At 33.6% G+C, this 61,453-nt stretch overlaps 1 protein-coding gene, 1 long non-coding RNA gene and 1 pseudogene across 2 annotated transcripts; 2 read left to right on the top strand and 1 right to left on the bottom strand.

Annotated features, from left to right (window-relative positions):
- Positions 1-24,651: 24,651 nt before the first annotated feature.
- On the top strand, positions 24,652-25,186 carry LOC136981474 (histone H2B-like; annotated as a pseudogene).
- A 19,709-nt stretch (positions 25,187-44,895) lies between these two features.
- Positions 44,896-45,750, bottom strand: LOC136981476 (tigger transposable element-derived protein 1-like). Its single transcript, XM_067277788.1, has one exon. The coding sequence runs from the start codon at positions 45,748-45,750 to the stop codon at positions 44,896-44,898; it is 855 nt and encodes a 284-aa protein (XP_067133889.1).
- A 12,039-nt stretch (positions 45,751-57,789) lies between these two features.
- LOC136981475 (uncharacterized) lies at positions 57,790-58,346 on the top strand. The gene is made up of 2 exons (XR_010881715.1): positions 57,790-57,927; positions 57,996-58,346. It is a non-coding gene; the product is annotated as an uncharacterized lncRNA (long non-coding RNA).
- Positions 58,347-61,453: the final 3,107 nt, after the last annotated feature.

Consider the following 61,453-nt stretch of genomic DNA (forward strand, 5'->3'; position numbering starts at 1 on the left):
TAATATTTATGGTTTTTATGCTATTAAAATAAGAGGGAACCGAAATAAACGTATGAGAAAAAAATTTTTCTGAATAAAAAATGAAAAAAACTTGCTGATGTCATAGAAAACAACCAATAGAGTTTTTAAAAATTTTACAGGAGTCAATTATGTTCCAATTTGATTGAAATTTTCATATACCGCACAAAAAAAATCGCACAAAACAAATCGCACAAATAAAAATCGCACAGAAGAAGACTGCACAATAACAGGTTTGACTGTATATAGAAAAAGTCACGTGCAGCTCGCGAGCCGAAGATTAGCCAGTGTTTGAATATAGGATCCAATTATGTGTACATGAGCTCTGTATTTGTGAAATATTTATTAGGCGATTAAAATAATTTAAAACTAAGAATAATCACTTCAACTTGAAATTTATTCTACTGATTACTTGTTAAGTTTTCATTTATTGTTTGCCTTAAATTAACAGACGAAAACGTTTTCATCGGAGAACTACTTGTGTTGCTTGTAGTTTCTTATAAAAGATTTTGTGAACTTTTTATTTTGATTAAATTAGTTAATATGCGATTCATCGATACATAAAACATTTTAGAGATATTTTTATGTAATATATAAACATATATCAGCCCAAAATAAGTCGCATAAATTTTTCCCGGCGCATGAACGTCTCTCCGATTGTCGCCTGAGAAATTCAACTTCTTTAATCTGAGAGTCATCGAAGGGATCGTCTACTTTCGAAGAAGAGTATGACGTAGAGTGACGTCGAGTCGTTGACCGGCAATCGATATTGGACCCTACGATGGTCAAACAAATTTCGTTCGACGTCGCCTTCGATCAGATTGCTGTGAAATAGCCTGCTTTGCTCTTGGCTTCGGAACAAACACCGTATTAGGAAAATGAGTATTGTTCGCTGGCATCGTGCATACCAGGGAACAACGGTCATTCCTTTCAAGTTTTATTGGAATATCTGGAATATATAAAGAAAAAAATACTATAAAGAAAGCGACCCATATATTAAAACTTGTATGGAATATAATTTCTTAGAAATAAGAAAATTTTATGTTACATCAATAAGCGATTTCACCTTTAAAGAGAAAAAATCCATACTTTTGTATTTAATTTCTGTGTTTATGTAGGGGAAAGTGGGGCAAGATGAAGATTTTAAGGTTTGAAAAATCATAAGATGGTAACCACTTTGATGAGAACGGTAATTTTTTTATTCTCCGCAACTACATTTGATAATACATAATTTAATTTTTGAAAAACGTTTTTAAAAACAAGAAAATCTAATATTTTAAAATTACATGTAAATACACTATTTTGCTTCACCCATGGAGTAAAATGGGAATATTATTTTTATATACAAGAAGAACAAATTAAGTGATTAAACTGTCGTTTTCTTCATTATTGGCACAAGAACTGTGTGCCCATTTATCACAACGATTACATTTAGCCCAACTCTCTGTAGATGCAGATTATAACCCTTCACAGTAGAGGCATTCTGTGTCATTTGTCTTTTATTTCTTGTTAGGCCTACCCTTGCTGATGCCTGTAACTTTTGATTTTACAGAATTTCTTTCGGTAAACAGGGACCGTTTTCCTGGGGGTGCCAAAACTGCTGTTAATTGTTTTTGTTAAATTAGATGAAGAATTGCTAAAACATGGAAAACTGTCTTATTTCCAAACAAAGAGAGCGATTCGAACGTTCTTTCGACCCGTGATCCCCTTTTGAGGTTGACATTTAGTTCCCCAAATAACAGTTAGATGATAGCACGTTAACCATGAATAATCGGACGTTCATGGCCCCGTCTTGCACCACCTTCCCCTACTTAATAATACCTGAAATTATATATAAGCAATTAATGACAACAATGAATGAAATGCATTTATAAAGTTATTTTGTTATCTTGGTGACTAAATACACAGATGACTTCACACAAAATGTTTCAGATAACAGATTAAAATGGCACTTTAGGTTTGGCTTCCGTTATTTACTGTGTTTTGTTTCGTAAATTTTCCTATAATGCGCCCTATATCGGAAGCTTTAACTAAATTTTTACTTTTGCAATTTTTTTTCTCATCGCGTACTGTACAGTTTGTATACAAATTTCTCTGTCAATCCTCTTATTTGCTACAGTTACAACATGCTCTTAATGGAGAAACTTTAACCATAGACACCCTGTATATTAATTAAATTTTATTATATTTATTTACTTACGCAGTTTGGAAATCAAAATTAACTTACGTTTGTCGAGACAGAAGATAAAATTGCAAAACATACGAATGAAACAAATTTTATTATAGTATAAAAAACGAGTGAAAAGAATAATTCTTCTGTGTAGTTTTTAGATAATTGTGTATATGTTACCGGCAAAACCCGATTTTACGCCAAACTAGTTTTGCCTAGGACAAACTAGTTTAGAAATATTATTCAAGTGTATTAGTGGTTAAATATATTAATAGTTAAAATAAAATTAAAAGGCAGTCAATTAGATGAACAATATTTATTCAAACATATCTACTTAATTATAAAAAACAGGATTAATGTTACCTTAGATATCGAAGGTGGCGGCTCGTCTTCGATTCCAGCAATCAGAAGACAGGGAACAGTGGGGACGCACGTTCTAACCTAATCTAACCCAACCTATTCAAATAAATTTCCATAATTATTAGCAACCAAATTATTAGAATACTAGGGTAAAATTAACCAAAAACGGTATTGATTAGAAGTGACACAACACTTGTACAAAACTGTAAAATAAAAATAAGCTAATCAGTACTTATCAGTTTGTATTTTTTTTTATTAAGCCATGCACATTTAAAGGTAATTAACTTTCGAAAATTTTTTCAAAAATTCAAACGAAATAATAAAAATAACTTTTAAAATCAAACTAAAATTAAAAATGAACTTATTTGTGTTTTATGATGACCTTAAATCAACCATTAATATATTTAACCATTAATATATTTAACCATTAATATACTTGAATAATAATTCTAAACTAGTTTGGCCTGACACGCTTACGCCAAACTAGTTTGGCCTAGGCAAAACTAGTTTGGCGTAAAATCGGGTTTTGCCGGTAACATATACAAAGATGACACTCGACATACTACTAACAATACTGCTAAGAAATGCAATTCTTGGAGGATACGATCCACATTATTGATAAAGCAACGAATTAAAGAAATTTCAGTACGGACGAACATGCCTACTTTTGTACTTATTTCCTCTATTTTCTTTTTTAGATGATTATCAAATGTTTTGACGTAAGATAGGCACCACTGACGTAAGATAGACACCAAAAAAATCGCGTCGTATATATTGAGACATTAATAACGATAATCATAGCTATACACACGTGAAAAATACAGAAAATTTAAACTGCCATATCGAGCTGTTATATTCGAAAAATCTAAAAGATTAATTAGAACATTAATACAATGTAACTGTTATGATTAATGAATGAATTTAAACGTTTCGTAAACATTATAGAATTTCTTTTAGATCTTAACGATGATTAAAAATTCAAAAGTAGAGATAATTGACAGGTAATCAGTGGATGATATTATAGTGGTATTTTCGGTATTCAGGTCATTACTTTGACAAGCACGTGCTGAATTACTAGGAGTTAACTATAATATATTAATTTAAAGAAGATCTTAAAGTGCAGAGTTATTGGTGCATGTAATTACTATTACTGGTATATATGATAAAGCATTTATTGATGTTTTTTATAAGCATATTTTTATTATGAATACTTTTCGGTGTAGTACTTAGGTACAAATAGATCGTAAATAATATCAGTAATGTTATGATTTTTAAAAATCATGAAGTTGTATATAATAATAATTATATTGTGTTACATTTTGACTTGAAGTTCTTTATGCGTATACAAAGACAACGGCGGTGTTTGTAGCTGGAATGTACACAGAACATCAGAAGACTTAACTAAACAAATTAATACAATGAAGAGAATCCACAAAATTTTACACATTAGTAGTTGAATCTGTTAAATTAATCATACCCTAGTTATGAAATCCAGAAAATACATTGAAATTTTATGGTACGGATGAACATTAAGGCCCTGTATATTTCCTGCACCAGCCATACATCTTTGGTTGCTTCCTATACTTAGTTCAAAGACTGTTACGATTGATAAATACATCGTGACGATTGCTCAGTTATAAAGAAATATATCTAATATTTATATTTGTTCTTCAATTTTTTTAAAAGATTTTATTGTTTCAGATTTAATGTTAAAAATTTTTGTTTTTTGTTTTTGAAAACAATTGGTATCAGTGAATGCAGGCGTAGCTTTTGTGTCATCTTACAGGAGCGTATCTTGTGCATTACTTGTTCGTAGCTTTATACATTTTGTTTTTTGCACAGATGCTATGCTGCAAGTGATATTTTTTAAAATTCGACCCAAAGCAAAAACACTGATTAATTTTAATAATCTGATCATAAAACAATAGAATTTGAAATCTAAACAAATGCACTCAATTGAAACAAAGTTTATGCCTTCGTGGGAAAAAACAGACAGTTGCTTTTGAAACAAATACCACTGGAACAAACACTCTGAAAATCGTTCAAAAGTCACAATAAATCCTTACAGTGGAAGTCCTTATATTCTAATACTAGTATTTCTAATGTTTTCTATGTTTAAAATTACATTTTAATTAAATGAAACATCCTGAAAGTTAAATAAATTTCTGTGTACTTGACTTATATGATTCAGAATAAAACATATAATGTTTACAATTTTCACAACTTTTAATAAAAGAATAAAAGAATGCTCTCCAACTCAAATTAATAGTGTCATGCCCCTGAACATCATACTTTTCTAGTTAGTGACAGAGTCCTGCCGACGATGTATCTAACTCCTTTCAGGGGTAAAATATTTGAATTGAAATAACATTATACAGTTTATTAGGGCCTACTGTCACTAAGCTTTTTACCTGTTATCTCGGCTTTCCGCTATTTAACTCCATTTTCGAGATTGAGAAAGAACAGACGCAAAAAGACGGCCGACATTGGGAATTTATAGGTCTACAATTTTTTTAAATTACGGCCCAATGAGGACGTTAACTTCATGAAATAATAATCTAACACGTTGCCGAAGAAGTTTAATTTAAAACAAACGTTTTCGACCTATTCCATAGGCCATCATCAGGTTAAATAAACCGACAAATGGAACAGTTCCGTTCCAGAGGATCGAATACAAATATTTAAATTTCAAAAAATTGACAACGGATTAAAAGATGATAAATAATAAAGTGGTCCATCGGCCTGGAAGTTTATGGTTAAAAACTCTGCAAGGAACTCTTAATTTACATGTTTATTTTATTGTTCTGCATTAATATTAGTTGATACTTGTATTTAGGAGTTTTTCTGTGTTTATTTTAATTTTTATTTTATTCCTTGTTTTTAATTTTATACATTATTCGTTTATTATTTATCATCTTTTAATCCGTTGTCAATTTTTGAAATTTAAATATTTGTATTCGATCCTCTGGAACGGAACTGTTCCATTTGTCAGTTTATTTAACCTGATGATGGCCTATGGAATAGGTCGAAAACGTTTGTTTTAAATTAAACTTTCTCGGCAACGATAAAGGTGTTAAATTATTATTTAATATTTTGCTTAGCACGTTCTATATAATGTTTTTATGGCGGCCCGGTGGAACATTACAGAAGTTACAGAAAGTTAACGATTAAGCTGATCAAAGCTAACTGTAAGTTGGAGTTTTTAAGGGAATGTTTGAAAAACAAGGTTTTTCCCATGTCAATTAATAGAATCAGCGTCCCAAAAGAATGCCTTTCACTGAAAGTGAGGTTTTGTATAGTATGCCTTCGAAAGCCTATCAGGATAGCGAAAAACAAGAAGTATGGGCTTTTGTGTGAGATTATCGACTTTGAAAATAGTATATATAATGATGATCCGGAAAAGTTAGTGGAAATTAACAAAGGAGTAGTTGGACTAACAGACAAATTTCATAAGAGTTTGACGAAAAGGTATATTAAGAAAATGAAATAGATTATCGCTAAGCAAACAACAAGAAAGAATAAGAAAAACCTTGCAGCATTTGTTATGTGGGACCAAATAGAGGTACCAGAGAAGATTAAAGAAGTTTTAGAAAAAGGCCCGAACTTCGTCCCTGAGAATCCAGGAAGTTGGGAAACCTCGATTCAAGAGATTGAAAGAAATAGTTGGGCTATATTCGTTAGAAAAAGATTATATTAGATGGAAAACGGTCATTAAAAACCAAGAACATTGGAAGCTAGGAGAACTTAGGAATAACGATATTCGGATTACTAAGCGTTGTCTGAACGTAAACGATTTACTCGTAACAAGAGCGGATAAAAGTAAACAATTGGTGATCATGAAAAGAGAAACTTACAAAAAGGCGATAGAGGATTACATCGAAAAAACGAAATGTGAAAAGTTTAACGTTAATATTATTGAGAACATTGATAGACGGGTCAAGAAGCTAGAAGGAACGAAGCTTTGTACTGTATTGCCTTTTCTTAAAAAGTGCCGGAACCCAAGGCCTGCTATTCCAAGGTCGTTTGCATTCGCTAAAACTCACAAAGAAGATAAACAAGTTAGGCCAATAGTAGAAAAATGCAGGGGACCGACTTTTGTCTTAGAAAAAAGATTACACAAGTTTATCTCCTCCCAACTTGAAAGCAACGCACTAGTGGCACAAGATCCTGGGACTGTGGTTAAGGAAATTCAACACATATCGTTAATGGAAGAGGAAGTAGGAACGGTATTGGATTATGAGAACTTGTATCCGTCCATAACAATTCTATCATGCAAGGAAGCACTACTCGAATTATTGTTCAGCAGAATCCCACAATTGATACATTACAACAACGAAGTAGTAGAACTGGCTAACCTGATATGCTACGAATCTATCTTCAGCTATGATGGTCAAACATATAGACAAAAAAGGAGGATTCCAATAGGAAGTCCGATCTCAGGAATTCTTTGTGAGTTAGTTGTTAGAAAACTGGAGAAAAGAGTTTTGTATGACTTCCGTAAAGATATAGTATATTTTAAAAGATATGTGGACGACATCTTTATATTATGGAATAATAACCGTAAGATTAATGAATTCATTGAAAGCATCAATCGTAATAACGACGGCTTAAAACTGAAATGAGAACAGAAAAGTTCCGTACTAGTAAAAGTTTCCGTAACAATACACTTTTTAGACATCAACATCCAATTCAAAAACTGGCATTTATCTACCAGTGTTTACGTTAAACCAACGCACAGCCCACTTTATATCCTCTCGCAATCAAATGATCCATATCAATATAAGATGGCGGCATTCCGGGCTCTAATCCGAAGGGCCTTTCTGTATTGTGACAACGTTATGGACAGAGCAAAGGAAATTAACAGAATTCTACAGGTAGCCAAAACCTTAGGGTACAAGAAAAGCGCAATAACAGGAATGGTTAGAAGATTCGAGAAGAACGTAACAAGAGGCTCTAACAAGGTCCCGGTAAAATCACAAAATTCACTTATAACAGATATGCCAAAGGCATTATGAAAGAAATTGCGAACCGCAATGAATCATCAATAATTCTAAAAAGAGCCCCCAACCTATATAAGATTTTAAGGAATGACAAGAATAGCATTAAGAAGGAAGAGAAAGCAGGTGTGTATAGGATACCGTACGAGAACACACAGCTGGGAATTAAGAAAGATTATATCGGCGTTACGACAAGGAGTTTGAGTGTAAGACTAAAGGAGCACAAGTATAACATCAGAAAAAGTTCCAACGCCACGGTACTATCCCAAATGGCTCAGACCGAAAACTCGGTAGTTAAATGGGATGAAGCGGACATTATCAAACCCGTGAGCTCCCCAACATTAGCAAGGACCGCTGAGAAAATAGAGACTTACAAAAGCAAACTGGAAGGGGCGTGTATAAATGCGAGGGACGCTGAGGCCCTTCCATCGGCCTGGAAGTTTATAGTTAAAAACTCTACAAGGAACTCTTAATTTGCATGTTTATTTTATTGTTCTGCATTAGTATTAGTTGATACTTGTATTTAGGAGTTTTTCTGAGTTTATTTTTAATTTTTATTTTATTCCTTGTTTTTAATTTTATACAATATTCGTTTATTATTTATCATCTTTTAATCCGTTGTCAATTTTTTGAAATTTAAATATTTGTATTCGATCCTCTGGAACGGAACTGTTCCATTTGTCGGTTTATTTAACCTGATGATGGCCTATGGAATAGGTTGAAAACGTTTGTTTTAAATTAAACTTTCTCGGCAATGATAAAGGTGTTAGATTATTATTTAAACTCTTAACAGTGAGGGACGTAAATAGACGTCCAAGGCGATCGAGTGACAGTGGTGAGGGACGTCAATAGACGTTAAAAAATTCTTATAAAATACCTGGACCATTTTGTGAAGTCGTAGAATTTTCACGAGTAGTTGGGTTCTCCAACTTTGTTTTGGAATATCCTTTAGTTCTCGAGAAATTACGATAAAAGAAAGAAAATTAAAATAAATATGAAATTTTAGATGGCCATCTATCGACATAAATCGAATTTAAATCTCCCGCCGTCATCTGATTGGTTAAAAAAATTAATATTCCTAATTGGCTCGCGTCAGAAAAAAGTAGGCGTGACTTCTGTAAATGACGCTATCGGGAGTGCACCGATGCAACCGGAAAAAGTAAACAGCCTACGTCATTAGTCTAACGGTCCTTGTCTGACCTACTTTTCGTAGAATCAACATTGGAGTAAGCTGTAGTAAAACGTAGTAGTTTATAGTAAAACGGTCTTCTCTAATATTCATAGTACTTTGTAAAGCTCGGATTTCAATTTAATAAGTATTATTTAGTTCAGAAACATTATAAATACATCATTAAGTAGGAGAATAACGAAAAACTTTATTTTTTAGTATAATACAATTTACAAAATCGAAAGTTCGTATATCGTAATATTATAAAAAACTACATCGAAACATACAAAGTCACCTAATTTACTAAAATTCAGTTCATTATACAACTGTAGATACTCTTGCCTTTCTCAGTTTCCTCAAAACAAAATTCGAAAACTTCAATTAATTCTATAAATATTTATGCGCCATTACTATTCGAATTAACTGTAATTACAAATATAACTGAAAAATATTTTCGACATAAACCCTAGGCAATAATTATCAAAACAAAATTCTTCAAGTATAAATTTTTCTGATCGAGTAATATGTAATAATAGTTTTATCTATTAGTCTTGCCATATTCTACTTTCTATGTTCACATCCATTTAGTTTCATCTAATTACACTTTAAATGTAAAAAAATCTACCAACAAATTAAGTTTGCTAATAAAGGGACTACTTGCTAATTAAAGTTTGTATTCTTCTTTGACGTAGTTCTACGTTTTAGCACTAAATTGGTAGACATGTCTAAATAACACGCTTATAAACACTAAAAACCATAAATGTCTCGAAACTAGAACTACATAATTATATGCACAAATAAATTAGTAAACCTATAATACATGCCTTCATTTACATCCAAACAAAGATCAGTTCTCACAAATTGTCAAAAAATAAATTATTTTCAACTTTTCTTTCTGTAAAGTAGCATATTCTGAAAAACAAGTTCTATATTCAGAGTAAAATTTCCACCTTTTATCCGTTAAAAACAACGCAAAATCTATGAATCCACGTAATAAAAATTTATCGCAGTGAACTTCGAAAAAACGAGAAACACAGAAACACCAAACCGCACGCTATTAAATTTTCCCGCCAATTGATTAATATAGTGATGCTCCTGTAAAAATTTTATCACATGACGAAAAGTTTTAGAATAAATGCTAAAAGTTTTAAAAAATTATTTCATGAAATTCGATGAATTTAATTAATACACAATAACTAAATCTGTTTAATAAAGGTTAATAATTTACCACTATAATTATGCAAATTAGATATAAAAAAGATTGCTGCGCAAATTCTCCCGCCAACTATACGTCATGGAAAAACTTACGATGTCAATGCGATTGAAGCTTTCCCACTAAACACTGACAATTTTATATAATTATTTAATTAATCCAGTCAAATTTAAATAATATAAAATGTCCAGATCTGTTTAATAAAGATTATCACAAATATTATTACAAATATGCAAATTAGATATGAGATAGGTCACTAGGAAATCTCCCGCCAAGATAAAAATAGCTTTCGGTCACGTGTTCACCAAGAAATATGTTTAAAATTTAATTTTTCAGCTTACATAAACCGCACAATAAATGAGTATTTCTTCGAAAGAAGTCGATATACACGAATAAATAATAATTATTTAATAATGCTTTTATCCATTTTAAATTGATATTGTAAAAATTAAGCCATTTAATCTGTGTGGCTTTTATAATTTAGAGTTTCCGAGTATTTTACTGTGAAATTCAATTTAGTAAACAGAAACAAAGACAGGCTATTAAGTTATAAACAGCACAATACAATAATTTATTACGTAAGTTGAGTGTAAATACAGAAAAAAATCGAATTATATCAAAGATGGGAGAAACAAGCTTACATCCCCAGAACAGAGCTTATAATTCGTTGTTATTTTCAGCCTGTTTCTACTTCGACTGTTTTTTGTTGGTAAAAAGTTAATGTTTTAAGATGTTCTTAGTGAAGAAAGATAAAAGTATCGAAATATAATATTCACAGACACAAAAATATTCATGTATGTCGACATTAGAAATTTGAAATCAATTATAGAATGTCCTGGATAGAGATATCGTGTGATTGTCTGTTTCTTCTGTCTTATTTTGTTTTTCTACGTGAAAATAAGATATCTTTTATAACTATTGATAATATAAACATTTTGTTTCTTTATATATTACCTTCAATTACAGCTGCAAACTTTAACACATGGAGCATGTGAGAAAGTATTATTGTATAGATTATTACATTTTTATGAATACATCTGAGACTCATGACAATATAGCCTATATTAACCTACTTTAAGTGTCAATATTTTATTTAGAATCATTTTAAACGTTATTATTACATCAAATTATGAAATGGAATGTTCCAAGTATAGGAGTAAGAGGGAGGGGAAAGAAGCCATGCGTGGGGAAAAAATGAGTTTTTATCTAAATTATAATAAAATTTACTTATATTTACGATAAATATCGATAATTTTCTTTTGGAGAAATGTATCTTGATAAAATTAATTATCTATATGAATGAAACTTTCAATAATACATTAGTTACAATGACTGACGTTCCTTTCTTACCCTTTCTGTAGTATGTCTTATTATTAAACATAGTTTCCTAGATTATAGCATAATAATGTGTAAAAAAAAAAAAATGGAAAATTCTGTTAATTTGTAAACGCAGATACTATCACATAACAAGCATACTGTATCCTCTGTATATTTAAAGTCAGTTATTCGCAATTGAATTTTTTTAGATAAGCCTGTTTAATCCGTAATTTATTTGACAGAAAGAAATTGTTTATGGCCGTATTTCATTTATATAATGTTTTTTTCGTGATATTATTTCTAATATCGGAAAAAAATATACATTTCTAATATGGACATACATCAATATTTTTAATTCTGAATATTATATTTCGATACTTTTATCTTTCTTCACTAACAACAAAGTACTTTTATTTTAAAAAAATAAGTTTTTACCAACAGAAAACAGTCAAAGTAGGAACAGGCTGAAATTGACAACAAATTATAAGCTCTGTTCTGGGGATGTAAGCTTGTTTGTCCCCATCTTTGATATAATTCGTTTTTTTCTGTATTTTCACTCAATTTACGTAAAAATTATTCTATTGTCCTGTTTATAATTAATAGCTTGTCTTTGTTTCTGTTTACTAAATGGAATTTCACAGTAAAATATTCGGAAACTAAATTATAAAAGCCAAACAAATTAAATAGCTTAATTTTTACAATATCCACTTAAAATGGATAAAAGCATTATTGTATATTTATTATTTATTCGTGCATATCGACGTCTTTCGAAGAAATAATCATTTATTGTAGAGTTTTTATAAGCTGAAAATTATTCTGTTGTCTTTGATGAAATTTGTTACAATTTACTAATTTTTACAGAAACATTAAATTTTAAACGATGACATTAGTTAAAATGTATTAATTTGTACACAAACATTAAATTTAAGGCGTATTTCTTGGTGATCACGTGACCGAAAGCTATTTTTATCTTGGCGGGAATTTTCCCACAGTGATCTTTGTCATATCTAATTTGCATATTAATGATAGTACATTACTAATCTTTATTAAACAGATCTAGACATTTTATATTATTTAAATTTGACTGGATTAGTAAAATAATTATATAAAAATTTTCACTATTTTGCAGGAAACTTCAATCCAGATGACGTAAGAGTCATCCATGGTTCGCGGGAGAATTTGCGCGATGATCTTTTTTATATCTAATTTGCATAATTATAATGGAAAATTATTAATCTTTATTAAACAGATCTAGTTATTGTGTATTAATTAAATTCATCGGATTTTATGAAAGAATTTTTAAAAACTTTTAGCTTTTATTCAAAAACTTTTCGTCATGTGATGAAATTATTAACAGGTGCATTAAAATATGAATCATTTCGTGGCAAAATTTTGTACAGTGCAGTCTGGTGTATCTGTGTTTCTGGTTTTTTCGAACTTCACTGCGATAATTTTTTATTACGTGGATCCATACATTTTGCGTTGTTTTTAACGGATAAAAGGTGGAAATTTTACGCTGAATATAGAACTTGTTTTTCAGAATATGCTACTTTACAAAAAGAAAAGTTGAAAATAATTTATTTTTCGACAATTTGGGAGAACTGACTTTTGGATATAACATATGGATATAAATGAAAGTATGTATTATTGAGCTACTAATTTATTTGTGTTTATGTGTATTGTTGTACTGCAACTTACTTTGTTTTACTACGTTAGAGAAAGTAGGTCACACATTGGATTTCTGACATAAAACTGTCGGCTTTTTCAGAGTGAAGCGGACCTTCTCAATGAAGTGTGTTTTAGGGAAGTTATGCTTTCTTTTTCTGATGCATGCCAATTGTGAAAATTGTTTTTAAAATTAAATATCGGTCAATGACGATAACATATGTTATAAATGTGAAGATGAATATAAAAATATTTCTACATTTTTTTATTGTTTTGTTGTTTCTTAAAGATTAATTTATTTAAATTTATTATATGTCAAGTAAGTTTATTTACAAAATGCTAATATTTTAATTCGCTTTAATATTTCGGTGTAAATTTGAACAAGGAATTTTAAAATTTTAAATAAAAGATATACTGAAATTTTCTTTTATTTACAATGATTACGTCACTTCTACAGAAAGTAGAACACGAGACGACCTTCACCCACATTTCAGTCTGGGGGAAAAGCCGCCAGTTGTAGTCATAACAACCTTTACGTCTTGTATTGTTGTGAATGAAATTCGTTAACTGTCAATTACATTTTCTTGAATTTGATTCGCAGGTTGGAAAAAATCGTCATGACTTAAATGCCTAAAACTTTAAAAAATTATATAAAATTGAAAATAAATTCAAAAGTTTTGAAAAAATCGTATCGGATGGAAAATCAAGAAAGAATTTAATATAAATTTGAAAAAAAAATTTTTAGCAAAATATTACCGCGAAAAAAATTCATATATAAAAAAATTATGTGACAATAAAGAACGATTTTTTCTTTACAAGACGTAACTGTTTAAAAATTTTTTTTCCTAAACGGAAACGAGAAAAACGCGTGGGAAAATTCTTAAAAAAATTCCCACGGTTTATCTTCACAACTAACTGGTAGCGCCGAGTCCGACTGTTCCACTGTTAAGAGGTTAATATTTTGCTGAGCACGTTCTATATAATGTTAACTTCATGACAGATTTTTAACTTTATTTGTTTTATATTAGTATATACGTTTGAGTTCGTTGCATAGGTGATACCATTTTGCACGTTTAGAAACAATGGAAACGAATGATACGTTTGCTGAATATTTCCTTACTGACTGATAATGTTAATAACATATCTTTTTTATTTGTGTCTATTCGAATAAATCTGTGTGGATCTATATTATTTATGTATACTTGAAATACTTTTAACAGATAACTCATATTTTAAATTATCCATATTTATTGTAAGTGTTATTCGCATAAGGGAAAGAAAACATGGGCGAACGGCCTTTATGTAATTTATATCTAAATAGGAACTGTTTCCTACATAAAGTTCTCCCAGGATCCATCCATAGTGCGTTCTATCAATCTAATAACTTGATTTCATTCTTGTTATTGTTTTTTTCAAATAATATTCAAGTTTGCTGATGAAATGAGTACAAATTATATTTCAGTATTTAGTTTCTACTCGTACAATTGGTGTGTGTTTTTTCACCAAAACTGCATTATTATCGATATAAGGTGTTTGTAACACAGAATTTCATTCAAATACTACATATATTTAAATAATATTAAACTTTCAAACGTTAGAAATACCAAGAAATTACCATTGTATACCTTATTAAAACAATAAAACTATTATATGTAATCAGATTATTTTTAATTTGGCTTCACTTCTAATTTTTCCGCCCGATCTGCACAAAATTTTTTATATTTATTTTCTGTGACTATTTTCTTATATACTTCCATAAAATCTGAACGTTCTGCTCTTATCCCGATTTGCTCTCTTTGACACTTCGTGATAAAGGTAACAACAGTAAGCTAAAATTTCCAAACTTGTCATTTAGTTTTCATTTTAACGTTTATCCCTTTTACTTTTTATTCGAGCAACGCGTATGTATCTGCTACTTTACCAATAAAAACAAATGATTAAGAACTCGAATAAAAGTCTAACTTTTTAAAATGTCTTTATAAATTTAAAATACAGGTATCCCCTGTATTACGGTAGTTACGTTCTGATAAAGTGCCATGTTATCAGAATCCGTGCTATACAAAACACAGGACTAATGCAAAACATAGGGTTAGGTTCCAAAAGTTAACGAAAGTGTTGTGGTCTGTTGCCTAACCGGCTCGTAACCAACCCCTTGGGTGGTTCACGGTGTAAAGGAGGGACAGGCCCTCATAGCGTAAAAGCTTCCTGTTGTAAAAGTTAATGGGGGAGGGGAGATATGTGGTCCAAATATCACGTGTTCTATTGCGTGATGCTTGGGTGGGCCACAGGGTAAAGAAAGGATGGACCGCGTTTTCGATGGCAAGGAAAAAAAACCCGGATCAAGGAGGAAGAGAGGGATTTTTTCATGCTCAACGCGCATGCTCAATGGAAGAAGAGGAATTTTTTCGGAAGAAAGAAAGAGAGAGAGAGGACGTGTAGACGATAGAGTCGCGGGCTTGATTTTTTTTTGTGTGTGTTGTTTCTTTTGTTTTAGTGTCTGTTATAGCGAAGGGACAGAGTAGTGATTGGAAGGACTAAAATGAACTTTAAGTTCCTTGCATTGGAGTCATAGAGTGTGTGATTTATTTCTTTGAAGTTTCTTTTTGTTTTGTTCCTGCACGGGGAATACTCTAAAGATCTAGTACTTCCCCACAGTGTACTATTTTTTTACGTTACTTAAAGAAATATGTTTATTAAAGCCGGAAATAGAACGTACAGTACCATGTTCTTGCTGACAAGAAAATAAATTTTAAAATTTTATAATGCGTACGTTTCTGGTGACGAAATAATTTTTCCCAAATATTCAATAAATAGGAATTATATATAAATATTTTTAAAACACAGGTAAGTAGTGTCAGCTTATGTTAAACGCTACACACATCTGTAGTGTTCTGAATATACAGGTGTTCTAGTACTTCCATTCGTTAAAACTTTAATCAGTAACAATGCGTTATAATCGTAAGTCCACGCGATACGCGTGAACTTACGATTATAACGCATTGTTACTGATCCCGTCTTTATAATTATACAAAGCAATTGCTTTTTACAGGTGAAAGTGTATCATTTGATCTCCTTATGAAAATAACTATTTAAGGGCACGACGTAACACGACGTTTCTCTTTAGGAAAGAAAGATGCTTTTGATACCCTCTTTCTCTTTGGAAGTAGCACATCCACTGATACGATTTTTCATATAAATTCGGCTCACCAATGGACGAGTGGATAAAACCACCGAACACTACTAATTGACGCGGGTTGGCGCCTGGGCAATGGGCCGGTAACGTGGATTTTCTTGGTTTTCTTCACGTTTGCAACATCTAAACAGACGCCAGTTTTCATAGAAAGTCCTGCAGTGAGGCATCCGCACAGTAAATCGCTTGTGTCGTGCTAACACTTATATACATATTATATATATATATATACAGTATTTTAGTGCTAACTCGGTTTTTTAGTCGTTTAGTCGTTCTATGCATTTATAAAGAGGCAAAAATAACATATGTTTATATGTTTTATACAATGTGTTGAATAACAAAGAGCCGACAGAAGAGAGGCAAGAGCCCTTAACGCGTATCGGCACCTAAACATCAAAATGAAGATGGACGTAAAGTAAAGCCTGGTGTCTATCGAAGGAGCTTTATTGTGCAATACGAATAAACATAGATTAAAGCCACGGTTTCAAATTAGAAAGCAATTGTAAAGTTTATTTACGTGCGATTTTTAAGTGAAGCATTTTTAAGTCAGTTAATTGTTTTGAAATGGCCATCAGTTGTTGTCTTTGTTTTTCTCTTGTTACAATAACAATTCAGTTAAGTCTGAAATGTAAATTGAAAATCCAGTTCTAGAAATCTTTATTTCAAGCGTGATTAATTTTACAATACATTTTCATCGTTACAACAGCTTTTTACTTTCTATTTTTTCATCATTGTAGTTGTAAATTTTTTGTCTAGGTTCTCCATCGCTTGTTTCTAATCTTCTCGAGAACAGAGATCATTAACTCGACAAGTACGTTGTACGTCAGTTACGCAACTTTTGTAACAAACTTGCTTAATCTCCTCTTCTGTGCAGTATCTTTCGACAAATGGATATCCCGATGACCCTGTTTCAAACGCAAAATTTTAAAATATTCTATCATACTAAATAATTTTTAACAATTCAGTAAAGAACACTCACCACCGATAATAATGAAGATGACAAACAAAAATAATTTCATGTCTGCTTTACTGTAACGAATAGATAATCAATCTTGAACTCGAACTGCATGCAAAAAACCGAAGAATTTTTTACAATAGAAATTTATCATACAACGATCCGAGAAATCAAAAGAGATTAGAATATTCATCCAATAAAACTTTCTTTGTATCGCTGGGTTATTTTTTCAAAACAACTGTTATAGTTATGATTTGTGGGCCTCAAGTACAAATTCAGGAGTGTGATTTACTTTCATGAGTTGATAGAAAAAGGGAAAAAAGCACGGGAGTGATTAGTGGGGAGGTGTCTTCCGGGAGGACTTTTTATAGGAAATTGTCTCCTATTTAGGTAGAGAAAATTCGGAAAATTTCACGCGATACGAGCTAACCCGCCACCAAAAAAACATGTGTTCAGTGGCGTTATTTAAAGATGCTAGCATGCCAGCCGATCGCTCTAGACAAGTCGAAAAACTATAAGAATTTTATAGTGTGGTCAGTCCTGGATGTATTAGGCACGCACTCACCACTCGGCCGACTGATTGTGGGCTTGGTCGAAGTTGCATGAGCATAATTAAAAAACCCTCTTAGTGCCCACGTAAATAGAGGACAACGTAAGTTTTTTACGTTGTCTTCTATTTTTGTAAAAAGTATGCACCAGCACACAATAGCACAGTTTTGCGGGACACATTACTCTTTACTGCAGTGTTTTTCAACCTTCTTGAATATGCGACCCCTTTACAAGTTAAGAAGTTCTGGCGACCCTCTAGGGCCATATTAAAACTATGTCAGTGATTTTAAAAACGACGTATTTAATTTTCTTTCTGTTGAGACCTAACTATCGATCGAAAAACCAATTGTGCTGTGCAAAGAAGTCGCAAGAGCCCTGCAAATAGTAACGTTTTTTCTTTTTATTGTAGTGTAGGACCTACAAGCACTTGTCTTTTTCTTTTACACGCGACCCCCCGTGTAAGGCTTTGCGACCCCCCTGGGGGTCGCGACCCACAGGTTGAAAAACACTGCTTTACTGAAAGTAATTCCTATTGTTTGAGAGCTCGGTTTAGTGTCAGTTGTACAATACAGGGGAAAAACGGGGCTAAGTTGAAGTTGAAGTTTTAAATAAAGATAATTATTTTCTCTATTAAAAGGTTTATCACTAATTATAACTTTACAGTAATAATTGTAATTTTATTTTTAATATTAATTTTACACATAGTACGTGCAAAAGGTTCGCCATTAGCAGAGTGGATAGAACTACTGAACAATTTGGTCATGGGTTCGTGCCACACTAACGGACTGGCAAGCGAGTTTTCTTTATGTTTTTAACACCTAAATAGGGGCCGGTATCCAATAATCCTCACAGGAAACACCCTCTGGCAAATCATCCACGTCTCGCTTTGTTGCATATAAACAAACTCCCCTCTCCAAACCTTGTGGTAACACCGTTCATTGTTTAGTACCCTATCGTTTTACTTCGTTTTGTGCAACATTAGTCACTGCACAAATAGAAATTTGCTGTTTATATAGGAAATTATTAACGTAATAGCAAAAACAAATTAATTTTGAAAAACAGTTTCAGCATAAACAGCTGAAATTTGATTAAGATAATCAAAATTCGTACACAAAGAAGATCTTTGTGTACGAATTTAAAAACGCTGAATCGATAACCTTAATTAAATAATTAAATTAGAAGCTCCGTTTACCAGAATAACCAGGAGTCACCTGTTTGTCAAGATAATCGAAAATCATGGATAATAGAATTCTCAATTAACATCATTGTATTTTCAACTATTTGACGTCGTGAATTCCATAAAACGGTTTACTCAGTGTTCTCACTTTTATACCGCACCCAACACGTACACATTTTTTGTTGTGTTTTTTACACAAACGTATACAATATTTTTGTGACTAAATTATATTCTTTTTTTAAGTTAATGCATTTTGGGCATCTTTTTCTTCCAATTCCCAAACTGTTGGGGCATTTACTTAATAATCCTTCTGAGTCACGTAAGTAATATTATTAATGAGATAAATGTTTACAATGACATTTTCAAAACAATTAATGTATTGAAATATCGCAGTTTATCGCTTAAAACTTCGTTTTAAATCAACTATAATTGCCAACAACATATATGTATTAACTTTAAACGATATTCCAATAATTTGGAATATTTACGTAGAATTTTTGAAAAACGTTAACTTGATACAGTTGTTTGTTATAAAGAAAGGCATGTAAAGTCTTTATGGTCAGGAATTTGATTTCTGTAATATAATAATCGGATGTGGAACAATATTTGGTTGTTGATTCGGACTGATTGTAAGGCTCCCCAATTTCCAAGCTGTAAATTGGAAAAAAATGAACATTTTTTATGATTTTTCTTTTTTATAAACATTCTGACGATACAAAGAGTAAAATTTAGAGTCATTACTTCATATATATTTAGTAATCGGCCTCATCAACCTCATCTTAAAAACAAAGTGACGTTTTCACATTAGGAAAATAAATATATTTTTGTTATGTGAATATCGCGTGCAGAATAAAAATATGGGAACAAAATTTGATTGACAAGAACAAGTTTACTTTTAAAATCGAGCGACAGCTTTACATATTTTGAAATTATTAATCAGCGTGGAAAAGATTATCCTCCGAAGAGCCGGCTGAAGGTTTTTTTGCTTGACCATACGAAATTACTCGCGAAGAGCTGGGAAAATGCTTTCAGGGAGGTCTCTTAAGTGTAATTGGTCCCTACTTAGACGTATGGACTTGGAGAAAACCCTGAAAACTTATTAACCTATGCAGTGACGTCAATAAATCTACTACGTCTTATAACCTGAAGTATTACTTGTGTTCCCACCAGATTTCATCTAAATATCATTTGTCAACAAAAACATCTTGGTAATTGTGAGTTACTTTTTTACTCTCTCTTGTACATAACGGGACCTTAAAATCAATAACAATGTAAATTTGTCTCGGGAATTTAATCGTTCTACAATGCCGAAACGACACGTTATTATCGACACTATATAATAGCAGTTGGTTGCGAGTTCGCGCACCAAACGGACTGGTCGAGTGGAATTTTTCGCGTGCAAATCACAAGAATGTCACACGTATGAACGTAGTTCTTACGTCAAAAATAATATTTATATTTAATTTTGTAAAAAAAAATACAACAGATACGCCTATTAAATATAAGCCACGAACGAAAAATGATAAAGCTTTGAAAAATAATACACATTGTGTAGTCTACAAATATCGATACCACTATATAAATTCGAATACTTCGGATCAGAATCAGAATATTTCGGACACAATGAAGGTGTTGCTTATAGTCTTCTTGCTTTGTGTTTGCGGTAAGTTGTTTCTACATTTGTTATACCCGGCGGTTTCTACATTTGTTATATCGACGATGTCCAGCTGACCTAAGACGTGGCGTTTGCCATACTGAGTGTGTATTTCAAAGGTGGAGTACGTGTTATAGAGTTGATCCTCCTTGTCGTTGTAACTAGCAATGGAAAACGGAAAATTTCCTAGCGAACATTTTTTAAAAATATTTTATGAATCCTTTGAATTTTATCTGTATTTCACAATGGCTAATTTTTCAGATTTATAAAATAAACAGGCGTTTTAAAAATTATATGGAAGGCAGGCCCGACTTTCGTACGTGCGAGGCCCTGGGCCGAGTAAAGCTTGGAGGCTTTTTTTAAGGAATTCGTAATGGAGAATTAATGTTCATAAATTTTTTCAATTAGCTTTCTCTGCTAAACATATTGTTATGTTTATGTTTAATAAAATTTATCAAACATATCTTTTGATTGTTTACTGTTTATAATAATTTTATTACTTCTTGCTCTATTCAATTTTTCATATTTTTGAGGTCTCGAATGTTAGGTGGCTCCCAATGTCTGGAGGCTCCTGGGCCCAGGCCCGGTAGGCCAACACCTTTAGACGGGCCTGATGGAAGGCTGTTATATAAATATATAATCTATAATAATGAAGAAGTGATTCGATGGAAAAACGTTATTATGAAAAGGGGTCAAAACGCGAAAAATATCTAAACTTTGGAAAGTTCGATTTCATGATTATAATGTAAATTGTAACGGAAATCTATTTTTTCAACTGTCATTCTCTATCATTTTTATGTGCTGTTATTTTATACTTAGAAAACACCAAAAACTATATTGATAAAATCGTGTAAACCTTAAATAATACAAATGTGATTTTATTGTGTAAGTTTCGAGTATCAATACTGATTACCGTTAGAGTTAAACGACAATCTTTCATTCGACAAAAATGTGACAACGGTGTTGCTAGATTTCCCCGTCACCAGTATAGGAAAGGAGGTTAATTTAAAGAGGATTTGAGTCTGTAGGACTTACTTACTTCGAGTATACGGCTGGGACTAAAAATACAGTTCAGGTATGAAATTAAAGCTCTCTGTATATGATGCCCCAAAGACACATTTGAGAAAGGTACAATGGTTCAGGCATGATGGAGCGGAAAACATCTTCGGTCTAGTGGCTAGAATATATAGTGTGTATTCGTGTATAAAAACAGGTTATGAGATAAACGCTTTAAACTAAATGTCGCTGTTGTCACTACTGATGTAGAGAGCATACGCGGAGGGACTTCACGATCACATTTGTGAGACCGCGGATTTTAGCGGGAAAATTTGTGTAAATGAAAGAAAACTTTCATTTTTTTGTTCAAAAATTATTGTAAACAATCACCGAGAAAAAAAAACTCCTCGCGGAGAAACGGAGCAGAGGTCTGCAGTAACTATCAACAGTTAGGTGGGAAAGTTGACACTTAGCTGTCAAGAATTTGCAAGTCATCGTCAACAACCAACCGCTTCCCACACTATCACCATAAAAGCTCGCGCCACCGGAAACTTAGCGGGCTCGCATAGGAAGTTATTATTGTACTTGTGTCCGTCTCCATGCCCAGGAACGAAGTCCCGTCGGAGAAGACCTACAGCAACTCTTCTACATCGTCGGCGATTGTCATTGATCGAATTATATCGTCCAATCTCATACCAAGAGGTATTTTGTTAGGAGCTTTGTAAACTCTATCTCCCGCAACGGCAATAGGCTTAGTTCGTAGCCACCTGTTTGTTTAGAACTTGTAGAGCTTTATATCTACTTGCATACAACCGCATTTAATCCCATAGTATCATAGAATAGTTTGTAATCGCCTTGTATGTTATTCCAGATATTCAATAAATGTTTTATTTGTTAACCTGTTTCCTGTCAATCCAAGACGCCTGTCGACTTACCGACGCACCTTCCCACTCACTTTTTTGCCCTCCTAGCCATCCGAAACGACAACGAGATCGGGTTTTGCCAACCCGTGCAATGTAAGTGGTCAGCGAGGATAAACCCCTGACCCTCTGCTTATCTCACACACTGTATATCATGGTTTTAATTTGATATTGTATCCATCGAGGACATTGCTTGTCTAACAAACGGTTTCCGCCAAATTACGTCAAAACGAGTCACTTCAACTAACGTATCACATTCTTCACCCTTCTGCCACAACCTCTTCAGGTTAATATTTAAAATAAACTCCTTTCGTTTCGATATGGCTGGACAGGAAGTCACGTGATCTTAACAGATGCCTACCGTATAAATATTGCAATGAAATTTGTTTTGTCAACTTATGTGTGAATTCTCTTTCTATACTATTCAATATTAAAAATTAATTAATTAATATTAATATTTCCAGTGTTTCAATCTATTTTCTTCAATGTGTGTTCCTCCTATTAAATACTTGGATTACTTGGAGAAAATACAAAACCTGTTCCTGAGAATATTGTTCAGGTTAGACACAATGCCTCCTTGCTGTGTTCTTAGATTTGAGCTGAGTAGGCTTTCCTTTAAAACTCAACATTTTTGTTCACCCTGTTTGAAGGTTAATAAATTCTGTGCTTTTTGTCGAAAATTTGTGAACTTTTGCAGGGAGGTTTACTTATTAGGGGCTTGATTCCGTTAAAATTTGGTTAGTAAACGTTTAGGGGGTGGGGAGATAAAGAGGTTCGTGTGTACCTCCAGTAGGGTCGGATTTAATAACGATTTTACTTGTTATTAGCATTTACAATTTTCTTTTATAAATCTAACCCCTACCCTCAAAATTAAGCTGTTTACTATTTTATAATAGTTAAAAATATAAAAAAGTTTTTAAAACAAAACATTACAACAGATAGCGCCACCAAATGTTGCCGGAAAAGTTAAGCAACTCGTTGCTAAATTTTTTATTATATTTATCTGTGTCCTTCCTCCAACGCTTTCCGATGTAAAAAACTTTTTACATGTAATTGTACAGTACGTAATTATTTAGAATTAATACAAAGTTCTACTTTATTTCCGATGGTTAACGTTGAGGAATTATCTTAGACATTATAGAATATACAGAAATGTTATTTTTGAATAATTTGAAATCAGTAGTATGATCCAATAGTTAATCAACTTTTGTTATTGAAAAGGAGACTCTAAAACTTTAAACTCGGCAATTATTAAAAAATTTCTAATGTATTACATTTCATATCTCTGGTTTCAGAGTCAATCCCGATGTTTTCGTATCAGCGATTTATATAAATAGCGTGTTCACTCTTATTTGTAGTCAGGTTCTTATTTTGTTGCGAGTTGTCTAACTAACATGGAGAAAACGAAGATCTTGCTGTTGATCTGTTTGATTTACGTCACTACTCACTAGTAACTTTGTATCACGTAATTATTCGATTTATGTAAAATAGTAGATCGACTCTTACATGCCTCATTCGTAGAATTTCCTTCCTTAACGGGTCAACCGTTCTGCACCCCGGCCGAAGTGAATGGAGTTTGCCATATCTATTGCATAATGTACAGAAGAGGTTTGTATATAAAAATTCCACCTTGCGTCTGTCCGAGTCTTCCTACCAATGAAGAATTACAGAAGGGAACACGGTAAATGAACCCTTTGGAATTCCTCGCTTTATCAATTTCTTGGTCGCATTCGTCTTCCAATTGTTGTACTTTGCAGTTGTACTTTTTCTGTTTTAATTTAAGATTTATTTTTATGTTTTGCTTCTTTAATTTTGTGTAAATACTGCATTGCTTGCCTGAACGCATTGTCGCATGTAAAAATAATTATTAAATAAATAAATGAAATTTCCTGTTCGAATTTGTAAACTTATTTGTTACGAGCAGATAAGCCCGGCGTTGCTCGGGCAAAAAGTAACGATAGCGAAGATTAAGATTATTACATTATAGCCGATCTTATCCGTTTTCACAGAATGCAAGAGTTAGTTCCCCCTGTTTCCAAACTAATTAGAGAATTTTTAGATGGGTCTAAAAATATGTTCGATTTCCCACAAAAACTCAAAAAACTGCATCTGCGCCTGTAAATCTTGCACGTTGTTTTCTCTTAACACTTCCATTGTTAAGGAATACACTTCTTTCATCCCAATATGGTACCCTACTAAATGTGATACCATACTAAAACGCACTCAAAAACAAAAATTGTATCTAAAATAGTACAGTAGAAGCCGAGTTCTTCAGTAAGCCTTAATCCTCTCCCGCGAATCCGTGCGTTGTTGTATGACTAGTGCCGAAGATCCGCAGCATCCATTTCTCTACGAATCGATTTGAAAGTATCTCGTTGTTTTCGCCAAGATGCCACCAGCACCGAGCGGCAAAGCTGTGAAGAAAGCAGGAAAAGCACAGAAAAATGTCCGGGAGATAAGAAGAAGAAAAGGAAGAGGAGGAAGGAGAGTTTCAGTATTTATATCTGCAAAGTTTTAAAACAAGTTTATCCGGATACTGGTATTTCGAGTAAAGCCATGTCTATAATGAACAGTTTCGTCAATGGTATATTCGAAAGAATTGCAACCGAAGCTTCAAGCCTGGCTCATTACAATAAACGATCGACTATCACAAGTCGAGAAATCCAGACAGCGGTTCGTCTCCTGCTTCCTGGAGAGTTGGCCAAACATGCAGTTCCGAAGGTACCAAAGCCGTAACTAAATATACCAGCTCTAAATAAATCGGAAAACTAACGACCCCTTTTCGGGGTTAAAAACTTCTCGTAAACTGTAGTCTTTTATATGATCTCATTTTAAATGTAAGTAAAAAAAAAAGTGTTCGAAATTTTATATTTGTGAAATTAATCTACAGTGCAATTGTCTTGTACAGGGATTTTTCGAAATTTCCCGTGGGGGAATTTCGAAAAATCCCTTCGTAGTGTACGTTCTCGTGACGTACCCTAACTGTGTACCAAATTTCAACTTTCGACTCCTAACCGATTGGGCTATGCGCTTATTATTATTATTATCAACCCATCTCGATTATATATGTAGATAAACACGAAACTGTTTAATTGCATTGCATTGTTTTTTTAACAAACACTTTCCTATTTGAACAAAGGTTTTGCTAATAAGTTCTGATAAATGTTCTAGTCAATGAGCATATAAAAGATATGAAAGCAAAAGGTTTAATCCTGCATTATCGAGATTAACAGTTACTGAAGGATTTATACCTGATTGGAGCGATGTGTAATCTATATTTCACATCGCTCCAATTGCTTTAATATGAAATTTAAGCAAGATTTTACCGCAGAATAATATTTATTCAGTATTCATCGGTACAAAATGCCGTGTATCCGATTGAAACAAGTATATTTTTTCATTGTTTTCTATTTTTCCATTATAAATAAGTTTTGGGAGGACAAAGACAAGGCGGATTTACTTTCTTGCAAACTCTTAAACTAGTCAGCAAGCAATACGATCTGCAAATTCCATTTATTTCTTCTTCCGTACAGTTTCTATAACCATTGATAACGATTGGAAGAACTGCAAAACAAACCAATCCAGTTCGATTAGATATCCATTTACGTAATTAGAATAATTAGTGACTCACCTGCAATAAAAATCGAGTAAACCAACAGCAAAACCTTTATTTTTTCCATTTTATAACTCCAGCTAAACAACTCAATATGACTACTAATATTAACTGTTCTTTTATACTTTATTCCGAGTTTAAAAAATTCGGATTATTTAAAAACTGAAATACTAGACTATATTATTTGCATCACAAAACACGCAATTACAATCTTGCAAAACATTTTAAAGATTAATTACTAAAGTAGTTAAATTTCAGGATATTAATTGATACGATCGAAACAATTTGATTTGAAATAATGCAATTATGTCCTAAATTTGTGTATTTCGTAGGATCTCGGCTCGGCTTTCTTAGCTCTTTTCTTCTTTCGACACTGCTATTTCCTTTTACTTGTAATTACCGCGGGTTTGTAAAATTAAAAACTCGACAGTTTCTCTGTTGATGGAACGTTGCTCCCAGGTAACTTTCCTTAAAGCCGATGGTTTTCTCATAAAACCCCTACTGACGAAGTCGGGATCGGGGGAAGAGAAGCTTTCGTCTCTTATAAGAAAGCTGCGAAAGATGGTAAAGCAAGAAAAGCAATAGAAGATGAACACTTCGTAACACAAAGAAAAGTGTTAACAAGCACGAAGACAATTAAATCACGCTTTGGACCGCAGCCAAGAAGGTTAACAACAACATCCGAAGATCCAATCACTCTATTTTCAAAAGTAATTTAGTATTGTTTCGACACAACGAAGCGTTTTGTCGACAGAACGGGCAATGCTACACAGTTAAATACTTTGAATGAATATCAATACGAGAAATTATTGCTTTTTTAAGGTTTTCAAATTTATAAATAAACATAAAACATTGAAATTAATTTTCACTCGAAATATTAAGAAGTTATTCTCTATTTTATTGCTTACTGGAAGAGTCTGAATAATTTAATCCTGGATTGGGTTTCTTCGTTTTGAATCGACGGACAGACATTTCTGCACTGATCGTTCAACTTACTTCGATTAGATTAAAGTCTGATGATCTGCAAAGTGACAACCTAAACATAAAGCAGTGTTTTTACCAGCTTAAAGATTCTGTTAATCGTCTATAAATGGACAAGGCAACTTATATTGTACGGACATTCACACTGTATTTAAACCGGTGTTCGACTGTCATTGTAGTCAGTATACGTCCGAACCAGAATTATAATTACTCCAACAATTAAATTTGTAAATCGAATTTTCTGAAGTGTATATAAACTTTCATATTTAATAAATTTTGATATAAAATTTAATTTTTAAGATTGGCTATTTATCAAAATAGATTTTAAAATTGCACACTTTTAGATTCATGAAAACTTAAAAATTTATCAATATTTATTTCCATACCTGTCATCGTTTAGGTTTACAATAACGTGAATATTTTTCATATAGAAACGGACGATAAAGTAACTAAAATGTGTACGATGAATTGGAAAATATAGTAGCTGCCTGGGAATTTTCCAACAAAACTGCTTTCCCGCTTTTACAGCGCCGAATTCCGAAGCAAATGAGCCGTTCTGCAGTATCACAGTCACACAGCGCCAAGTGGAAAATTCGCTGATACAGGAATCAAAATTGCCGATTTCTCCGTCTTTTAAACGCCTGTAGTAAATTTGAATTACTCGTTCGTAAGATACTTGTTTTCTTAGGTAGTGTGCAAAATTTCAGTATTTCCTGTAAAGGGATTGCCGAAATATAAGCAGTTGAAAAGTGCAAAGATCTTCATAAAAGCTGTAACTTTTCTCTTTCTTATTCATTCGGCGGTGCAGATGCTCGTAGAGACAAAACACCACTTTGTCTAGAGAGCTCAAATTTTAAACTTAAGCCTTTCTCGTTATCAGTGAGGTGCTGGTGAACCTTGCGGGTGGATAAATCAAACTTGGCGGGGTCCTATCTCTTGCTTTTATTGCTTCTTAGGATAAAATTGATCCGAACGAATGTTGTTGTTCAATATAACAATAGCTCAAATTTATGCAAATTAAACTTTTTTGTAACCATTACACTAACAGCATATTGAAAGCATTCGGTGGATGGCCGTCGTGTCGCCCAGCGCCCACGAGATTGTTTGTCGTAGGTGCCTCGGGTTTGAATCTACAAACTGTAGGGATTTCGAAAATTCGTAGTTTAATAAAACCCGAAGCATACTTATAAAGTAAACCTGTAAACGTTTGTAAATTAAACGATTTCGAGTTCATACATATCTGGTACATAGTCGGGGTCTCCTGCTGGCCCTAAATTTTTATATCTGGTCTCGACTTTCATCTATTTAACTCCGTTCTCGAGATAAGGAAACGACAGGCGGAATTTTCTTATTGCCGCCATAAGCGTCTTGTTTGCTTGCTTGTCCTGTTATAATTACGTAGCTTAAGGGGTCTTGAAGGGGTCGAGTGTCGAAAAAGTTTGCAGATGACTGAATCCCCAAAATTTTCAAAAAAGTTTTTCAGCTACAGTCGTGATTTTTTACCAGGTAAAACCCTTATGTGACTCAATGAGTTGGCCTACACCGTTTAATGAACACAACTATTTTTGTTAACGTCAGGCGTTCATTTGGCCTTTCATTTCTATTTTCTACGTGAACGTCTCCCTATTTTATTGTAGCTTAGTACAGAAAAAATTAAAAATGGATACAAAGAGCCGAACAACAATAGTGAGTAGCTGAGGCATACCAGTGTTCCCACAAAAGCGGAAATTGTTTAAGGCGCCTTAACTAAATTACAAAGGTAGGGAAAATTGGGGTTTCTATACTTGAAGTTAGGTTATGTTTTTTCGGTTGTAAGGGACATGATAAGATCGAAATTTCTATTCATCTTTATATGAGAATATTAGGTTTTTGAGTACATATTGACGTTAACATTAATGTACTGTACGAGTATATGCAAGGAAAATCGCGCAATTCGGCCAAACTTTTAATATTAATTAAATTTCGCTGCAACACAACAATAAAACTCCGTGTACTAATAAATTGTCAGAGTTTTATTGTTGCGAGCGGTCGTTGATTGTTAATGCGAACGGTTGGATTTTTAGTTCGCGCAGTCAAAATTTTCTCGTTTCGAGTGTTTTTCTCAGTTTTGTTTTCGTTTGCGTCGATTATATCGGTAAGCACAAACTACGATGTTTCTAATTTTACGTTTTTTTTTTTTTTTTTGAACATTATTAAGCCGAATATCACAATTAGTGCCAATGATTTTCCGACGAATCTCTATTTCCATAACAATTGATCGGTCTTGACAGAGACGACGAACAGGGTCTTTCCACTCATTTTCACTCTTCGTTAAGCCCAAATCCAATGGAATCTAAGTTAATAAATACATTACATTGGTATTAGCCCGCTATAGTTTATATACGCATCATATCCCATATGAAATTTGCACCGTTATAGTCTGAACTTTAATTAAACCGAATAATTCGAGATTATTCGTCTAGATTTTCACAAATGTTTTGTGTTACGGCAATGGACAAAACTGTATAATTTGTAGAAACTGATTTCTATATCGAACATTAAAAATCGTTTGAAAGTTAAAATTACTATATTTAACAGAGATTTTATTATAATATTCATTTGTGACATTTCGTTAAAATTAAGACATTTTTTAAAATTATTTTTTTATTAGAAATCTTACAATTTATATAAAATTAAATTAACAAAACGAATACGAGTTGTATTTTCATAATAGTCGTTTCTTTCTTTTGCAGAATGGAAAATTTCAAGGAATTAAAGAAGTGGCGCACCTCGGCAGATGGTGAGGAGGAGGAAGGCTCTTCGTCGTATTACGTTCCGTTTCCAGTGATACGATGCTTCCGAAAGATGTCGAGGAGAGCGGAGAGTGCGTCAAACGGGTGGTTGTCATTACTCCCGACGATAGCGTCTCGACTGTGGTCGACTACCTGGGACTGCGATACCCGGAAGTTGCAGAACGGACAGTGGAGTGTCGAGGGGAGTCCAAAGTGACCGTGGAAACGTCCGTCAAGCAGAAGAAGCCTTGGTGGAAAAGGCTCTTCTTCTGTTGCATAAAATGAATCTTCTCTCTTCCGAGGTCACTTCCACTCACGTCCACTTTTCACCGGATGTGACTCTGCCACCCGATACGACGACTTTGTCACCCGGAAATGACGTTTCACCCGGCTACGACTTGATTTACTGGACTTGACATTTAATCCCGGATTGGGTTTCTTCGTTTTGAACTGACGGACAGACATTTCTACACTGGTTGTTCAACTTACTTCTATCAAATTAAAGTCTGATGATCTGCAAAGTGACAACCAAAACATAAAGCAGTATTTTTCCCAGCTTAAGGTACTCTTTCTGTTGCATCGTAAACTAGGTAACGTCTCAAAGGTAAATGAACTGTTTTCTCTGTTCTGTTTTTGTCAACACTGTTCCCACAGGGCGAATGTTGACAGAAGCACCACACAATACGTAGCATTTAAATTTTACATTGGCTCTAATTTACAGAAAGTTTGAGCCAATGTCCCAATGAAAGTTAAAGATGTAAAATTTCGATGCATAATCTATATAACTAAAAATGTAATTTCGTTTGTTTCCAATAGCTAATCTCTGAAAGTTCTTCACCGATTGCTTTGAAATTTTCACACAACGTTCCATTCGAATACGGGCGTGTTTTTAAATAATTTAGATGTCGAAATCCCCCGGGGAAGATGGACAGAATTAAGGAATTTATGTCTAACAGATGGCGCGAACTCCGCAAGTACAACGACCTAAGTTTGCTTTTCTGTGAGGCATTAGGGCTGTTATTTGGATGAACTAAAGCAGATCGTCAACAGAATATACACTAAAAAGGGATTTTTCGATTTACCCCCTCCCCCCCGCGGGGGAGAGGGACAGGATTAAGGTTTACCGTGAACAACTAGGCTTCTATTATACTATTTTAGATGCGGTTTTTTGCATTTTTTATTGTTTTAATAGGGTACGTCAAGAGAATGTACACTAAGAAGGGATTTTTCGAAAGTGTTATACATTTATAATAGATACATTTTGAGCCACAGCAACGCGTGGCTGGGTCCGCTAGTCTTAAATAAAATATTTACTAATAAAGATGTTTGGATAAACTTCTTCGAAAGTTCGTATTCGTTTTACACGCGAAAATAGACTTCTCATATTACATTTTATTAAAATGAATCCTGGAAATGGAAAATAATACAACTTTATTAAATAAGAAACCATATCCTATTTGCGTCGACGTCACCGTTTTCTATATAAACTTTGAACACTGCGAGAGAATAAGAATAGTTTGGAAGAATGAAGATGCAGTCTTTGATTTCCCTGCTCTGTGTCAGCGGTAAGTTATTTCTTCTTTTCTATAGTGTTGGTGCGCGTAAATAAACAGAAAACAGTAGCCTATTTTATGTTTTAGCATTCTGCACAATAGTGTCGAGTCGCAGGATGTAAATTATGAATCTGCTTACTATATTCGACCACCGAAACGATGCACACCCCTCCAGATAAGTATTCCTTGCTACAAGGAATGCATCATCCAGAGAAATGTCATGTGTTACGTAGTTAGAAAAGGTTGTAGTTGTTAATAATAAAATATGACGATTGTCCAAATTTCGTTGCTTTTAAATGATTATTATTCTACATATGTGATTTTTTGAATCAATGAACGTAACTGATCACTAAACTGAATACAAAAAAAAAAAAAAAAACATAAATGAAAGAATAAAGTGATTTCTCACCGAAGCAAATTATGCATTGGATTAGACCTGGCGATTGTTCGTAGGTAATTTGAATAAAATAATCCTCTCGTCGATGAACTTGTCCGCCCATTCAAGAACGTTATCTATTATTTTAAAATTTAGTTCTGCATATTTCTCGTCTGAGTTTCGAAAAACTCGTGTATTATTAAGTTAAATTGTTAGATTCTATAAGCAAAGAAATTGAAACGAAATTTCATTGTTTCATCTCGCTGCCTGAGTCTATTATTGAAATATTTAAATGTTTAGGAGAATTGAAGGTCGGCTGACAAAGCTGCACTCTTCGAATCATCCAAACAGCAAGCGTAGAACTTGATCTTTGACTCCGTTTCATCACTTAACCTACAAGGTGTGATAAGTCTGTATAAATCAACCAAATTTGGCTACATCAAGAAAGCGTTAACCCAGACAAAAAGCGAGAATATTTAAAAGAAAAAGTATATTTACTTTTTAAAAATACTTGTACAATTGTATTTTTATTTGAGAAAATAAAATAAATTTTATATAATGAGCGAAAACCCATTCCTTTCGCATTAATGTAGTTTCATTCATCATCTGTAGCATTTAGAACTAAATAAATGAACCAAAATACTCATTAAATATATTTAATTCATTATTTAATGAATTTAAATCTCCCTTTTAGATTTTAACTGCACTTTAATAACAATAATGATAATTGAAACAGATATGTGTTGTTTAGAAAACTCCATCCTAAATCTGAGTTATATACAACATCGTTTTACTTTCGCATTGTCATATCCGTGTGGTATTTTGCCCTGTTAAGTCGAATTAAATAAAAGCCGTTGATCACAAATGCAGCTATTTGATAATTTAATTTAAAAGATACAGCGTAGTTACAAAAGGAAGATGTGATACTTTTATTACAAATCTACAAAATTTTCATCTAGAAAATTCAATGGATGATGTTACATTTAAACAGATTTTTACAATTAAATCTTAACAAATATTATTATTTCGAATAGAAACAAACGCATGGAGGATTTACTTCATCACAAATACACAGTTCGTATTTTACACATGAAGTAAAGCACGGTTTTAGTAACTGGGTATAATTGCATAGTGTAAACACAGGATCGGAATCTATCTTGATCGGCAGGTCAAAATTCAATATACGAGATGAAATTGTGGCGTATAATTCTAGAATAAAGGATAAACGACATTTTATCTAATTAAGTAATCCATTCATTAGAGAAATACAGAATTTACAGTACTTACCAACAACGGAAATCAGAAAAATCAAAAACAGCTTCATTGTTCTAAAGTAAGCTTATTTCAGAAGATATTAAGCTATATATAGTAAACAGTGAAAGAATGTCATGTAAACAGTATAAATAAAACTTGTTTATTATTTAATTAAATCACATTGCATAAAAACAATTTTAAAATATTTAATTTGATGAATATCAATTTTTTTATTTTGAAAATTCACTCGTATTTATTAGGATGAAATCTAAATAACAAGAAATTGCCGTAACCTAACTGGTGACGATGAAAAAGTTCAATTTTAGTAAACAATTAAATACACTTTTCGCTTTTTAATTTGATTAGGGAGTTCGTTATTAGTACTTTACTCAAGTGATTAATCTGAAGAGTTTAACGTAGATCTTGATCCGAATGTTCGACTCATTATACAGACAACACTTTATTTAATTTCAAGGTTGTTTAAATAAGAAGCTACTGCAATAAATCGGTCTTTGTTCTTGATTATACATCAGAAAATTGTGTTATTTATTAACATTCGCTAATCGTAGCTCGAATGGAAAGAAAGACAAGTAGAGAAATCTAATTACCATCCTTTACATTTCCAGGGTACACAAGTGACGATTGCCCTTTAAAACAGAAAAGTAAACTTCAGAAATTATTCTCTTTAGCTGAAAATTAGTCTAATTAATGACATAAACAAAATTTTTTGCATGGATTTACAATATGTACTGTACAATTGTTGAAAAATGTCTGTCAAAACATTAGCTGACTGCACGGGAATGACAGAGCTTTCACAGAAACAGTGCCATATACAGGCATAGGCGAGAGGTAGCAAAAGACAGTTTTTATTTATACTTGAATTGCTTTACCTACATTATTAAATTTTTTCTTTGGTTTCAGTTATTTCGAGATTTGGAGATTGTTACATTAAGTCTTAGCTGCTACGTCAACGCTTCCCAACTAGTGCTTCTTTTACACAATTTCGTAATAACACATGAATAATTAATGAAATCGCTTTCCACTAATTTAGAATTTAAATATGAAATATATTATTTAATACACTAGTATATTTTTGTAACCGGGTATTAGTGGAAGCACAAGTTAAGAAACATAGTTGTAAGTTATTGATTCATTAGAGGATTGATGAATTTGCGCTGATTAAGTAAGTTTATTCTGGTAAGTTTTTCCCTAACCAGGTTAATTGTTTGTGATTTTAAATAATTGTAATTTTGTGAATTGTACTAATATTTGTGAGAGCCCGGACTTGAGGATATGATTGTATTTTTCCCGCGGAGTCACTTTCTGTGCAAGGTGACACGTCGAATAAGTTCACCAGGATCCTAACGATAAAAAGTCTTCTATTGAACAGAAAACTTAACATAACCAAAGATGGCCATGAGAATTAAACGAGAGGAACCCCTAAAAAAGAGAAAAAGATCGATGACACAGGTAGTTCGTTATCATCTGAAGATCGGAGTTGGTCCGTCGTCTCCAGTTCGCCGTCTTCTAGAGTTCGTTGCTCCCCTTCACGCTCCAGAGATTTCGGATACACCACCTACCATGCCGATTACCGCCTAGATCGACCACCTTTGACACGCCGAGTCACTACCTAAATTTATCGATAACCTATCCTCAAACGGACCAGCAAAGGGAACAGGTCAAAATCCCACATGGCTACGCAGGCGAATTGGATATGACAATGCGAAAGTAGAACGATGTTGTATATAACTCAGTTAGCTTTAGGATGGAGCTTTTCAAACAATACAAAGCTGTTTCAATTATCATTATTGTTTTTTAAGTGCAGTTAAAGTCTAGAAAGCAAATTTAAACTCATTAAACAACGAATTAAGTATATTTGATAAACGTTTTGGTTCATTTATGTAGTTCCAAATGCTACAGATGATGGATGAAGCTGTATTAATGCAAAAAGCGTGGGTTCTCGCTCATTATATGAAATTTACTTTTTTTCTCGAACAAAAATAAAATCTTAATTTTCAACAAGCCAATGTATTTTTATAAAAATTATATAAAGTGGATTGTATTTTCACAATTGGCCAAAATAGAACATTTTTTTCTTTATTTATTATATTGAACCAAACTTTAATTGCCGGATTAATTTTCAGACTGTTTTTAAATCTGATGGTTAAGTACGCGACTTTGAATAATTACTGTTAAATAACAAAAATTTCGCTCTTGCTTCGGTAAGAAATCATTTTATTTTTCCGTTTCTGTCTTTTAAATTAGTGTGAGGACCGGGTTTAACTCGGCCCAAAATTATTTTTTTGTTCAAACCCCCTCGTGGGAAATTGTAGAAAAGGTCGAAATTCAAAGGATGTTCAGCCTTCCGCCGCCGGAAAGCACTTCCTTTCTCTCCGGATCCAAACTCTTAGTCACGGAGATGGAATCATCAGCGATTCACGAACTATCGCGATCGGTGATCGAAGATAACGTGACCTGTAGTATATAAAGGGGGAAAAGGCTGATAACGGGGTCGCTGAAAGCCCGATTAAGACGCACGTCCCGTCTGATCCGAATCGAGAATCGAGGGCCGAACCCCGAGGACTCCGAAGCCCGCCGAAGACGAGCCGCCACGACTGATCCTCCTGCCAACCTCAACGACCGGAGAACGACCGATCCTCCTGCTTATCCATACAATTACTCTAGCCGATACATCATAGGAAGAGGTATGACCCCGAAATTTGTAAACTCTTTCTCTCCCCCGCGGTTAGGGACCGGACGCGTTAGAGTAGAGCTATTCTCTGTATTTAGTTTGTCTGTTTAAATAAATCGTTAATTGTTTTCATCCTGGTTCCGTTTATTCGAATATTGCCTTAAACTTATCGACGAACCCACACGCTTTCTCCACTCGACCTGACAAATGATTACCCAATCCCGACAAGTCGGGATATCATTAAATTTTAGACATACGCGACAGTGGGGTTGGTCTTGCCGACCTGTTCGCCGAAAAAAAGGAGGTACGACTCCGTCCTACCTTCCGGCGTTCCCACATTAGTTTACGATCAGTTAAATTTATTGATTGATAAAATCACACATTTAGAATAATAACCATTTAAAAACAACTTTACGACAAAATTTTGACAATCGTCATATTTTATTATTAACAACGACAGTCCTTATTAACTGCGTAACATATGGCATTTCCTTGGATGATGCATTCCTTGTAGCAAGGAATATTTCTCTCCACGGGTGTGCATCGTTTCGGTGGTCGAATATAGTAAGCAGATTCATAATACATCCTGCGACTCGACACTATTGTGCAGAATGCTAAAACATAAAATAGGCTACTATTTTCTGTGTTTATTTACGCGCACCAACACTGTAGAAAAGAAGAAATAACTTACCGCTGACACAGAGCAGGGAAATCAAAAGCTGCATCCTCATTCTTCCAAACTATTCTTATTCTCTCACAGTGTTCAAAGTTTATATAGAAAACGGTGACGTCGACGCAAATAGGATATGGTTTCTTATTTAATAAAGTTGTATTATTTTCCATTTCCAGGATTCATTTTAATAAAATGTAATATGAGAAGTCTATTTTCGCGTGTAAAACGAATACGAACTTTCGAAGAAGTTTATCCAAACATCTTTATTAGTAAATATTTTATTTAAGATTAAACATCGAAATTTCACATCTTTAGCAAATACAATTAATTAATTGAAATTCATATCAACACTTAACTGCCAAATTATTAATGTTTGCGACAATACTTTTTCGTGACATTTCAAATATCTCTACATTTATTAACTGCAATAAATTGTGTAACATAGCATTAATTTTTCGCTGAATTGTTCATATACTAACTTCTGTATTCTGTTCAACGTCAGTTTATCCACTCTAATTAACGATCTGCTTCTGTTACTCCTTTTTTCAGGTGTCAATCTTTCTTGCATGCTTGAAGGATAGTGAGTTAGATATTGACAAATGGAATAGGTAAATATAGGATGGCAAAATTTCAAACGGCATTATTAGATACTGATAGTGATAGAAGTGATATATAGTCTAAAAGAAAGAAATGTTACTGATGTTTTAGTCATATATATAGGCTTATATAAACAGGGTAAATTGTCAGAAGACCATCAATAAATCAATAAATCAAAAATTCATATTTTACTTTTGATAGTACAGAATATCTTATAAATCACTAAAATGTTTAGAGTCAATGTGAGTGTCATAAGAAATGTAATCTAATCTATCATGACATAAATACAAATCTATTTCATGTAAAATACTATTTCTCATTGTACTGAATGAAGTAAAATTGTATAGCCTACTTTTCGTAGTTGTTAAAATTAATAAATTATTTATAAAAATAAAGTTGCCTTTATCTGAATTAAATTTCTATGGCTGTTTAAATCAATCAGAGGATGAGCTGTGGTTTTCTTAATTATTTTGTCATATGTATGTAATAAAATAAAATAGAACATTATGTACCAAATTTTCATTTACGATATGTAGCAATATAACAGTTTTAAACAGATTTCTATTTAAAACGTGTATAAATTAAATAAAAACAATTTTATTTTCTATTTAATTTATCCACATTCTCATCTGAAATTTCACGTTATCATCTTATTAAATATTTTTAAAAACTAAATATACTTTTCTTTCTATACATGATATAAAATTTTAAAATGCAAGTACGAACGAGTAGTTTTTTATTGTGACATAGTTACAATGCCGGGCTACAATTTTTAATTATATTTTAAATTTATTTAATTTAAAATATAGGCTCTCCGCCTCAAATTAGTAGTGGTTTGCCCCTGTACATCATAGTTTTCCTTTTACAATTGAGTCGTGCCAATCATCTATCTAACACCTTTCAGGGAAAAGGTTTTGAACTGAAATAACTTCTTTCGCAATTTTTCCTCCATCGTTTCTACATATTTGAAGCGAAGAAGGTAGAGTGGTCGATATTTAAGAAAGCTTGTTAAATATAATGTCAATTTTAATTCTCATAACATTACGATTTACCATGTTTTTGTGATTCACTCGTGAAAAGGGAAAATGTTAAGATTCTTGTTTATAGAGCTGTTGTTTGTTTGAACTCTTCACTTATCACAACGACTTCTGTATATTATAACTTTGTTTTGTTATTTTTTTTTAAATACCTTTAACAAAAGGCATGATTTAAGGCCTCCCAAAAGGCGTTATTCCACGCCATCATAAAGGCATACAACTACTAATACATGACAATTACGTCACACTTTACAACGGGGCGATATAGACTAGAAACTCAAGCCGATACAAAACAAGATATATGTACACGGTAAAAGTAAATTAAAAGTTCTTCAATTTTATGTTTTATTTATGCTAAATCTATGTGATTATCTTATAACATATATCTGGTTAATTTTAATAATGTATTTGAAGATTTGAAAGCCGCACGTATATTAAATGACTTGTACACCAAACGTCAATTTGTTTTATTGTTTATATTTTAAAAATTTTATTGTTGACATCGGAAATTTATTTGTACCTTTGCTTTTTACAGTTTAATATGTGACAACTGTATAACAACTGAAGAGGAACGACATGAGTGCGAAAAGCATTTTGTTTAAGATACTAAGAAAATAAAAAAAGAAAGACTTAACATAACAAAATTACTGTGACTGTAATCTTTGATAAAAACAGAACTATTTAGGATGCTGAAATAATGATTTCGTTATTAATTTAGTTGAAAGTTAGCGCCAAACGTCTGCCTGTAGTATAAAATTAATTAGAATTAATTATTAAAAAAGGCAAAATTATAGCCCAATTATTTAGGCGATAGTTTCATGATGTTTCTATTTAAATCGGCTAATTAATTTTATTTTGAATTTTAGTTTAAGTTTCGGTTTCGGTGTAAATGTGAGAGATTTTATAATTATATTTTGAGTTTTAATTAACTGCCTACCTAGTGACTTAATTCGTAACGAATACCCGGTTTTCAAGCGTGCAACGCTATTATGTATCCGGATAAATCACCTCCGAATAATCCCTTCAGTTTTTCGAAACTTCCAGATCCGATCGCGGGCCCACAGAGTACACCCATCCCTCGATTTACACGGTAAATAAGTTTCTGAAAACAACGTGTAAATCGAAATTTGAACTTTTTGAATGTAAAACAGCGTAAATCGAAAAGTATGCAAAAACCGCATAATTTCGTTGTTTATTAATTATGAATTTTTTAATTTTTTAAGGTACATAAATCAAACAAAAATATTGAAATGCCAAAAAATATATTCTTTTATTAATTAAATACAAAGTACAAACGAACAAAACATAAAATCTAAAAGATTCATTAAAAAAATTATTGTAAAGGTTGACGGCAGTTATCAATCATCACCATTTATTTATTTATTTTATTTGGTGTACAAGGAAAACCCTGTATGCACAAACTGTTAATACAAAAATTACAAGCTAATAACATTAGTACAAAAAAATAATAATATAACACCAATACGCGTGAGAATTGGTCTATAAAGGAAAAAAGATAACACAAGGTTAATTTCACTATCATTCAAAAACAATACCATCTATATTCTTATAAGCAAAAAATAAAAATAAACACAGAAAAAATGGCAACGGATGGTCGGCAAATACAAACGAAATAAAAGAAAAAAATTAAACAATTTGCTGCAAAAACTTAAATAATTATTTATAATACGCCCAAAAGCGCCGACATAAACGTTGCCAACTATTAAGCACTAAATCATCCACTTAAACAGTAAATTTACACCTCCTGGTGGTAAGCTGCTGAAAAAGAAAAGTGTCTTAATCTTAACAAATATTTAGCCATTTAAATTATTATTGTATTTATAGTTATATAACTAATTATTACAGTCTTGTAATAACTGTTTATATGGTAGAACCGAAAAACAATCTTCATTGAAATACTTGTCTGAGTGATGTCAGCTCCTTACATTTAGCTATTACATGAAAAGCGTCAAAATTAAGACTAGTATCACAAAATTCACAGTATTCCATACAAGGACTTATCATTCTTCTAATTATATTACATCGCACATATAATACTGCTTGTGTAATACAAAACGGCCTTTCTATATTCAAATAGGTCACCGACCCCCATTCATTAAAAACATCCAAATACCATTTATTATATTTATAGTTAATCGCTCTACCTTTAAACTCAGTTATATAATTACATGCCAAACTCATTAAAATATCAGAAATCTCATTTTCGTTTAACATTATCGGGTTATTTCGATAGCCGAACTTCTGCAGCAAAGACAGAATTCGATCTCCCCACGCTACTCTTTGAGAAATTAAAAATAATTTAGCAGACTGTAAGTTTACTAACAGACTGTTTGCTTAACCATCTTAAATTATTTTTTATTATATTAAAATAAAGGGGCTCTGCGCTGATTATTATTATTATTATCAACTCGTCTCGATTATATATATAGATACGATGGGATCCATCTTTTTAAAGAGTACATATAATACGCTTAATAAAATTAATTTGTATATTATCATCTCTATCTCTCCAATCGAAACCCCAATCTCTATCTCGGATCCATATAACATATATGGATTGAATAATTTTAATTTATCTCTCGAAATGACTCGAATAATTTTAACTTATCTTTCCAAAGTACAATCTACCAGATACACAAGCCTTAATAATCTTATCTATTCCGAAAGTCACTTTACTGTGAATATACTTTAAATGTTTTACAAAACGCCCATTAGACTGAAAGAATACACCCAGGTACTTATACTCATCTACTTCTATTTTACAATTTTGTAAAAACCAATTCTCATTATTAGAATGTTTTCCTCAATTTCGAAATACCATTATTTTAAATTTATCAATGTTAACAGAAATTTTTAACTCTTGTAATGTGTATCCTAAAAAGTCAATCATTCTCTGCAGACAGACCTATAGGCGAGTCTGCCATAACAATTAATCATCTGCATATGTCAGAATTTTCACCTCCGTTCCCAAAAGATCAATAACCACCAGATTAGAATCATTCAGTTTACTTACAAGTGAATATAGATATAAATTGAACAATATTGGACTCAATACACAACCCCGTTTCACACCTTTCAACGTAAAAAAAAGATCAGTCATACCCTCCTTAGTAGACACGCACGCTTCTGTATTAATATATAGCTGAATCAAAAATATTACAAATTTATAACTCAATCCAATCTTCAAAAGTTGACTCGACAAAAGATCTCTCTCCAACGAATCAAATGCCGAAGTCAAATCGACGAAGAAAGCGTAAAGTTTACCTCGTTTCTTCTTTAAAGACTTCTGAGTTAAAGCGTATAAAACAAAAATATTGTCCAACGTCGAAAAATCAAACCGAAAACCAATCTGGAAATCCGAGAGTATTTCAAACTTATTCAACCAATTTACCAAGCGCAAACATAGGATTTTACAGAAAACTTTAGAAATTGTCGGTAATAACGAAATTGCTCTATAATTATCAGTAAATCTCTAAGTCCTAGTCTTAAGTCTAAGACTATTCATATATTTAAAAAGATCTTACATATCCTCCAGTCTAAAGGAATCAATCCTGATTGATAAACATTATTAAACAAACCTACCCTATATCCAATCAAATCTGGGTAATTCTTATATAGTTCTACCGATATCCCATCAATACCTGGAGCAGTGCCATTTTACATGGTAGCTAAAACCTTTCTGATTTCCTGTTCTGTTATCTCCGTATCCAACACATCATCCTGCCAATTCACACACCATTTATATACAGACATGGTGAATATTTACTAGAATAAAATTTCTTTGAGAAAAAAGCTACCCATTCAAGATCTGGGAGCTCCCTATATTTGCTCTTAACAGAGAAATTGATAAATCGCCAGAACTGTTTACCAGACGCCAACTTCTTATTAATCCTCTGCAAAAAAAAATAATAATAATAAAAAGCTTTTTTCTTAGCTCTACATAAATTGCGAGTCACATTACGTTCTTTAACAAAGTTCTTCATAATATCACTATTTCCAATCTTTGCTCTTCTCATCCTGTTCAACGCCTGATTTCTTCTTGCAATACTCAACTTACAATCTGCATCGAACCACTTAAAATTGAAAAATCCAACCGGCTTTTGACACCAATCTGAAAATGAAGATTCAATTAAATGAGTCAAACCCTCAAACGTTAATACTGACTGACTCTGAATCGCACACAATAGTTCCTTATATTTATAGTAAACCTTTTCACTACCTTCTTTCCTCAAAAAAGTTTTCACACTCTTACTCATAGTCCTCTTAAATGATATTCGAATTTCCTTTTTAGATTTACAATCTAAAACTACACTTATTGGAAAATGATTACTACATACTTTATATAATATAGAAAACCTTGATTTTTGTGAAACCGTGTTGTAACTTAACCAAGGCTAAATCAATTGCAGAGCAGCCTATATCACCCACAAAAGCATAATAGCCTTTAGACATACATGAACCTCTACCATTTAAAATAATATATCCCGCGTCTTCACAGAAATTCAACACCAATCTTCCACGATTATTTATCAATGTATATTGTGATAACCTCAACATCCAATCCTGATCAAAATCCTCGTTACAGTCATAAATCCATTCCTGTTGTTCCACCCCAATGCGAGCATTAAAATCACCAATTAAAAAAATCTATCTTATATCAGCAAACCAACCTAACTACTTCTGTCCAAATAATATTCCATAACGCATGTCTTATATACATGAAACAGAAAGAAATTACTGTAAGCCCTACTGTTAATTTCACGACAATCCAATGCCTATCTGTTTCCAAAAGTTGACTATCAATAACATCCGGCCACCAATATAACGACCTCTGTCAGTCTCTCGATAATCTGCTTCCGAAAAAACAGAAAATTTATCCATATCTTGAAACTCGGGAATAGCAGTCCTACCATCCCACCAGGTCTCCATTAAAAAAATTATATCAAAAGTATACAAAAAATTCCAAAAAGAGATAGGTTTATTTACTATATTTTCACAATTCCACGAAAGTATCGACGTACCTACTCCCAGTCAAGCTGACATTTATTCTTCTATTTTCTTAAAAACTATATTATATTTCTAAATTTTATTATCAACTTTAACCGCATTTCTATTATTTAAATAAGTAATTGAAGCTCCCAACCTTTTTTTTTCTCTAGCAAAATCATTAGTTATTATCCTTATGTTTCTAGTTAAAGGAGGAAGGTCATCCATTATAAATATTCTAGTCCCTTTTAATTTAAATGCCGCTCTTCTAATCTTACATTTATCACCATAGTCCAAAAAACTACAATAAATCATCTTAGTTCTATCTTTCCGTTGTTGGCCCAATCTATAACACCGCTCTAAACTAACATGTTCGACACTTAATTTATCTCGAAAAAAATCCAATATTACATTTTTAATCTGCAAGTTATCATTTTCCGTCTCAGGTAAACCAGAAATTAAATTATCACGCCGTAAAAAATACTCAAACCGCTCCTGACTCAATGTAACTCGGACAATTTAGGTCCAAGCCATTCTTAGCTGCACAACCTTACCTATAATTATAATTAAATTAAATAAAATAATATTTGGAACTGGAGGAAAAGAAATCGGCCCGAAGCGGGACTCGAACCCGCAACTTCTGCTATCCGTGCAGACACGTTACCAGTTACGCTACCCGGACCTTCGGTCTGATCGCCTCCTCCAGTATATATAAGCTAACACGACGACCATCGACGGTCATTACAATGCCGGCTGGGGACACATCCAGTGCCCACGTCCTCCCAAGGCACTCAACCGGCCATCGCAACTCCGGCAAGGCGTATAAATATAAATAAATAACGACTAACCCGTTACAAAGCTACACATCCACAAGAGCCGAATTATCGGGCTAGAGTTGGCTATAATAAATAAATAATTAATAAGACAATTTGGCACTAGAGCTTGGCGTTAGGCGCCATCTCTTACTAAACTTAATAATTATAATTAAATTAAATAAATAATGACCTTGAGTGCCTTGGAGAGACTGGCACTGGATGTGTCCCCAGCCGGCGTTGTAATGACCGTCGATGGTCGTCGTGTTAGCTTATTATATACTGGAGGAGGCGATCAGACCGAAGGTCCGGCTAGCGTAACTGGTAACGTGTCTGCACGGATAGCAGAAGTTGCGGGTTCGAGTCCCGCTTCAGGCCGATTTCTTTTCCTCCAGTTCCAAAATTATTATTATTATTTATTTATTAGTTATAAGGAGGAAGGTCATCCATTATAAATATTCTAGTCCCTTTTAATTTAAATGCCGCTCTTCTAATCTTACATTTATCACCATAGTCCAAAAAACTACAATAAATCATCTTAGTTCTATCTTTCCGTTGTTGGCCCAATCTATAACACCGCTCTAAACTAACATGTTCGACACTTAATTTATCTCGAAAAAAATCCAATATTACATTTTTAATCTGCAAGTTATCATTTTCCGTCTCAGGTAAACCAGAAATTAAATTATCACGCCGTAAAAAATACTCAAACCGCTCCTGACTCAATGTAAACTCGGAAAATTTATTTTCCAAGTCCATTCTATCAGCTGACACAACCTTACCCGTATCGTATGCAAACTTTTTCTCTAAATCCTCTAGTCTAGTTTCTAAATTAACAATAGCTTCGTCCAAATTTTCTATCAGTTTTAGCAATCATTCCTTCCAATTTAGTGTTCTGATTTCAAATCTAGCTGAATAAGTAACGATATCCCATCCTTAATATCAAGTTCTCCCTGAAGTAACTCCAGGATCCTCAAGTTCTCCTCCAATGGGTCCGGATGAAAAATCTTACTTCTACTATCGGACTGACTTACTGGTGAATAAGTCTTCCTTTAGACATGACGAAACAAACCAATAATCTTATCTGCAAAAAATTAAATAATTATTCATAATACGCCCAAAAGCGCCGACCATAAACGCTGCCCGTCATTAATCACTCTCTCTTCGTGAGAGAGAGTGATTAATGATGAGTAGCTCTCATCATTCTAGTCAATCTCTTCTTCGTGACTGGTTCGAGGTCACTTTCATCAGTCGATATTATTTGTGCGGATTTGATGTTTGAAGTAGAAACATTTACAGCCCGAGGAAATTTGGTAATGAAATCCGTTATTAACATTTGCTTCTGATTTCTTGTTAGATCTTTATAGATCTCATTATATTGAGCCAAGCAGTGATTAATATTACGTTGGAATCGAAAAGCCCGTTCAACATTTGAGTCATTTTGTACAGAATGGTTACCCAATTTACTTCCTAATTCGAGTCCTTCGTGGACAACTTTTGCTGTAAATGCAACTGATTCAAATTCCTCTTCATCAGGATCATTGTCACAATCACTAGTTTCATCAACCATGTTAATTAAATCATCTTTACTTAGTTCTTTATCAGCCACTAGTTCTGCAATATCTTCTTCAGTAAAATCGTCTAAACTTTCTCCATTCAATGAATCTGCCAATTGTACTATCTGAGAATATTCACCCTTTAATGGTGAAATAGAAGCTTTACCTTTAACTACATCTGGCCACAATTTCTTCCAACAGCCATTCAGCATTGATTGCTTAATCGCGGTATACGATAAAGCAATATTCTTAACACATTCTAAGATTGTAAAACTTTTCCAAGCATTAATAAGTGTTAAAAATTCGTAATTTTCCATTTGTTCTAAAATGTGCGTGAAGGCTCGTTTTATGTACAGAGTCTTAAAAGTCGAAATTATCTCCTGATCTAATGGCTTAATAATGAAGTCGTATTCTTTGGTAAAAATAAAATATAACTTGGACATTGTCATGCTGTAGATCTTGTGGATGACTCGGTGCATTGTCAATTAACAAAAGCACTTTAAAAGGCAGTCCCTTTTCATTTAAATATTTTTTGGTATCTAGGATAAAACATTCGTGAAACCATTCATTAAACATTGCGTCATCGATATTTTTTCTTTAGCGTTTGCTTCTCTGTATATGTTAGCTAGAGTTTCTATGAATGGTTTCTCAATGCCTTGGCTGGTTAAAGCTTCTATTATTGCTCTGGGATATATGGAATCGAAAGCCTTTTCGCAGTCGGTGAAGGCCAGTGCCAATGGTATTCGATATTAATCGGTTCGGCTTAATAATTCTTTCTGTGTTTGTATATGGTCAGTTGTACTGAAACTATTTCTAAAGCCACCCTGTTCGTGCGTTGTATAGCATCTAATGTGTTTTGTAATCTGTTGTTGGTAATCTTCACAAACGTTTTATATATAATTGGGAGTAAGTATATGTGTGAGCATCGCCAGGATGCAGAAAGTACGAAATTACTCTTTACACCACTTACTGGGCTCCGTTCTAAACGGCCTCTCTTATGTCCAGGATGGCTTCCTAGAGTTATTATATTTATTTATCAGAAGTTCGCAAAAACCCCTGGATGACGTTTTCCTGACACCAGTAAACCAAATTATTTAGCGGGTTAACGCGCTTAAATCCTCGCGGAATAACGAGGAGGAGGGACGATGGGTAAGTTTGGAAAGACTTACTAAATTATGAGTCAAAGAACAGCATTAATAACAATAACAAATATATTTATTCAACAATAAAAATGATTACAAAGATAATTATATTATATTCGATAGGATCTATATTTCTCTTAATCTAATTCCTATCACCGAGAGTCTCTCTCGGTGATAGGAATTAGATTAAGAGAAATATAGACCTAAACTCTCTCTGAGTTTACAAATATTCTACAATAATAATACCTCAAGTATTGATGATTCTAGATGGTTTCTATTGGCACATAAATTTAAGCCTTTATCTTCCACTTAATGACTGGCAATATTTATGATGGGCACTTATTTCATATTTTACTCTATGTGGAGCCTATCGATGAAGTACTATTTATTGGAGAACTTAATGACTTTCTCTTGCGATGAAAGTTTTCAGCGAACTCCCCGATTTGGGTGCGAATTTCGATAATATTCTTCTGCTTTACCCAATCAAAACCTTTCAATCTTACATCATAATAGGGGTAAAACAAAGGGGTAAGACAATTGACGTCAACAGTTTTAGTCTTCCATAACAATCTTAAAAACGGAACTCTATTTCCTTTGAATTGAAAGGAAGGGTGAAATCCTCTCCTTTCTAAAATCAATTATTTCATTTAATAAATTCTTCAATATCTAATATAATAACATTTGTCAGATAGTACAATAATTTCTACATACGATAGCATAACACAAAATGGTTTTCTAAAGTGAACATTTGGTAATAATTAAGCAGATGGTGAGGGGGAATAGATTGGTGGGTGAGAAAGTTCCGTTAACATCTGCAAGGAAGTTCTAAACGGAAACGTCTTCCCTTCATAAAATGTTAGTTTTTAACTTAAAATAAAATTATATTATTTTACACAATTCTTATAATTATAAAAGTAGTTTATAAATTTAATCTTTTAAAACAAAAGGGGGAGAACAGGGGGGCTTCCGGTCCTCACATATGTGAAATCTGGAAGTTAAGAACCTAAAATTTCTAAATTATTTCCCTCCTATTATAAACGGCTTAATCAACAACATTCCATACCCGGGAAATTGTTGACCCTCGACTGCCAACGATCGTCCCCTAACTCTCAACAAGCCGTTATTCCCTCGGAGCAGGTAGATCATCTTGCACGATAGTTTACAGTTAGCGTCCGAACTAGTCGTTTATTTGAATCCCGGGAACACCTATGGCCCTAATTGCGATCCGTTATCGATCACGTGACAGGTTTTCCCATCAAAAACCTATAAAAGACGCTTCCTTCCCCCCTAAAGGGCTCTCCGATCGTTTCTCGAGTACGACGTACACTGCGCCATCCGCCGGACCCACAAAAGTTTATAAGTTCTTTTAGTGCCAGTGTCCAACTACGACTCCATTCGCCGGACTCCGTCTATTACGAAATTTATAGAGGTTTTCTAAAGTTCTAAAGAATTCTACAGTTTTAAGTGCCCGTCTACGACAGTCTACAACTCCTTTTACCGGATTCTGTCTATTACGGACTTGTTAAAAGGTATGAATAAATATTTGTAAACTCTCTCTCTCCAAACCCCCTTTTTGTATATGAGGGTAGAAGTGTAGTTTTGTTCGTTTCGCTTTTAATAAATCTTGTTTTGTTATAAAATGGTGTCTTTCTTGACTGTTGGCTTCGCCTTATCGTCGACCCCATCCTTCCTCCTCACCCACTCGAGTAACGCGTAACTCGCCGTCAACGTAACAGCCATCCTTGACAAGTGAGTCGCCGGAAAGGAAGGTACGACTCCCTCTTACCTCCCCGGGATCTCACACATATGAGTGTATAATTTTTAATATCCTCTTCGCTGTCTTTCTTATGGATGAGTATTATATTCACGTTGTTCCAATGGTCTGGTAGGCGTCTTGACCTTAAGTAATTTGATTTTTTAATTTTTTTGTCCATTTATGTGAATAAAATCTTACTTTAAAATATTTTTAATATTTTTTCTTATTGTGAGGCTCTGGACAGGTCCGAACCTCACTGAAATTCGCGTTAAAATGATTTGTTTTTAAGGAAAAAATTATTTTTTTTTAGAGAAAAAAATAGAAGTTAGAAAGTTTACTTAATGAAAACGATGCGAACTTTTAAACAATAGAACAATGGAGAAACGTAGATCGTCTAACTCCAAATGGGAATCGAATTACACTTCGATTTTGACCTCTCCCGCGCCCCCGAAAGGTTTCGAATTGTCACCAGGAGACAAGGAGAGACCAATCGGAAAGTGGAATCGGAGGAAAACGGATAAAACCTGAGAATTCAAGGACGAGGAGGCTTCTTCTCCCGAAAGTTCCAAGTGACGGAACTATTGTTGTATGTCTCCGTCTCCCGATCTCGGATCGACAGCTTTCCATCAACGGAAGTCGACCGCATCGTCCCGAGGTCGTCGAGACGTCGAGGGATCTGGCCATTCGCGACCCAGAGACACTCCTTCAAACTGGGACTATATTGGAAAGGAGAGGAAGACCCAGAGGCTGCTGCCGACCTAGAACTTCCAAGATCGCGGAAATCTTGTAAGCTTCTTTCGTGTCAAATAAACGGGTTCTTGTAAGCGTAGAGTCTGTCTCAGGGCCGATCACCCACATACGTATAGATAGCCCTTAGCCATCTCGACGGTTGGGAATAAAAACTCCCCCCATTTCGGCGACCTTACATTATACAGTCAAACCTGTTTTTTATGCGGTCTTTTTTGTGCGATTTTTTATTTGTGCGGTTTTTTCGTGCGATTTTTTTATTTGTGCGGTATAGTTGGCGACTAGTCTCGTGCGATTTGTCATGTCTCACGTTGACTTATTATAGCTAAATAAACTTATTATAGTAAAGAACTTATTATAGTAATATTATTGCATGAATATGCGAAAAATGAAATAATTTATTTTTTAAGTCAACAAAACACCACCTGGACAAAAATATGTACAACAGACGATAGACGAGACGATGCAGTCAAGTGCTGACATCTGTTGTCAATAAATTCTATTTCGTACGGTTTTGAGTTATTTTCTATGTGAGACTTTTTTATGCGGTCCCTATTGACCGCATAAAAAAATATTTTTTTAATTGTGTTGCGAAAACTATTTTTTATAGCCACTCGTGAAGTTTCGTGCGACTTTTTTATGCGTTTTTTTTATGCGGTCCCTATCTACCGCATAAAAACAGGTTTGACTGTATATTCAAAAACATTGTCTTTTAATAAAGGATAACATATTAAGACCTATTCTGTAGCTAATGTAATTTCTTTCTATTTTTCGAAATATTTATTTGTTAATTAACACAGGTAACGTTATTAAAAAACGAGAAACAATCGCTTCAATCACAAACCATTAGATTAGAAGTAAAATAACAACAATAGGCGCGGAAAATAATAAACACCTCGCAGATAATGACGCTAAAAAGGAAGGATGTAAGAAGACAATATAAAATCACACGATTAGAATAAACAAGAACACAATATATGACAGTAAAATACAAATCCGGCCACGAGTTGACAACTTTCCAGGAGAAACAAATATTTGTGCTTAAGGAAGCATCCATACATACGCTATTCGCTAAAAACTGAATATTGACCTTTGGCCAAACCATATGCCGAAATATCACTGGCCTAGCAAGCGTGTCCATGCATTCGATTATTTACAGTTCGATCGAGATCAAGCAAATAGAAGATATTTGTGCCACTCCTTTTATAGTTACGTGTAGTAAAACAGAAAATAAGATGGTGAATGGTATCACTTCACCAACCAGATAAATACTAGTTAAGTAACACTGTATCGGCGTGTAGTCGGAACGAAGCTGCTCGCACCTTTATTTTTTAGATTATGAGGGAAAAAAAGAAACAAAGAATCATTCGTTTTCAACAATATATTTGATTTCTATTGGATCATTTAAAGGTACAAATATAAGGTCAGAATAAGCCATTAATTAATTGATATGCCAAAGTTTCACGAAATTCTGTCTTTCACTACGAGCCTTGGACTTACAGATTGACTCGTAGCGATCTTTATTGTAATCTTTAAATATATGAGTAACTATTTAAAAATACTTTATTTTTTTCACTCGACTCAATGTAACATAGGTAAGACCGACAGCTGTCTCTTTTTCCTCTGTATCTATTTTGATTTTTGGAAGAGTTAATCCCTGTATTTTATGTATAGTCATCGAGTATGCTAAGGTAAGGGGAAACTATCTACGAGATCGCAATATACTGCCATCGTTCGAAGAGCGTATTATGGGAATTATTGGAAACAGATTACCATAGATGAATTCCACTAAAATAAACAGAGGAAGAGTTGCAGGGCAAGCATTAGGAGCATGTATAATGTAGCGTATAGTTCCTAGTGAACCATTGACGAGACCTCCTTGCACCCATAAGTTGTCTCTCGGCATGATGCTAGCATTAACTGAGAGATTAAAATACTTGGAGAGACCAAAAGCCGAGTCATCTTTGAACGAAGGCAGGGCAATATCTGGAGTGTTTTCAGATGCTATATAAGCAACAGGGTACCCAGTTGACTGCAAGTAGTCTTCGTTGCTTTGTTTAACTTGCTCGTTTGTTGGATATAGCCGTTTAGAACTGACAAGTTCATCTCTGGATAAAGAGGCTCGATTTTTTGTCGTCAGAGTGTTCAGATCTGTATCAGAGAAATCACCCGAAGCTAGATGTTGTAAGACATCTGTGAAGGAACTATCTGCGCTATTTTGTCTATGAGAATTACTAAGTTTAATGAACTTCTCAAAAGAATCAAATGCAAATGTAATGTACATTGTAAAAAACACTTGAGTAGAGAGGAGTATGTTTAACAGGAGGAAGCTGACGAAAATCACCAAACAAATAGATAAAGAATCCACCAAACGGCTCATCTTTCTCGGGGTTTATCTCCCTCAATCTTCTCTCGATCATGTGAAGCATTCTTGCACCAATCATTGACATTTCATCGATGATGATGAATTTGAGCGACTTCATCTCAATCTGGAATTTCTGTGCAGCTTCTTCATTTAGAGATCGAAATTTCGTACTAACGATAGGAAGACGAAGGAGAGAATGGATCGTAAAGCCATCAATATTGATCACTGCTGCTCCATGTTATAGAATAATAAGTTAAAAAAGAAAACTTTTTTAACTTATTATTCTATAAAGATTCTTTATATTTGTTGTATCTAGTTAGCGATAACATTTACCTTTCAAAATTACTGTTTTAATGCTTGTCATATTTTCCGACCACTAGATGACGCTTCTACACGTGCGTGCAGGAAGCGACTAACACTTGACTTCATGCATTCCTTGTCAACATTATAACTCTAGAATGAGTTGTCCGATCTTGATGAAATTTTCTTGGACGATTCATCATCACTCAAGAATGAACTGATTAAAATTTCAACTATCGAAAACGATCCATACTGAATAAAAACCCCTATCTCCAGTTCTACAACAACGGATCGTTTTTGAAAGTTGAAATTTTAATCAGTTCATCCTTGAGTGATGATGAATCGTCCAAGAAAATTTCATCAAGATCGGACAACTCGTTCCAGAGTTATTTTGTTGACAAGGAATGCACGAAGTCAAGTATTAGTCGTCACTACGTTCCGACAATAAATATATATATATAGACCAATACTACTGATCATTTTTCGTGCCCCATTTTAGTGTTCCATTTGTCCTTGCCCAGAGATTTGTCCTTTTTGAGTCCGCGTGCCATATAGTAAGCATTGTTAGTTATGAGAAGAAATTTCGCCTTTCTCTAGCAATTGCAATCTAAATATAAAATACAAAAGCTTACGGAGAAAGGAATTCTTGCCATATACAGAAAATATTGTAACAACACCAGTGTAAAAAATAGGTACGTGAAGACAAAGAAAATTAAATAATAAGTGAAGATTTCAGAAACCATTAAGTATATGAATACTAGGCTCAATATGGGAATGATGAACATCACCGTAGCAACATGCAAACTTTGACTGATTTTATCGATTGTTCTTATGAAATTATATGTTATGCTGAGCTCTGTTAGAATTATTTTACTATTCATTCTTTGGTTATTTTCTATTTTTCCATTTATTTCGTACATAAATTTCTCTGTTAGGTGATTGCCGAGATACGTAAGTATCGTTAATAATCCGCTGCCATACGCTATGACGAAACTGCAGATGCTCCACCCGACAGTGATGTGAAATACATAAAAAATTTCTTGCACAAATGACCGAAAGTAACCCAAATAAACTCTAGAGACGGCGTAAGCAATGACGAAACACAAACTCATCACCAAATTAGCATACCTGAAATAATAAAACGTTGGATCGACGTAACTGAGGAAATCTGTCATCATATTCTTCGCGCATTTGCTCTTATTGTCGATTCTTTACATGCTATTAATAAGAATCGGGCCATATTTCATGCACGTAAGTAAAAATAGAAACGGGATGACAAACACCACACAAAGCACTTTACTGTTTGTGAAATGCCACAATTTCGGCACGCCACAGAATTCCGAATTTAAATGATATTTGGTAAAGTATTTCGTCGCTTCGATGGGAATAGACAGTAAAATTATTGTCGTAAATACAAATATCCGTAGAATAACACTATTTCTCCCCATAATCAGAAGGCGTTACTTGGTCGGTTGATGTAAATTCCCATAATTCTCAATACTCTAAAGCAGGAATGAAGAGCTTCTAATAGAGACATATTCGTGACGAATGTTTTCAATGAAATGGCGAAGCTAAATCCGGTAAGTATGAAGTTTCCTGATATTTTAGTAACGAAGGTCAGGTAAATACAAATGTTAAAAGCGTATAAATGGGATTTATGTCACGTGGCACGGCCTACTTTACTTATTTGTAAGCGAAATACGGCGTGCAGACAATTCGGCAGAGATGGAGGATGGTGTGCCACTGATGCATCTAAGTGGATATTGTTTGCTGCTTTAATGACGTATTCTTCCATATTACATTAAGTGACTTATAATTCCAATATAAAATGTTTCAAAGTAGTAACAAATATGACATTAATTGTATTTAAATCTATAAGTTTTCTCCATTTACGCTTCCAAGCAACGAAACAATTTGATGTGATTATTGTACTGGACAATTGATACAAATGTATTTTTACGAAGCAAAGTTTTCTGCTTCTACCATTAATCTTTATTTAATAATTTAAGAAAATTTCTTGTCATTTAAACGTGACTACAAACGACATCGCCAGTAAGAAGGCAAAAGAAAATGTAAATGTATTAAATAAAACGAAATGTCTTTGAATAATCACGAGTTTACGAGAAATTCAATTAAAATTCCGACGACGGAAGATGAAGTTAATTCCCCCAAATAGTAGTGACTGACAGGACCCTACTCATGGGGGCCCGCTATAAAGATGGCCAGCTTGTAGTTTTTGCTATGCTTGGATTTTCTTGTGGAATATTGAATTCAATTTAATTGGAATATTTAATTCTTGACATAGTTCAATATTCTAAGCTACTATATACCGCAGTTTAGGGTCGGAATTTTATGGAGTTATTTGTAAAATTTATGTTTAAAATTGAGATAATATTTTATATTTTATCGAAGACACTTCAACAAACTTTGTGTTTTTTTCAACGGAAGTGCAACACGGAACTTCCTTTGAAGGGGAGATGTAACAAACTTTCGCTTCCCATGTGTAAATTCTCTATAATTTGTAAAGAGAAATATATAGAAATTTAAAGCATTATGTGTAAAAGGTGTTGATGCCAAATGGAAGGTAATGTCAACCTGAAGACTTGTGAAGACTTCTTCGACTCAAGGGGGGAAGGGGGAAGAAATTCCCGTTCGACGGAAATCAACTTCCTTTTGTGGAGTCTTATCACCCCTCTCATCACAGACTCAACTGACGATTTCACCCCTCAAGATTGCCCCCGTGCATCCTTTCACGTGGGAGAAATCCATCTGTTTGATTGGACATTGACAAAAAATATTAACGCAATTTGCGCCAAAATCGGCGCAAAATTTGCTTTCATCGAAGAGGAAATACACACGGAGTTCTCCATAGATTTTAGTTAGGAGTTTTGCCTATAGTTTGCGACGAGTTCGCCTCTCAGAAGAAGAGAATATGTTAGAAAGCCACTCCATTGTTAGAAGAATCCAATAGAATCTGGAAGCTATTCAAGGAATTGTATCCTACAAGTCATCTCCCATATCAAGGTGAATAATCAAGTCCACAACGAATTACGGATATTTAGAACTCTATATTTAGAAGACATCGATACCCGAAGACTACAAAATACTTCTGGTTGTATGTCTTGTTAGATATTTGTAACTCTCTCTCCACTCGCGACTTAGATATAGTTGTAAGATAGAATTGACCTCCATACACGAGTTATGCATAACTGTAAGATAGATAGAATAGCCATTGATTTAGGCATAGTATATCTGATTGGAATTGTGTTTTTTACATATATGTGAAGCTTCGGAAGTGGGCCTATTATTTGTGCAAATAAGAAAATTTTTTTTTCTAATTTTTGTATAGAAGCAAATAATAATAATTGTTGTTATTATAAATTAACGTTGTAAAAAGAAACCGTCAGACAAGAAAAAAATAGTTAAACGAAAAGTGAATATTACATGTCCATAAAAGGACATGTCTGTAGAAATTTCTGAGAAAGTCATTCTTCTCAGGTTGAAACAATAGATGAATTTGAGTACTTAGATCGAACATCTTCGATAGGAATCGAATTGTCAGTCGATGTTGACTCATCCAACGACCTGGGTTCCGATCTCGTTACAATGCGTAACGAGGGGGGGACCAATTAGAGAGCGGAGGCAAATCGACATCGACCTATCGGAATGTTCGATCTGGGACTCAAAAGAAAGTTATAAAAACCCTGAGAAAGAGGGATGTGACGTTCTCTCGGTCATTAGTTCTCTCGGTTCTTGGCTCTTAGAGCTTTGTCTCGCGATTTTACGACGGGGTTTTTTTCCCGTGATCTTCGGCAGTTGGATTACATCTCTTTTGGAAGGTCACCCACTCCCTTGGATTTGTCACCTGTAATCGGAATCGTCCCTACGTCCGGAACTTTCCCTCGAGAAGCTGAACAGTGCGCCCCGGGGCCATCATACTCCTGCGAAACATCGGAGGACTTTTCTTGTGGACTTTCGATTCCGAGAGAAGGCCCAGAAGACTCGAACGCCGCCGCTGATAAAAGTATATTGTAGTTGTAAGCACCTTTTGTTATATAAACGGGTTACGAATGAAAACCTGTCTCTTGAGAGTTTCTTTCACTCCCACACGTGGATCGTGACCGCGCGACATTCTGACTAACGCAGTCGTTCGGCAAACCTCACATATATATCCTATTATAATAATCGTTCAATTTGTATAACTTATGTATCTGTTGTTTAATTCGATTTAATAAATTTATTCGGTATTGTTAAATGCATGACTCATCCTTTCGTTAGAGCTCTCGTTCGACGTCCACTCGAACGTCATAGAATCTATTTATAGAAATAAACGTGTGTTAATCCGCCGGAAATTGATTAACTGGTGTTAGGAATCCTGACGTTAGGAGACAAGATCTTGCAATCTTACGTCTCTGCCATTTTCATCACTTAATATAAGTCCCTTCAAAACACTCGTTATTTTTTCTTAGGAAACCATACCTTAGACGACCGAGGACTTGTTTTACAACAAGTTAGCCGATTAAGCGGTAGAAAGTATTTTCCCCACTCTCTACCCCCGGCTGATCTCACCTTAATATTTCTTAATTCATAGTGTAGTTGGGCCATGCCAAAAGAATGGTCCAAAATTTCCGATTGGCATGCCAAATTGCGCATAAGTCATAGGTAAACGGAAAACAAAATCGTTAATATATTTATATAATATTTTAAAAATATTTTATTTAAATATAATATATGGTAATTACGTAAATTAAATTATGAAATTCTCGATGTCTAATTACTATTTAATGTAATAGTTATATTTCGGTCCGAAATATAACTATTTTTTACATTTATTTAAAAGTTTAAAAACTTCAAAAGGTAATTTTTTGTAGAAATTCGAAAAATTATTATAAGGAAAAGATTTAGAAAATGAAATTTGGCACGGTGACTTGTATATGTGTGGCATTGATGTATTAATTTTGGTGATTAAAGGTCGAGAGAGTGAGGAGATAAATGGGTGTCATGTGACATATCTCGAGAAGGTGGGTCTTTTTGAACATTTTATTCGTTATTAACATTTACAGTTTTTATAATACTCTTTCCTGGCCTCAAAATCAAGCTTTTTTCCATTTTATAAGTAGTAATTAAAAGTATAAAAACTTTGAATAACAAAATCTGGTAATAGATGGCACCACACACAGTTTTATTTATTTTGTTTAATAATATAAACGTTAGTTTCAATTAAAACTCATAAAAACCAGGAAAGTTACGCAACTGGTTGTTAAATCTTTTATTATTCTATTTCAGAAAACCACGCAAGAAGTGATTTACAGACAAATGGGTGGTCACGTGAAAAATTAACTACTGATGTCTTCTGTTCAATTTGGCAACAGTGATGAAATTAAATTAGCAAAATTTCGGTTGCGTCAGGTAGACGATGAAGTTATTTCGATAAAACATCAAAAATATTTCTAACTTTCGTATACTTCATTTATTCGTACGTAATACTTGACATTCCCTAAATCATTTTACGTACTTGAACATTACCTGCGGATATCGGGAATTGCCTGCATTTTATTTCTGTCAGAATGTAACTGAAAAAAATTATAGATTAAGATTTACATAAAATTTATGTTTGACAATTAATTGATTAGTATTAAAAGAGATAATTTAGTTAAAATGGTTTGGTCGACTCCATCTCAGTCACACGCCATGTCTCCGAGTAATAAAACTTATCGGGATTACTTCTGCCGATTGTCATTATCGATGTTTTGATCAATCGCGATACGAATTCGATCCCACAATTCTATGATATTCTGATCAAATAAAGTCGTGGTCTACCGAACGAACAATTGGAGGACGTTAATTTTTATTATTGACTTAGTATATGCGATATTAAAATTTTACTTTTATACTACAGTACACAAATGACTTGTACAGCAAACAATACGGTTTGAATTGTTTACACGTCTTCATCAAAAACAAAGGAAACAAGTAAAAGAAAACAGTAGTATCTACGAAGAAAAGAGCCAAGAAAAACAAATTTATAGCATAATTGCATTATTTCGAATCAAATTGTTTCGATCGTATCAATTAATATCCTGAAATTTGACAACTTTAGTAATTAATCTTTAAAATGTTTTGCAAGATTGTAATTATATGTTTTGTGATGCAAATAATATAGTCTAGTATTTCGGTTTTTAAATAATCCGAATTTTTTAACTCGGAAAAAAGTATAAAAGAACAGATAAAAAATTTTACTAGTCATCGTCAGTCATTAATTAATCTTCTTGCGAGTCGTTTCAGTGGAGTTATAATATGCAGAAGACAAAGGTTTTGCTGTTGATCCATTTAATTTGTATCGCAAGTGAGTGTCATTTATTACTGTAAGTACTTTAACGAATATCTTATCGACTGAATTGATTTATTTTTTAGTTCTTCCCATCGTTATCAATGGATATAGAAAGTGTACGAACGAAGAAGTACGTGGAATTTGCAGACCGTATTGCTTGCTGACTAATATACCAGTTTGTAAGAAAGTAAATCCGCCTTGTCTTTGTCCTCCTAAATATATTAACATTCTTAAAACTCGTTTATGACAAAATATAATTGTTTCAATCGGATACACGACATTTTCAATCGATGAATACTGAATAAACATGGTTCTGCGACAAAATCTTGGTTAAATTTCATGTTGTAATTGATATACTGTAATAACATTTAAGTATTTTTAATATTATAATTGATATATTTAAATTCATGCAACAAACACTTTTCTTTTCTTCAGTTTAAAGCATTATCGATTTATTGAAGGGTTCTTAACACAAAGAGATTTATAGTGTCACGAGTCTGCTGCGTTATTTATAACACATTTTAATATCAAACCAGTTATCTAATTTCGTTATTTCAAAAATCCATTATAAAATTACTTTTTTTATTTTCGGTTATTGTATAATAAAGACCGGTAGCCGAGTAGAATCTCTTTCCACTGCAAGAACAAATATATGAAGTCCAATGATATGTGTATCAATTACGTTTTCCTTCTCTGACCGAAGTGGATTTATATAATGCCTCTGAATGGCGTTACTGATCCCTCTACGTTTAATGTTGGCGTGAAATTTTTAGGCTGGAAGACCGCATACTTCCGCAGAGTCTGAAAAAACCTGAGTTGTGGCATACATCAATATGTAGTGCAGTCACATAAAAGCCAGTCGAAGTAGAGTTATTCCAAGTGGCTGTTAATAGTGGCTAATTACTAACATTAAATACAAACTTAAGATAGCAAGCCTTAACCGAAAATGAATAAGCTAACTAAGAAAAAGAAAGAGTAAATACAGCACAGTATAACAAAACATAGTACTGATCTAAAACACTAACTTATAACTATTACAAAAATTACGGACGAGGAGAACAACTAATATGGACAGAACTGATTAACAAAGACAAAAGGCCTACAAGCAAGACTCCAATTTCTTTTTTCCGAATGGATAAAAGGAGACAAACGACAACAAATATATACAACGGTATTTCACCTACTTTGAAGTTGGAAAGTAGGGTCACTCGTTGCTGTCATGTTTCTTTCAAAATGAGGCGAGAGAATGGAACCCTACGGGAATGACGGTGGCAGACACGGAGACTTACATCGTGTACAAAGAAAATCGCGTTTAATTAGAATCGCTTACAATTATCTGTTCTGAACAGAGTCCACGACGACGCTTCCGAAGGGTGGTTTAAGAACTTCTCAAAATGTTCTTCGTGTTAATCTAATGATGATGTAGGCGACAACGAGCATTTGCAGTTGGAAAAAGTCTTTTTAAACTATTTCTGATCCGAAACAGATATTTGATTGGTTCAGTCTATTGGTCTCTGTTCTGTTTCCAGGAGTTGAGTTTGGATCAGAAAAGATGGGCAACTTCATCCACTTCCATATCATCTATCACTCTTTGAAGTGTTTAATTGCGATTTCTCATCGAGTGATAACCCGTAGTCGGGGAAAAATGTGTTTTCGCTTTCCGTTTGGAAAGCCTACAACTGTGACTAGCAGGTTTCACTATGCAATTTGTCGCAATAAAGTGTCTCCTCAGTTATTCTTTCGCGTCGAGATTTCGTACTTACGATTTCTTCTTTCTTAACATTTGATTTACCAAATTATATTTGTCTCAAGAACACAGGTTCTCTGTTTTCGCGCCTTCGAAACAAACAAAATAGATTACACCAACGTTCTACCACGATAAAGAGAATACAATAAAAACTAAGGAGGTTCGGGCCTCACATATGAATGAAACGATGGAGTAGGTGGATTCATTACTCTCACATCGCTCCAATCATGTGTAAAATTTTCAGTAGCTATTAATCTCTGCAATGCAGGATTTAATCTTTCTGCTTTTATATCCCTTATATGATCATTGACTAGATTCCACAGGAGTCGAGTAATGGCTTAATATCATATGTTACATTTATCAGAACTTATTGGCAGAACGTTTATCCAAATTCGTTTATCCAAATACTCATTAAAATGATGCGTGAAACTAGGAAAGAAAGTGTTTTGTAAAAAACAATTTAATGCAATTAAACAGTTTCGTGTTAATAACAAGTAAGTTTACAACTTTCAACAGGAAATTTCGTTTATTTATTTAATAAGAATTGTTGCACTCGGCCATGCCTTTCGGCAAGGAATATATTTACACAAAACTACAGAAGAAAAACATAAAAGTAAATCTTAAATTAAAACAGAAAAAGATAAAACTTGAATGCGGAGTACAACAATTGGAAAACGAATACGGATAAAGCGAGGAATTCCAGAGTTCATTTATTGTCTTCCCTTGTGTAAACCTCCTTTGGTAGGAATATTCGGACAGGCGCATGGTGTAATTTTTATACAGAAAGGTCTTCTAGATATTATACGATCGTTACGGCACTCTCTCGTTATTTCTGCAGGAGCACACAACCTTTGACTCGTTACGGAAGGAAATTCTATGAATGAAACGTGTCAGATTCGATCTACTATTTTACGTAAATCGAACATTAACGTCAAACAAACTTACCAGTGAAGTAACTCAGACAGATCAAGAGCAGGATCTTCGTTTTCTCCGTGTTATTTAGACAACTTGCAACACAATAAGAAACTGACTACAAACAAGAGTCATTGCACGCTATTTACATAAATCGCTAATACGAAAACATTCGGATTGACTCTGAAATCAGAGATATGACACTTAATAGATTGGGTCTTTTTCGTTATCAAATCATTGAAAGATTACGTTTCTGTATATGCTATAATGTCTCGGATGACATCTCAACGTTAACCATCGGAAATAAAGTAGAAGTTCGTAGTAGTTTTAATTAATCACGTTCTTAATTGTAATTATTTCAATTGAAACGATTAAAGAGTAAAACGTTGTGTATTGACTAGCTTATTACATATTCCGATCGGAAAGTCTCACATAACAAATCTAAGTAATTTGCGTCTACTCCACCAAGATGGCACTAAAGAGTACAAAGAGACTAAGTTAATCATAGACAAGTCGGGTATTCAGTATTCACTGAGGCGTCTGGACAGACAAGTCAGATCCGAGTTAAATGCTTGTAGTCTGGTAGTACGACTCAATGGGAACCAGCTTTCCTTGCCTTGCTCTCTCTCGAGTCTAACCCTCTTACGTGGACTTACAGTTTTGTGTGCAGCCTGTACTCACTAGAGTGCTCTGCCACTAAGAGTATTGCTCACACTTTAACGGTCAGCAAAATCCTTTCCCTCTAGATAAGGGGTTTCGTGAGGTTTGTCTTGTTTCGAATGTTTCTCAAGTGGGGAATCTAGTAAAGGGTCTGGTTGATGACCACACCGAGGTACTTAAGCTCGCTCACCCCTCTGATAGTGTCTCCCCGAATCCGGTAGA

The sequence above is a fragment of the Centruroides vittatus genome, unplaced genomic scaffold (assembly GCF_030686945.1).
Source record: "Centruroides vittatus isolate TY-2023 unplaced genomic scaffold, ASM3068694v2 contig_764, whole genome shotgun sequence".
In the NCBI taxonomy this organism is placed as follows: domain Eukaryota; kingdom Metazoa; phylum Arthropoda; class Arachnida; order Scorpiones; family Buthidae; genus Centruroides; species Centruroides vittatus.

Bases quoted from the DNA above. Each gene is read 5' to 3' on its own strand.
- LOC136981476 (XM_067277788.1), bottom strand. From the start codon at position 45,750: ATGCACCGAGTCATCCACAAGATCTACAGCATGACAATGTCCAAGTTA.